The sequence below is a fragment of the Saccostrea echinata genome, unplaced genomic scaffold (assembly GCF_033153115.1).
Source record: "Saccostrea echinata isolate AGI-Se365-2 ecotype Australia unplaced genomic scaffold, CSIRO_AGI_Sech_v1 ptg000033l, whole genome shotgun sequence".
NCBI classification, from domain to species: Eukaryota; Metazoa; Mollusca; class Bivalvia; order Ostreida; family Ostreidae; genus Saccostrea; species Saccostrea echinata.
Genome location: NW_026889782.1, coordinates 38,169,002 through 38,241,090, shown reverse-complemented (window position 1 = coordinate 38,241,090; position 72,089 = coordinate 38,169,002). Strand labels below are relative to the sequence as shown.

Below are 72,089 nucleotides of genomic sequence, written 5' to 3'. Positions count from 1 at the left end.
CAATAAATGTCTGTCAAAATACATAGTTACTGGAACCAGCCTTTTATTTTTAAAATGAGTTTGATATAAAGGTATTAAGATCAATTTGATTTTGTATAATTAATTATGATAAATTTTTTTTTATCAATCAATTTGCAGTGTCATGTCTCACAAAGATGACAGATAGTTGCAAACTAGTTTTTCAATGTAATAAAAAACACTGTAATTATTAGAATTGATGTTTTATTAGGCTGCACCTTAGTTTCATTCATTAAAAAAATATGAGTAATTAAATTTTCACTCTAAATGTTTAAGCAAATTGTGAACACCTCTCACATCTAGAAAACATTAGTGATTTGGTACCTTCTCTGAAAAACCCAGCGGGGGGGGGGGGGTATTTGTCCCTTTTGGACAGTTCTAGTTTTCATATAGAAAAAATATGCGTATATCGTTTAACTTATACGATCTTTTTTAGCCGTACATATTTTTTCTTTTTCAAATTATAATCATGTCACGTGACAAACAGCTAATGCAAGTACAGTCGCTTTGGCCATAGACAGAAGCGACATTATATACCTATGCAAATAGGTGAATCTTAATTCATTAGTAATAATACTGTTTAAATTTATATAGAGCCTATATGCATTTTCTGAGACAATTTAAAAACATATTTCTTTGGGCGCCCTTAACCTAGCTGCGTAGGTATTAATGTATTTTACTTTGATGTATATTATAGTTTGTCCAATTGAATTACGGGCTGACAAACCCTCTTTTCAAAAATTCGAGGAGTGTAGTGGTCCTGGAGGTACCGGGCACGGATTGGCTTGCTACCTCCGATCACGTGATATACGCACACACCTGCTGTGACGTGCTCCCCACGCTGTCTCTTTTCTTACACTGGATTCTGTCTGGGCAAGACGTATATTTTGTAAGTCACTTATTGTAGTATGATATAGGCGACGCATCGTCAATAAAGGTGCGGCTTTTAACTCCACAGTATTTTCTCTATTTTCCGCCATCATAGCAGAATATGTAAAGTTTATAGAAATACTATAATAGAATGAAAACTACGCGTAATTAAATTTTTCCACAACTTTTAGAGGAAGAACAGTATCCGTTTCTTGTTTTTAATTTGAAAATCATCTCAACATTTTTTAAAGTACTGTTTCAACAGGCTATAATTTAACAGCTATCATTTTACGTCGATCATATTTATAAGTAGGCTTTATTTTAGATTTGATCTATGAGGACCATCATTTATGGAAGAAGACAATGGCTTAAAAAAAAACGTTGTTACCCATCAGCTTCAGAAAAAGAAAAGAAACCAAACTTGAAGTACGAGTATTGTTTTTATCTGCTTTTTAATCGTAAACTTTTCCATGAAGATTCTTTTGGGGGGTTGCAAAGAGAAATTTGGGATTTCCGCGGGGATGAGAGATGTTATGAGTAGATTATCGGCGCATTTTGGCATTGTGCCTCCACTGAAGTATCAGATCCGAATGGTTCGGATGGGGGAGTTCACCCTGTGGAGTCGATTTTTTGATGGGCCCTAGGCACATCGGAGAGGTGTATAAGCAGGTAGCCGTATCATAGCAGTATATGTAAAGTCTACAAAAATACTTTAATAGAATGAAAACTACAAGTAATTAATTTTTTCCACCACTTTTCGAGGGAAAACTACGGAAGCCGGTAGGTGCCAGGTAGAAAAATATTTTATCTGGCGGCCGCCAGAATAAAAGATCTGGCGGCCACCAGATAACTTATCTGGCGGCCGCCAGATAAAATATTTTTTCTACCTGGCACAAACCGGCTTCCGTAGAAAACAGTATCCGGTGTTTTTTATTTTTAATTTGAAAAGTTATCAACATAACACATCTCAACATTTTTTAAAGGTATTGTTTTAATAGGGTATAATTCAACACCTATCATTTTACGTCGATCATATTTAGTAATAGGCTTTCTTTCAAATTTTATCTATGAGGATCATCATTTCTTACCGCGAATCGCCTATGGGTTGCCAGGCGGATGGGAAAACTTGAATGGGGGATGAGAGATGTTACGAGTATATCTGCGACAGATTTGGGCATTATGCCTCCAACTGCTGTCCTTTGGATAAAAAATTTGTGCAAGATGAGGAATTTTTCCCTTAAAGTCAAGAACTCTGGGAAAAATTACAAAGTAAATAGAATTATAGAATTTCGACAAGAACTCTGGCTGAAGACGTACATTGACTTCAATTCCAACAAGAGAAAAAACGCTAAAACGCTAAAAACGATTTTGAGAAGAACTTTTTTCAAATTAATGAACAATGCCTTTTTGGAAAAAACGATGGAAAACTTGAGAATTTGTGTTGTTATTAAATTGCCCTCTCTACTAGTTAGAGAGTTCCTTTGTCTATGAGAAGGACTTTTTCAAATTAATGAACAATGCCTATATGTAGAGATTAAGACATCCATTTTTGACACGGAACTACAATCATCTTCAGATTGGCCTAAGAGCTGTTGTTATTTGAATCTTTAGATTGTAAGGACTATGGTGGTGCTATATAAACCAGAGCTAAGTTACCAACATTGTTGCATAAATTTTATTCAGAATCATGGCACAAAACGAAAATGAGTTGGAAGACTGGAGGTAGGAAGCGGATGAAAATCCGTGTCCTTCGGAATGTTTGGTATACCCATTACTTGGGAATTTCTATATGTATTTTTCACCCCGAGAAATGCCACCCTGGTCATCACATCTCCACATGCAAATTCTGAAAAAAAATATAAAAATATAAACAAAACGAAAACTCTTTTCTTCGGCAAAGAGAAAATCAAAATTAATGTTAGTCTCTCTCTCTCTTTTTCTGCATTAACTTGCCTTTTTTGGTATCTTTCGCCTTCTATCTCATATCTTTCAAGGACATTAGTTAAACTATGTATTTTAGACTTTCGGGGGGGGGGGGGGGTAGCTTAGGTTAGGCAAACTGAGTCAAATTCACTGTGTCGATCGTTAACGGCTACTATGTGGACCAAGTTATTAATGGTTTGGGAGGTTGAAGGTTACGCAAAATTCATTGCGTCAATCGAAAACGGTCACTGTGTGGACCAAATTAATACCTTAGGGAGTTCAAGGTTAAGCACAATTTCATTGCGTCGACCGATAACGGTCACAGTGTGAATTATTTACTAAAGTATTGGGTGAGAGGTTAAGTAAACACTTAATGTTTGCCCCCACCCCCTCTCTTTCTCTCTCTCACCTAATGTTTGCCCCCATCCCCTCTATTTCTCTCTCTCACCTAATGTTTGCCCCCACCCCCTCTCTTTCTCTCATACACCTCTCTCTTATTGAACTCTTTTCTTTCATGTTAAAAAAAATTAGCTGATTACCTTTTTTTTATCAACATCTTAACATTGTCACCCCTGCAATCTTTGGTGCGCTCTCTGGAAGATGACCACTCTATGGACCCTGATCAGCAGTCGTAGTGCAAAATGGCGGGAATATTAGCGTTCATTTTGTTGTTAACAGTTTTTGCAGTTTTTATCGCATTGGCTGAAAAACAGCAATAATTGTTTTAAATGTGATTCAGTAATTAAATGACAAACTCTTTGAGCAGTTTGACAAAAAGAAAACCCTTAGAGCAAAGATAAAGACATTCTTCGGGCTTAGATAAAGAGAACAAACATATATTGTTTCTGGGACATACACGATTTTTTTTCAGGGGGGGGGGGGGGGAATATGGAACAACATTAGCAAATACATGTACATCCCATTCATTATGTTGATCATGGAAATATGTCATCCAGTGGAAACCCCATTCATGATCTACTAGCTAAGGATAAATTCCACTTATCAATGAAGGGAGTATCTCTTCTGGCAAAGAATCTTAAATGGAAGATCCACTCCGTACTGGGAATTTCTGCACAACAAGGCCAACGGAGATCCAGAAGTCGGTCTCATTCCAGATTCCGTGGATTTCGGCGCCAATACAGAGATTAGGCCTCCTCATTGTTTATGTTTACCAGTAGTTCCAGTTTAAAGAAATTTTTATATAGTGTAGGGTTTTTCACTAATACTGTAGCCATGTAACACATATGAAGTAATTCTTTAATTGTGCTATATTTAGGGATTATTTGCACTTGACACAAGGTGGAACGGTTACATAAGTTACCTGCATTCCAAGAGCACTGTCCCTTGGTGTCACTTGTCAATGATCCTTGAAATATGCATTACAGTCTATTAGATTATACAATACATATATTTCTGTTTGAAAGTAAAAACTACTAAAACAGTAGTATAATGTTTGATGTATTTATTTTGTTTGTTTGTTTGTTTCTGCTTGTAGATATTTATAGATCATTTGCACTTGTCACGAGGTGGAACAGGTACCTAAGTTATCTGAATTCCATGAGCACCGTCCCTTGGTGTTTTTTTTTGCCAGTAATCTTTAAAATATGTACAGATTTAGATATCAATTGAGTAAAATAAGGTAGCACTGTGACAGTATCTTATGTATGTATGTATATGTAGTTCTATGTGTGTATATGTGTACATGGGTATGTATGTATATGTGTATACGTGTGTGTATATATGTATGTATATACGTATAAACATTTCTTTCTCTTTCACTCAGAATATACTTCTGACCTGGTTACAATATAATGATAAGTTACTGAAGTGATCTAATTACATATTTTTCTAACATCGTTTAGTGAACAGTTCTAAGAACTTTAAAACAATATAACAAGAAAACAATCTTGACGCAAGCGTCAAAGATATCAGGCCGCAAAACCTTTTAAGGACACTTTAAACACAGATGGGAAATGTTTTTTAGTCAACCAATCTACACGTATCTTTGTCTAATATCATATTTAAAATACTAATAAATTTATTTTAAAATATGTCTTATAGTGCAAATTACAATTTATCCCATTTTATGTCAAATGGTGGCTGTATGAAATTACACATTTGAAAGGATGAAGAGTACAGAGGGACCTATTTCAAACACAAAGCAATCTTGGATTATAAATCAGAAGAATGGATGCCTGCCTGTTCATCTCTGACATACCAACCCTCAGCTTCGCCCAAAATTATGGACACGATGGCCCATAAAAAAAAAATTCCACATTTGCGCAAACAATTAATATATTTAGCTTAGTCAGAACTTTGTTAGTTCATTATCTTTTTCCGATATTGCCATCGGTTTCCTTGTGGAAAGTCTTTTTAAAATAATCCATAATCCAAAATCTTGGTGTTGATTCATTTTTGTTCAATAACTACAATTCATTGAAGTTGCAAATGGGAATTAAACTATACCGTATAATCCCTATTAACCGCCCCTGTCCCTATAAGCGCCCCCTTAGGTCTTTTTCAATTGTCAGGAAATAAGGGCCCCCTGTACAGTGATTAAAATTATCTAGAATCGTATCAAAAGTCTGCCAAAATTTGAAGGAAGTGAAAATGAAACTTTTTTTATTATCCTAATTCTTGGTGGAAAATGATTCATTTAGCAGAATTGGGGTGGATTATCTTCATTTAAAGTAAACATTATCCTTTTCGGATTTCATAAGGAATCAAAAAGGACTAGTGAAATCATCATGTTTTAGTATTTTAAAAAACTGTGGAATATAAATTCATATTTTATAATAAACATTAAAAAAGTTATGAACATTTCTGAATATTTAAACTGTAAAAAAGGTTTAGTTCTCCTTGAAAGGAGTGCTCCATTAGAAAACAATGAACATGGGTACAAGTAAAAAACTTAATAACAGTTATATGTGGTTTGGATTTCCATGAGAAAAAAAAGTAATATATGTACATTAAAAAGGTTTAATAACAATGATATATGGTTTGGATTTCCATGACCACCACCCCCCAAAAAAAATTTTATGAATGGACCAATTTTCACTGATTTTTTTTTAAATAACATGCAATGTAATGCTAACAATCAAGAAATATTATGACTAGAACATGATGAACACAATTTCTAATGAACACAATTTCTGAACTACATTATATATATCATGCATGCAAGCATTCACAAAAAATTGTAATAGTTCTAGTAAAAAAAAAAACAAGAGGCCCAGGGGCCACATCGCTCACCTGAGCACCATGGCTAGAAAAAAGCAGAAATCAGTTCAGTCTTGAAAGGTTGAAAAGTTTAAATATAGAAGTGTTTCGGGGGGGGGGGTGTTATGAATTGAACAAATTTTAATCTACATTATCTGAGGATGCTTCCATTTAAATATGACCAATCATGGCTTTGCTGTTCTTGAGAAGAAGATTTTTAAAGATTTTTCCTATATATTCCTATGTAAAACTTTGATCGCCCATTGTGGCCCCACCCGACCCCCGGGGGTCATGAGTTGAACAAATTTGAATGTACACTATCTGAGGATGCTTCCATATAAATATGACCAATCATGGCTTTGCTGTTCCTGAGAAGAAGATTTTTCAAGATTTTTCCTATATATTCCTATGTAAAACTTTGATCGCCCATTGTGGCCCCACCCGACCCCCGGGGGTCATGATTTGAACAAATTTGAATGTACACTATCTGAGGATGCTTCCATGTAAATATGACCAATCATGGCTTTGCTGTTCTTGAGAAGAAGATTTTTAAAGATTTTTCCTATATATTCCTATGTAAAACTTTGATCGCCCATTGTGGCCCCACCCGACCCCCGGGGGTCATGATTTGAACAAATTTGAATGTACACTATCTGAGGATGCTTCCATGTAAATATGACCAATCATGGCTTTGCTGTTCTTGAGAAGAAGATTTTTAAAGATTGTTCCTATATATTCCTATGTAAAACTTTAATGGCCCATTGTGGCCCCACCCGACCCCTGGGGGTCATGATTTGAACAAATTTGAATCTACACTATCTGAGGATGCTACCATATAAATATGACCAATCATGGCTTTGCTGTTCTTGAGAAGAAGATTTTTAAAGATTATTCCTATATATCCCTATGTAAAACTTTGATCGCCCATTGTGGCCCCACCTGACCCCCAGGGGTCACGATTTGAAAAAACTTGAATCTACACTACCTGAGGATGCTTCCACATAAGTTTCATATTTTCAAGCACAGTGGTTCTTGAGAAGAAGATTTTTTTAATGATGCCATTAATTTTTCACGAATTCTTAATTATCTCCCCTTGGAAGAAGGGGTGGCTCTTCATTTGAACAAACTTGAATCCCCTTTACCCAAGGATACTTTGTGGCAAGTTTGGTTGAAATTGGCCTAGTGGTTCTGGAGAAGAAGTCGAAAATGTGAAAAGTTTACAGACAGACGGACTACAGACAAAATGTGATCAGAAAAGCTCACTTGAGCCTTCTGCTCAGGTGAGCTAAAAAGGGCTATTAATTAATAAACAATGACTAGAGAACATTGTACATACACTATATGGTTATTTTTGTCCAATGTATTTCGACTAGATTTAAATTCTTACAAGTTGACTGAATTTTGTCTCTATTTTTAAAAGCACTTTATGTGAACAAATGGGGAGAAAAAAACAAAAATAAACCTTTTCTACAGTATATTCTACGACTAATATCAAAAAGCCTATTACATGTATGTCTAAACTACTTGCATTATGCAACAATTCAGCAAACCTCAAAATTAAGCGTGCTTATTTTTTATTCAAAAATACATATCGTATTGTCAGTTAAAACTACAACCATCTAAATTACATGTTGCTGACTGTTTCTTAGCACAGTATAAGAAAACGAAAACATCACTTTAAGCCAAATGTATATAAAAACGCATGTTGAAAAATTAAAGACAATGACGGAATAAATACAATAAATAGATATAAAATAAATAACTTTTAAATAAATTAATAAACAGATCAATGATTTATTACTTAATCCGAAACAAACACCGTACAAGTTCCTATCTTCGGTTGACCTCATTTTAATGTTTACTTTCTGCGTAGTCTATTTATAGAATAGATAACCTTCGTTTATGCAGCATTAATATAACGATTATTTTAATACATAGAAGAACTTAAAACATGTTTAAACATTTTTTTTAATAATGAAAAACAATAAAATATGTACATAAAAGGAAAGAGAGTTGGACTTAGTTAGCTAAAGTTTAATAAATCCCTTAATCCCGCAGAAACGCATGTACAAAATCAAAACCCGTATCAGGACAGACCGCGCTCTTGCGCGGCCTGTAATAAAAGTTTTTGTTTTTTTTAACTCTGATACAAGAAAATGATACATGTGAGTCAATCGCTACAGATGTGTTTCTGGAATGTTGGTGGTTTAATATCAAAACATTTTGACAAAACAAGTGATCCAAGCTTTATTAATCAAATATCCAAATACGATTTTGTCTTCTTAGCAGAAACACATCCTGATTCCAATTACAATATTACCAATCTGGGCTCCTTTTACTGTTATTTTACTCATAGGAAAATTACAAAACAAAATAATAGGTACTTTGGAGGGTTGGGAATCATTGTTAAACAACATCATAGACCTTATGTAAAGATTTTACAAAATACATCCTGACTTTCAGTGGTTAAAACTTGAGAAAACTTAATATTTTGGTTTTGATCAGGATTTATTTATATGTGTTGTGGCCAATCCACCCAGTGGATCAACTTATACCCAAGGACTTGAAATTGACATTCTGAACAACATTAACAAAGACACTACATCTCCTGATCTTGTACCACACAACCCTTCTGTTTGTCAGCCCTTCTGTGTGGTGATCATAATTTTTGTCCTTTCGTGTCTGACGATATTCACAGTTCCATCCATTGAAAATGTCAAAGATAAAGGAGATATCTTATTGTGTGGAGATTTTAATGCTAGAACTGCAATAAAATCAGATTTCATTTGTGATGATGATCATCAATTCATTCCTCTATATCATAACTACAACACTGATAAAATCATATTACAACGGAAGAGTAAAGATCAAAACATTGATGGTCGAGGACGAGATCTATTAGATTTCTGTATTGGAAATCAGCTTCGAATATTGAATGGCAGAGTTCTAGGGGATATGTCTGGTCAGTTTACATGTCATACACCTAATAGTTCAAGTATTGTTGATTATGTTATTGCATCTGAAGACTTTTTTGAAAACATTTTGTATTTCAAAGTTAAGTAGCAGACTTTATTCCAACATTCTCTGATACACACTGTAAACTTGAATGGGCCTTTTCTGCTAAATTTAGATTGATATCTGAGAAAACAACAAATCAATTTTTAAATACAAAACCATTATCCAACAATTATATATGAAAGTATTGACAGAGTACAAGAAACTGTTGATGAGGCATCGGATGATCTCAATAATATTATAATTCAGGCAGCAAACAGCTCTCTAAATAAGAAAAAAAATCCCAAATCAAAAAAGTTAAAATCTAAAAAAAATGGTTTACCAGTAATTTACATAGGCAACATATGAAGTTAATCAGCTATAGTAAGATAATGTCAAGGTATCCTACAGATTCACAAGTAAGAAGTCACTACTATAAATTATATAGAGAGTATACAAAAGCTAGAAAAAGAGCACGTAAAGAGTACCAGATGTCAATATTGTCCCAGTTGGAAAATTTGCATGAAGAAAATCCAAAAATGTATTGGAATCTTATTAAAGACCTTAAAGAAGGAGATTCATGTAAGACGGACAGATCAGAAAACTCTATTGATTCAGATACTTGGCTAAATCATTTTCAGAATTTAAGTAAAACCAAGGAAATTTATTTTGAAAGATTAAATATTCTCCAGAAAAGTCTTGAGAAGCTAGAATCTACAAAAATATTCATTAGATTTTCCTATAAAACAATCTGAAATATCTCAGGCAATTGCTAAACTTAAACATAATAAGTCCCCTGGTTTAGATTATATTTCCAATAGTATGTTAAAATGTGGGCAGCAAGTTTTACTATTCAGTCTTGTTAAATTATTCAATATGGTTTTGTCCAGCGGGAGATATCCCAAAGCATGGTCATGTGGATATATATCCACAATTCATAAAGGTGGTGATAAGAACGATCCAAATAACTATAGAGGGATTACTGTAAAAGGTGTAATAGGAACAATTTTTAATAGTGTTTTGAATAGTAGACTAGACAAGTTTCTTGTGGAAAACAAAAGGAGATGGGTGAACATGACGAGCGACAAGCATATAGTGTGACAAACATGAAGATGAAAAATTAAATTTCAATTATATCAAAAAAGTTTCCTTGATATTTCGTCTAACATTAAAATACACTTTATGTAAAATCTCTACAATTTGCAAAAAAGATTGACATTATTTGCCTGTGAAATATAAGACACACGCTAAAGAGGGCAAAAAGAGTCACTTTCGCATACTATAACACTATTTTTCGATATGAGTGGGTCTTCGCTCCACCTTTTTGAAAGTTAATTCTCAAAGATTGCATAAAAATATACATTTTTAGGTTACCAAAAATATGGAGCAATGACCGACTATACCTTAAAAATATACTTTTATGACATAACATTTGCATCTTTTCGAGAAATACTTGGAAGTCCATTCAGTCAAGGGTCATATCACAAACATGATTTAAATGCCACTGTTCGTCAGGACTTGTGTAGTCTAGTGGTTAGCGTGCTAGTCTCGAAAGAAAATGATACTCAGGATTTTTATTGCTAGGGTTCGAACCCCACGAATACCACATTAATTTTTTTAATAAAAGAATGAATTTTTCCGAGAAAATTTTCCTCAGAAAAGTTTAATCACAATTTCATAAATTTCAATAATGAGAACTTTACTCTAAATATTAAATTCACAAACTGAACATGATTTTTATATTTCTGAAGCTATAGGCTTTCTGCACGCTATGTTCGCCCATCTCCTTATTGATGATTGTCAGATAGGATTTACCAAGAAAGCTAGAACATGTGATCATATGTTTATTCTCAAATGTATTTTTGATAAATATTGCAATGAAAAGAATGGGAAACTTTATGCATGTTTTGTAGACTTTCATAAGGCTTTTGATACTGTTATACATACTGGGATTAAAATTACACTTCTTCAAATAGATTGATTGATTGATTGTATATTGTTTTACGTCCCATTCGAGAATTTTTCACTCATATAGAGACGTCACCATATACCGGTGAAGGGCTTCAAATTTTGACCTTTACTCAGCACTCAGGGCCATTGAGCAGTGAGGGATCTTTATCGTGCCAACGCCTGCCGTGACACGGGGCCTCGGTTTTTAAGGTCTCATCCGAAAGACCCGCAACTTTCACTCCAAAGTGCCGAGCGCATGGCGAAGGAACAGTTGCTACCTATTTTTTATCGACTTAGGTCTGTCGCGGCGGAGATTCGAACTCGCGACCTCCCGATCACGGAGCGAGCTCTTCAAATAGAAGTTGGACAGAAGTTTTACAATATTGTCAAAGAAATGTATCAAAGAAGTATTTCATGTATTAAAATCCATAATCGAATCACTGATTTTTTACAAATCCAGCAAGGTGTTAAGGAAGGGGATAACTTAAGTCCAAATCTATTTAAAATATTTGTAAATGATTTGCCCAAATACATGGATAACTCTTTAGATTCTGTTACTCCTAATGATCACATAATTCACTGTTTAATGTATGCTGATGATTTAATCTTGCTATCAAGCACTTCGAATGGTTTGCAATCAAAACCTGATTTATTGGAAGAATATTGTAATGATTGGTGTCTTAGTGTTAACTTATCCAAGACAAAAATTATGATTTTTAACAGAGCTGGGAAAAAAAATCAGAAAATTTTTCTTTTTAAAATAAGCTGATTGAATGTGTTCAACAATACAAATATCTTGGTATTTACTTTCGTAACTCAGGTTCTTTTACCTTTGCTCAAAATGAACTTTATAAAAAGGCCTTGAAAGCATGTTCAGAATTACAGAGAGAAATTATGTCCAATTGTCATAATGTCAATATTAATCTTCATTTATTTGATCATACCATAGCTTCAATTCTTCTGTATGGTTGTGAAATTTGGGGGACTTTTAACCCCTTTGCTTCCAAATTTAAAAACAAAGATATTACAATGGACAAAACATTTAACAAATTAAAATGTGAAACAATGCACATTAAATACTGCAAGGCTATTCTTGGTGTACATAGAAAGTCAACTAACTTTGCAGTTCTATCTGAGCTAGGTAGATTTCCACTGCATTATAGAATTATTAAAGCTATGCGAAGTTATTGGTTTCAACTTGAAACATTACATCCATCTTTTGTCCTACTCAAGGAAGCGTATTCAGTCTCAAAAAGCCTCTTTCTACACAATAAACCATCATGGTTTGCATCCATCCAGACAATTTTGGGTCAGTTATCTGATTTAAAAAATATTGATTTATCAAAACAAAGCATTTATTCATTTAAAAAGAAGTCATCATGTATTATAAGACAGTATTTTATAAACCTATGGTATAAAAAAAAAGAGCAAAATAATGGCAAACTAAGAACTTATTCCACTTTCAAAAACAACTTTGGAAGAGAGCACTATCTCAACATTATCAGTAACCATGATCAGAGGAAAAATGTAACTAAACTACGCATTTCTGCACATCAGTTAAATATTGAAAGGGGAAGATATGCAGGACTAACCCCTGAATCTAGAAAGTGTTCTCAATGTAATATGCAGGAGGTTGAAGATGAACAGCATTTTTTGCTTATATGTCCAAAATATAAGAATGAAAGGTTGCAATTAATGGAAACAATTTCAAAAATCAACCCAAATTTCTCTTCTTTGACACCTGCTGAAAAACTTGTATGGATTTTGAATAATGAAAGTAAAGAAATTTTATGCTTACTTGGAAAATTTATTTCTGAAAATGGTAAAAGAACCAATGTATAAATACATCTGTCATCATGTACATGCATGCCTTTTCTCCAATTTTACTTTGTTGTATTTTCTTCCCTGAAATATATTACAATTTTAAAGGGAAAAAACCCATATAAATGTATGCATACATGTATGAACATGTTGTAGCATAACATATTTGTATTGTCTTGGGATCAATGACAATAATTTGGACACTGAATTATGTTTAAATTGTGCATATATAGGTGGAAATGCCTCTCGGGGCCCTTGATTGGTAAATAAAATATCTTGTACAACTTTAAAATCATTCATTCTTAAAATTCTTCATTGTCGGTGGAAAGGAAAAGGAAATGTGTTCAGCGCTGTATTAGACTATTATAACATTTGACAAACCAGTGCAGCGAGCATCGTAGTCCCAGAGCAATTTGTTGTAAATCTTAGGAAGACTGAGATATATTATGTACTGCTCAACATACTAATTTTTATTAAATACAGCTCAAACACGTTCTTACCATATCTGATCATGCCTGGACAAAGATTGTACTACATTTTCAAACATCTGCGATGAGTAGTTGCTGAGAAAATTAGTTACGGACTGACACACAGTCAGATGGTAAGCAGTATAGCAGTGTCCCCTCCTTCGTCGTGGGGGTATAAACTGTGCATTTCACAGTTTGTTTTGACCAAACCCTGAATGATTCACACTGCACGAGTTAACAATGCACAAGAAAATAAGATTTTGTCAACTCGATACTATTCGTTTCGACCTTGCGATAAGTCTAAAAACACAAAAAAAAACTTACGTGCGTTTATTTCTTATTACTCTCTGTATAATGTTGAAATCTTCGACGTTTTTTAAATATTTTTTCTACCTTGTACCTTTAAATTTTAAATTGATTTTTCATAAAGAAAAATCTCAGGTCGAATTGTCTTTCTATGAAAGAAACATTAATGACGTCGACAATTCAATTTCCCGAAATGCAATTATGGTCTTTTATTTAACGTTGAAGTAATATATTATATATTTGTTTATTTTCAATTTTTCAAAATGTACAATGCTTGTCCAATCGGAATTTTTTTTTTCAGCAATGAATATCATTAAAACAATACACATTCACTATGAAGTAACCTGTAGCGCCGACCGAGCGGTCGTATTTAATTAAGTCTTTATTTTGGTAGCGTAAAATCTTTCCTCATCTCTTGAAATGAGACTCAAGTTCATCTATTCTACAGTTTATTTACACATCTCACAACTATATACAATCACTAATATCAATCACAAGATAAATCCAAGTTATATAATCCAAATAGTAACATGAGCAAAGTTTATAATCCAAGTGTAAAAGTCAAAGTCATAGTACTGAATCGTGCCTAACGCAGTTTCAGCGCGGTATTTATACTAAAGATCCGCTCCTGACAATAAGGAGCTCATTTTTTGGATCCCTAAGATTAGGAGTCAATGTATCAATTACATAAATTAATATGGCAATCAGCAGGCGGTACATAACATAGACATGTGGGGTAATTGAGATACACATTAAGGATAAAGATATAAAAAGTGTGAAAATAGTATCAATTTACGAATTAATTAAGGTAACATATTTGAGACCGCTACAACTTCCCCCGCCTTAAGATTTAACTCCGCTCAAATAATAAAAAAAAATTGTATTACAAAAATATGCTTATCTACATTCAAATGTACCAAAATTATCAATAGAACAATACACGCATACACATAAAAAAAAATTATACAATTAATTTTACAAAAGCATAGTAAGTAGTCGTGTAAACAGTTTCACGCACAAAAGAAAAATTATATGGTTCATAAAAGTATGAGGTATAGTCATGTAAACAATTATCAAATAAAAGCAATTCACAAACATAAAAATAATATTATTCACAACAAGAAAAGAAAACAATTCACAAATGCATGAGGTAGTTATGTAACAATTAAATGTGAAAATTTAGATCTATATACATTGTTTAAAATATTTGCCAAAGTGATTGATTTTTACATATTTACGGTTCATCAATTTCAATCACGAAGTTAATAAGTTCCCGAAATTATTGATCGTTGTTTAAAACATGGATGGTTGGAGTGGCGAAATGTCTTGGAACTTCGTTCAGTATGTCCATGGCGACGTCAGCAAAATTAATTTCGTCTATATTCACATTTTCGGAATGACTGATCGAAGTGCTCCGTGATTCCTCTTTTCTTCCGTCCGGGAATGTTTTTATTGTAGTGGTTAAACACAAACAAATAGTTCTTGTTTCACATTGCACTGGGGTCTCATTGTTATTCAGGACGCTAGATGTGTCGCTCAGGACGCTAGATGTGTCGCTCAGAATGCTAGAGGTGTCGCATAAATCGTCCGATTTTTCTGTATATGTCCTGTTCTCTGGAATATCGTCCTCTAGACTAACTATTTCACTGTCTGCATCCATGATTTGGATTTGTACCAGTCCCGGATTATTGTCGATTATTTCGTCAACCATGTCCTCAACAGCCTGGAACACGGGATTAGTACCTTCAGGAAGTTCTTCAGTTAGCTCATCATCACTGATGTTTTCCACTTCAACAGAATATTTGTTGATATTCCGTGTACCATAGGAATCTTCTTCGTCTGACGAAATGTCTTCGTAATAGGCCTCCATGTTAACAAATACAGGTTTCGAGTCTTCCTTTTCTTTTCTGGGCATGATCTTTACTGTACAGTTCAGTAATTCACTTTTAGCACTTTCTGGAAAAAGTTTATGCATTCGAACAAGGTGCCCTCTTAGATTCTGCTTTCTTATAAACAGTCTTTGGCAAAATGAACAGGTAATAAATTGGGCAATTTCACAATGTATTTCCCGAATATGTCTTTTTAGATTACTTTTCCGTAAGATATGAACGCCGCAATATTCACATAAATAATCCATCGAGTTTCATCTTTAATTTGTCGTTTAGCTAATTATGAATGAAAGTATTTTTTTTTCTTGGTCTTCTTATAGGACGTCCCATCCGCGTTGTCTTGGTTACGGGTCTTGGAGTGCTGTCAATTCTAATTTTCCTACCATATTCTCTTTTCGATTGGTCATCGGAAGCTGATTGATCATCAGCTGGATCAGCTGTTTCGTCTGGCGGTAACTTCGAAGTCGTCTCGCCGTCGCAACAGAATTCTCCACCTCCCGTAGTGTTGTCATTATCGTGTAGTCGTCGTAAATTAACATCTGTAGTACCTGAAGTTTTGTTTGTTTTGAACGGCTTTAAATTGTCTGCATGTACCACCACTAGTTTTGACGATTTTGACTGTCTTATTTGATATAGGACATCACTAAGTCTCTTCACGATGGTCCAAGGACCTGTCCAAGTTCTGGAAAGTTTGGCTTTAGTTCCAGTAATTATTTTCAGTTGGTTACGGCGGACTAAGTCACCGATGTCATAAGTAATTTCTCGCACCTTTCTGTCATAGAATCGTTTCTGACGTTGAGAAAAGTATCCAGTAACTTCCCGCGCTATTTTACCAGTAATTGCTAATTCTTCTTCTAGTTTTCTAACATAGGCTTTGTAGGTGTTGAATTATGCTGTCTACACTCGATCTGTTGCCATGCCTGTTGCTTACGTATCTTGCAGCACGTCGTTGGACCGTTTCCAGGTTATAGATGTCTATTTGGGTGTAGGGGTCCCAGATAGATGCTGCATACTCCAACAGGGGTCTGACTAGCGATTTGTATGCACTCTCCTTTATTGAAGATGAACTGATGTTTAAGTTCCGGCGGAGAAATCCAAAGGTCTTATTAACTTTGCCACAGATGTTACTAATGTGGTCACTCCATTTCAGGTCTGATGTTATTAGACAGCCAAGGTATTTCGCCCTCTACGTGTTCGAGAATATGGTCCTGTAGCCTACATTGATAATGTATCGGGTTGGACTTCCTGCTGACTGATAGTACATTACACTTTTCTGGATGGAATTCCATTTCCACCTCCTTTCCCAAATGCCCAATTTATATAGGTCGGCCTAGAGTATCTGGGTATCCAATTCTCATGTATCAGTAAAATATACAATAGTGTCATCAGCAAATAGTCTTACTGTAGCATTGAGGCCTTCTGGCATGTCATTTATGTAGAATAGGAATAAGCATGACCCAAGGACTGAACCTTGGGGCACACCAGACTTGACACTAACATAGCTAGATATTTCTCATTTCTCCATCAACTGTTAACCGGTCATCACTGTTAACAGGTTAATTTACCATGTTTACATATATTTTTCGAATTTTTTCTTGCTAACAGGTCAAAGAAAGTTGATTATTTACTTCATACAGATAAAACCAGTGGTTTGCTCGCTTTTAACGCAGAAAATCCAGTTTGCATCGCGTACATCTTAGTAAGATTAACGTAAACAGCTGATCAGCCATTGTCGCAAATGACGTATCATGGTCACGTAATCGCTATCTAAATAACTTGGATTTTTAACTGAGGGTGTTTTATTTTAATCAATAATGTTTAATTACCGCGTTATCTCCACAGTAAAAACACGAAATTTATAAACTATGATCATAAGGGACATAATGCGCTTTTAATTTCAAGTAATTGAGAAACATGGGACAAGTCCTTTAAGAAGCGCAATAGACCTATACAAAAGAGAACCTTGGTTTCTGGACGAACTTTATGTATAAGTCCAACACAAATGTAATAAGACATGTTGATGAGTATTTGGATTGTGTAAGGATTCTTTATGATTATCAATAATCCCAATAACATCTAAATGATCCAGTTTTGGAATAGTAACCTTATATATTCTTAATATTGATCACAAGGTCTTTGGAATGAAATCTTGTTAAGATTTTCTTACTGTAGGTTAAATGATTTGACAAACACTTTTCAAGCTTTAACTGAAACCAATCTGCTTCAAACTTTCTTCTTCGGTTGAGGAATAATGAGATACAAATAACCCCTAAATTTTTGTTGTTAAAGGACGTTATAAAATTTAGACGCAATAAAAAGACTTTTGCAGATACTTAACGTAGTCCTAAATACATTATTGCATGCTTGTAAGTATTTGAATTTTTTTTGTTTGGCTCCTAATAAGCTTCATCTCAAAAAGATTATGGTGACCCAGTTTTGGAATAAACCCTTTTCAACAGTGTTGGACTGGGAGAAATGTTCAATACAGTAATTTATATAAATGACACCTGTATAAAACCGAAGGACTATGAATGTGAATTCAAGGGTATGTTTTTTCGAAGAGCAATAGACCTGTAAGAAAAGAAACCTTGGTTTTTGAACGGAGTTCATGTATAAGTCAAATACAAATGCAATAAGATATGTTGATAAGTATTCAGATTGTTTAAGGATTCTTTATGATCATAAATATTCCCAATAACATCTAAATGATCCAGTTTTGGAATAGTTACCTTCAATATTGTTAATATTGATCACACGGTCTTTGGAATGAATTCTTGTTAAGATTTTCTTACTTCAGAATATTTGATTTGACAAACATTTTTACAAGCTTTAGCGGAAACCAATCAGCTTCAAACTTTCTTCTTAGGTTGAGGAATAATGATATACGAAAAAAAATTGTTTTCAAAGGACGTTATGAAATTTAGAAATAAGACGCAATAAAAAGAATTTTGTAGATACCTAAGATGATCCTAAATGCATTATTGCATGTCTGTGATTATTTTTGTTGATGTTTGTTGTTGTTTGGCTCCTAAAAAAGTTCATCTCATCTGGTGACCCAGTTTTGGAATAAACCTTTTTCAACAGTGTTGATTTGGGAGAAATATTAAATACACTAATTTATATAAATGACACCTGTATAAAACCAAAAAAAAATACCAATGTGAATTCTAAGGTATGATGCTTCGAAGAGCAATAGACCTGTACAAAAAGAGAACCTTGGTTTTTGAACGGAGTTTATGTTTAAGTCAGACATGACGCAATAAAAAGAATTTTGCAGAGACTTAACATAGTCCTAAATGCATTATTGCATGTTTGTAAGTATTTGAACTTTTTTTTTTTTTGCCCCTAAAAAATTTAATCCTTTATAAAACCGAAAAAGTACCAATGTGAATTCAAGGTAAGGTGTTTTGAAAAGCAATCGATCTGTAGAAAAAAATACCTTACAAAGTATTTGGATTGTGTTAGGATTCTTTATGATAATCAGTAATCCCAATAACATCTAAATGAATATTGTTAATATTGATCACATGGTCATTGGAAAAAGAGTCTTGTAAAGATTTCCTTACTGCAGATTAAATGATTGGCCAAACACTTTTCAAACTGAAGATGCCACATTTTTAATGAAACATTTTGTAAGGTAGAGAAGTAAGGTGATGTAGAAATCAATCTTTGATTTTCATTAGAGGGTATGAAATCTGGAAATAAGATTCATGGGAATGAGTATACATATACATATATATGAGTGCCTGGGTGGCATATTATTGAAGAGAATCCAAAACTCACTACATTGATGGAAGAAATGTTAAATACACTATTTAATATAAATGGCAATTGAATAAATCCGAAATAGACCTATACAGAAAGAGGGGAACTTTGGTTCTGGAACGTAATTGATGTTCAGGTAAGTAACAAATGCAATAAGACATGTATATAAGTATTTGGACTGCTTGTAAGGTCAAGAAGTAAGATGATATAGAAATCGATCTTTGATTTTCAGTAGAAGGTATGAAATCTGAAAATAAGATTCATGGAAGTGGTTTTTGCATATACTAGTATATGTGAGTCAAGAAGGCATTCTTGCATGTTTGTGACAATTTGTCTGGATGAATCCATTGCACATTAAGATGATTCATTTTTGGAAAAGTGTCTTCAAACAGCGTCAAAAACAGAAAATACTAGTAGTAGTAGTTCAAAATAAAGATTATCTCCTAACATAAAGCAATAGTCCAGTAAAAAATGACCTTGGTCTTTTACAAGACGATGAATATTTTACTTACAACTACGATAGTACTTGATTACGAACATTCAAATGTTGTTTGAATTATACGTCATTATTGTTCATCACAACAACATGTATCTAATCCCGTTTTGGAATAGTAACCTTCAGAAGTTATCATATCGATCACAAGGCAATTAGAATTTGATGTAATTTGAGTGAAATATATGGCGATAACGAACAGTATTCAAGCTCAAAAGTCCATTAAACAATACAAAACAGGAGCAGAGCAAATACGGTCCTCCAAAACATCAAGGTGGGATCAGGTGCCATGGACGAGTGAGCATCCCCTGCCGACCGGTCACACCCGCCATGTGCTTCTTGTCATGATCGGAAAATAACTGAAAAATCCGTCGACAATTCAGAGTGTAAATAATGGCCTAACAATAAGTATGAAAAATGTCAGTCAGCATTTGACTCAATGATAAATTGTATTTGCTGACAAGGTCATTGTGTCGACCATAGAACTTACGAAATGATGACTTTAAACGAGACTGCTGATATTCTTGTTTCATCAACTTGTTCAAGAATAATTTACCTCGTTTTAGATATTGTACATACGTAGAGCATGCTCCTGCAAATCGAATCAACTGAGAGATATAAACCCCGTATGCAGGTGATGAAGATATATTACTGCATAAGTAAGGGGAGTTGACGATTGAAAAGTTGAAGTCATCACGTTTATCATAAAGCTTGGTTGTTAGAATACCATTAACGTGTTTTACAAGTAAAACATCCAAATATGAGACAGATGTGTCAGACTCTGTGGTATCTTTTATCTCAAGCTCACTGGGATATATAGTATCGACATAAGAAAGGAAATAACCATTGTTAATTGACAATACGTCGTCGATATATCTAAATGGCGAGATGAAGGCCACAGCAAGCGTTTCCTTCTTTTCACGTATAAGATTTTGGACAAATTCTACTTCATATGAACACAAATAAAGGTCTGCTTATAACGGGGCGCAATTGGTACCCATGGGAATTCCAATAGATTGTTGGAAGACATGGTCTCCAAAAACCACATAGATATTGTCAATCAGAAACTCAAGCATCTTTTTAATGTCAACTTCAGAGTAATTGTGTACTCTGAGGTGAGATGTCTTCACTTCAGATTGAATGATGTCAAAATCACCTTTTCAAACAGAAAATGAAACTTATCAGCATCAAACGTTCTTTTTAGGTAGAGAAATAATGAGACACGGAATTCGAAGAAAGTCATTTGAAAAAAGATTTGTGTAAATATTTCCTTACTCTAGGTTAAGTGATTTCACAAACATTTTTCAAGCAGAAGATGCTACATTTTTGTAATGAAACATTCTTTTAAGGTAGAGAAGTAAGGTGATATAGAAAATGATCTTTGATTTTTTGTAGAGGGTATGAAATCTTTATATAAGATTGATGGGAATGACTTTTGCATAAACAAATAAGTCAAAAATGCAGTAATGCATGTATTTGAGCATTTTTCTTCTTGGCAAATCACTAAAGAGAATCCCAAAGACATTAAGGTGACTCAGTTTTTGAACTGTCTCTTAAAACAATGTCCAAAAAATATTGTACTAGTGCAGAATAAAGGTTATCTTGTAAGCTAAAGAAATAGTTCGATGCGGAATAAGGATCTTGCGCAGCTATGTTAAGGCTTCCCGAAGCTTTAAAATGCGCTCTAAACATAATATGTCATTGCGAGGTCGGTTTTGGCTTTAATTTATAATTATTGAACTTTAGTACTTCCAATTTATATAAAGGGTTTCCTCGGCTATATATTAACATACTTGTTATGATATCACATGACTTTGTTGATCACGTGACGATCATTTATAAATTTTTGAAGTGTTTCATATTCGGCGCAACTGATTAACACAATAATTATTAACATTTTGTTATATAAATAAACTCATCGTATCCATGTGTATCCGAAATGTGCTTGGGAAAAGTCATAGTATTACTCGGGTACAAAATATTTCCTGAGAAATTCAACTTACCTACAAATTTGAGGGTATTTTCCACACAATATCGTAATCTGTATTAAAACAAAGCCAACACACATTTTTCCCAAGCAAGATTCAGTTAGAGAACAACCTCTTGTTAAAGATTTCCACAAAAATTCTCAGATTAATCCTCATTAATCACCTGCGCCAGACTCTTTTATACACACAAAATAAATTCTACCTCCAACCACGGGTATGAAACAGAGTACATTTCAAAAGTATATTTTTCATAAGCATTTCGAACATGCTGAATTTCAATCAAGGGTAAGTAAGTGGTGTATTTTTAAAATATTTGGACATACAAGACTTGAAAAAACATTTAACAACCCGTGAATTTTGCAGTAGTTATCTAGCATTTTACATGCAGTTTGAAATAAAAAGTGAAGTTCATGACACTCTCCCCGTCATAACACCTCAAGTTTGCAGTGACTTGACGTCATTTTCCATTATGTCGTCATATTTTGGTTGTTCAAAGATGTGAAGGCACAGAGTGCACTATGATATTCTACGGGAAGCCTTAACCTACCTGCGTGGTCTTAAACAGGAGTATGAATAAGTCAGCTAAAACTGCGATATCGCAAAATAACGATCGAAAATTTAAATGTTGCTTGAATTATTCATGATTATTGTTCATCACAATACCATGTATAAGATCCTGTTTTGGAATAGATAATTTCAGTAGTAATCATATTTATCACAAGGACTTAGAATTTGAAAATGTAGAGATGTCTTCTCTTCAGATTTAAAGATGTCAAAGACATTTTTTCAAGCAGAAAATGAAACCTTTTCGCATAAAATTTTTTTGTCGGTAGAGAAAAAATGAGATACTGAAAACAAACATGGTCATTGGAAAAATATTCTTGATTTCCCTACTCAAGGTTAGGTGATTTCACAAACAATTTTCAAGATGAAGATGCCACTTTTTTTAATCCTTGTAAGGTAAGGAAGTAAGGTTTTATTTAGAACGATCTTTGACTTTCAATGGAGGGTATAAAATCTGGAAATAAGATTCATAGGAATGGGTTGGTTTTTTTTAATATACATATATATGAGTCAAATAGGCATTATTGCATGTTTGTGATAATCTATCTGCGTCGCAGTACAGTTAAGGTGCCAAATGGAAATATCAGCGATTTTTTTAAGATAGAAAATACAATCTTTACAAGGATGGGGGATTCTTTTTAGGACTTTACTGTTATCGGACAAATGCAATGTGGATGAAAACTACATGTTAAGGACGATTAGATTTCTTATTTAGACTTGTCACATGATGTGGCAGTCACGTGATTTTAGCAAATATACCTGAAGTATTGAGGTCATCTATAAATTCCAATATTGCAAGGGCATAACCAAGTTAAAAATCAGTTTAATTTAAAATTATTTTCAACACTCTTTGTAGTTTGTGAAAAGTGCTGCGAACCTATATAGATTCTACTATCTAATTGTTAAAATTACATTTGTTAGACCGTATGTTGAATATTTCGCTGGTCAAGTACATTAAATATAGATATAATTAATTCATTTGAAAGAATTCAACAGGTTCGCAGCACTTTTCAAATATCTTCATACTTCTTGAGTTTATGTGTAAAAGCTTGTCATAATTCATTGAGGGTATGCCCTTGCAATATATCGATTTATTACGACCCTTCTTTTACCTTTCAATGAATCTGCATTCAAATATACGGCTGTATTGCTTGTCTAGTGAATGTACGGGAAGTATATTAATAAAATCATAAAATAGACATTGAATCCAAGTTAATGGCCTCTTATATATCTGCAAATAATATTTTATTTAATTACAAAAGACATTTTTCATTGTATAAAATATAACTAGATCCGCCTCTCACTGCATACAAACTGCGTCAAATTTTACGATATGACGTCACATAGACAAGTGCATTGCGATCAGTGAATTGTTTATATATTGCTGTGCGGGATTTAACCAACGACAAAAAATGCATGCAATAGTAAATATTGATGTAGTTTAAAGCTATCCAACAGTTTAAAATAGCAAATCATATCATTTTGTGGTATTTTGAAGAACTTATATTTTTCAGTGATGTCATAGTAAGCATTTCTCGTATAAATTAGGCCCCGCCTCTTTACTGCAGCCTTAGCTGTGCTGCGGTGGCACATCATTGAAATTTATCACAAAAGACACTAAGATGATTCAGTTTTGGAATAGTCTCTTTATACAGAGACTGTCTTAGTGTACAAGATAACGTTTATTCTTCACTGGTACTATATTCTGGGTTTTTTTTACGCTGTTCAAATAAACTATATCCAAAATTAAATCATCTAAATGTCTTTGGTTCTCACTCAATGACGTTCCACCCAGAAATGCCCAAAGACATTCAATAATGCTTTTTGACTCATATTACATGTATATGAAAAAGTCATTCCCATGATTCTTATTTCCTGATTGTATACCTTCTAATAAAAATAAAATATAGTTTTCAAAATCACTTTACTTCATGTGATCAATATCAGTACTATGGAAGAATACTATTCCAAAACTTGATAATTAAAATATCATTTTAATTACATGTGTATTAATAATCATAAAGCATTCAAACACAATCCAAATTCTTATAAACATGCATTGTTGTATTTGTTATACAGTAATAACTGACTGATTATAAACTTCTTTCAAAAAACCAAGGTCCTCATTTTTGCATAGATCTATTACTCTTCTTAAGAAAATAACTTTTATCCTGGAATGTTTTTTTGTTTTGGTTTTAATCAAATGCCATTTATATTAATGAGTGTATTAAACATTTCTCCCATATAAACACTGTTGAAAAGAGACTATTCCAAAACTGGATAATCCTAATCTCTTTGATATGAACTTTATTGATGTGCTAATAGGTATCATCTTCTTGAAAAGTGTTATTGATATCATTAAATCTGAAGTGAAGACATGTTACAAATTCTAATGACTTTGTGATCAATATGAATACTACTGAAGGTAACCATCCCAAAACTTGAACATGTACAATCTATTGTGGTAAACATTAGTCATATATAATTCAAATGATCGTAGTCATGTAATATCGCAGCTGTAGTTAACTTATTCATACTCTTGTTAAAGATCAAGGTTCTTATTCTGTGTCGGACGATTGACTTAAGCTTACAAGATATCCTTTATTCTGCACTGGTACTATATATATATTTTTAAATCTCAAATATTCATTAATACATTTAAAGTAAATTTATATAAATATTTAATGAATGAAATATATGGAGATAACGAATAGTATTCATACTCAAAGTCCATACAATATAAATTTTGGAGCAGAGGAAATACGGACCTCTAAAAGATCAGAAGTTGGATCAGGTGCCATGGAGGAGTGAGCATCCCATGATCAACCGGTCACACCCGCCGTGCTTCTTGTCATGATCGTGAAATAACGGAAAAATCCATCCACAATTCAGTGTGTAAATAATGGCCTAACAATAAGTTTGAAAAACACAACAGGCAGCATTTGACTTCATGATAAATTGTATTTGCTGACAAGGTCATTGTATCGACCATAGAACTTACCAATTGATGACTTTATACGAGACTGCTAATATTTTTGTTTCATCAGCTTGTTTGTCAATAACATACCTCGTTTAAGAAAATGTTCATACGTAAAGCATGCTCTTGAGTATCGAATTAACTGAGGGATGACAAAGGTATATTGCTGCGTAAGTAAGGGAAGTTGACGATTGAAAAGTTAAAGTCATCATGTTTTTCATAAAGCTTTGTTATTAGATTACCATTAACGTCTTTTTCTAGTAAAATACCCAAATATGAAACAGATGTGTCAGACTCTGTAGTATCTTTTATCTCAAGCTTACTTGGGTATATCGTATCGACATTAGAACGGAAATAATCATTGTTAATTGACAATACGTCGTCGATATATGCAAATATCGAGTTAAAAGCCACAACAAGTGTTTTCTTCTTTCATGTATAAAGTTTTCAACAAATTTTGCTTCATATTAATTCAAAAATTGGTCTGCTAATTACGGGGAGTAATATCTCGCCATTTTTGACACTGCTTAATGGACTTTTCGAAAACTGGATCACCATGATGTCTTGGATTTACTTAAATAAAGTGCAACACAAACATTATCCAAAGGCTCACAAACATGCAATAATGCATTTGTGATCTGCAAATATCATTTCTATGAATCTTGTTTCCAGATTTCATACACTCCCTTGAAACAAAATATGTTTTTAAATGTTCGTAATCATGCAATGTTGCAGCTGTAGCTAACTAATTTTTACTCTTGTTAAAAATCAAGATCATTATTCTGTATCGGACTATTGTTTTAGCTTATAAGGCAACCTTTATTCTTCGCTGGTAACATTTCACCATTTTGGACACTGCTCAATGAGACTATTCCAAAGCTGATCACCATATATTCTGGGATTTTCTTTAATAAATATATTTCAACACAAACATAATCCAAATGCTCACAAAAATGCAAAAATACACTGATATCTCTGCAAAAGTCAATCCCATGAATTTAATTTCCAAACTTTATACCCTATATTGAAAACTAAATATCCTTTTCTGTTTCATATTTCTTCTCTACTTTCCAATAATGTCTAATCCTAAAATTTGACATCTTCTGCTTGAAAAAGTGTCTGTGACGTCAATTGATCTGCAGTTAGAAGATGTTTACATGCTTTTATTTACAAAATATCCTTTGTCCTTCACTGGTACTATTTTTTTTTTTTAATTTTATTGTTTTTTCAACGATATTAAAATATTTTGTTATGATTTTTTTTAATATTTCTTTTTTCTGTATATAGGGACTATTCGTTTTGGATCAATTTAATACCTTTGTGATCTAAAAGCTCACAAGTATGCAAAAATGCATGGCAGACTATTTTAAGCATCTGCAAAGTCATTCCTATGAGTCTTATAACTAGATTTCATATCCTCCCTTGAAAACAAACTGGGATGGCTAAATGTGTTTGAATTAGTCACGTTACATAAGTGTATTTTATTGTACAAAACTTTTTATGGTATGAGCCCTGAATACCTCCAGGACCTTTTTGTTTTTCATAGCCATGACTCATATTCCCTGCGTTCAGAATTAAATTATAATCTTCGTTTACCAAAACATCGAACAATTCTATTTACAAATTCGATTCAATATTCAGGTGTACATTTATGGAATAACCTACCATTAAATGTAAAATTGTCACCATCTTTACATATTTTTAGAAGAAATGTGGAAAAAATTATTATTAGCCAACGTCTGTAAATATATGTTTGTATATTTCCTTTGTACATATTGTATGATTATTACTATTGTTTTTAAACTATGTCTCCTGAACTATAAATATTGACTTATCTATTTTGAGCCTATATTTCATTAAGTTGAATATTACATTTAATTATTCATGAATTAATGAACTTACCATTACATGTTTTATCTTTGATTGTATCATTTTATGTAATATATTGTTTGTTATTTAGAAGGCCCCGGGGAAGAATAGTACCTTGTACTAATCGGGTTACCTTCTCTAAATAAAGCATTATTATTATTATTATTATTATTATTATTATTATTATAAAACCAAGGTTCCACCCTTAATGTTTTTCATTTGTAACGAAATTATCTTGAAAAGATCACTACGTGATCCAGGATTATAAAGGTGTATATTTTGATTTTTCTATTGAGAAATCAATGGAGAGAGAGAGAAAGAGAGAGTGTGTGTTTGAAAGTTTTTGCCTTTTTAAAAAATATTAACAAAGACATATAATCTTAATATTGATAACTACATAGACAGTTTACTAAAAATTGAGGACCCCTTTCTGTAAACGTCATTCATATTGAGTTAGATCTTTCACGCTCCTGGAGAACTTTAAATAAGTCATCTACCTGTCTGTACCTTTTTTCGGAAGCGGGCAAATAAAGAAGTGTGTGATGGTCGGCCTTAAATGATATAAATATTCTTCTTTTCAAACGTTTATGTTTCATACCTTCATACTCTGAAAAATCGTGGAATGCAAAGCATATTGACTCTAACATTAAATCAATTTATCTACTCATGAAAATTTAAAAGAATGGATTATATTTTATGATTCAGCTCTTAATTTCTTCGTTCTTTAGTCAAACAGGGAGCAAATGGTTTTTTGCACGGAAATGCGAACGTACACTTAAAATGACAAAAAAAAATAATAAATTCAATGTTCTATCGTTCAATTGCCAATATTTAGTCGCTAAACAGATTATGCTAATGCAGTAATCTTGAGAAAATTAACCCCCCCCCCAAAAAAAAATACTCTGAAATAAATTTCCAGTTCAACATTAAAAACCCTTAAATACTATTCCGATAGGTATTTAAATGTTATGAAACAATAAATTTAAAATATTTAAAAATATTTTCTAAAAATGGAAAGCTAAACAGATAAATGAAATAAGAATATACAAACAAATAAGTGGAGTAAGTCAATTAGAAAAATATGTTTAAATGAATAAAATAAACAAAACAATAAATTAATCAAGTAATTTATCTAAAAAGAAACAGTTATTCAGTCAGCTTATAAATAAGAACTTTAAACGCACAGCTTGATCCGCGCCAGATCAAGATCTAGAATGCTGACCTACTTTCTACAGGGAAATGACGTGCGTTTGTTTTGAAGTATTTTTAGCTTATAATGCCACGGACTGTGTAAAGATATCGTTTTGTATTATTTAGTGTTTATGTGTTTATTTTATGAGTTAAGAAGATATAAGAATTCAAAATCATCAAGCAGGAAACAAAATATATACGGTTAAAAAAAATAAACTAATAATATCAATGAATATCGATCAATGATTATCAGTAATTATGGTGAGACACAGTGCCTGTGCCAAAATCACTTTTAATATGCTTCTTTACTGGATTAAAACGTTTCACTAGACACTAAGAAGAATCCAATATATATTCATTGTTTTTTAAGAGTTTCCCTCTTACACCATAGGATATGCCGATAAACATGAACACTGACAAATATATTACAAATCTATATATCATACAAAATAAATTTAGTTCTAAAAACTTTTTTTTTTAAAAAATCGTTTTAACTTCCAACAAAAGTGCATTTGAAAATAAATCATCGCCATCTATACCCCCCACCCTTAAAATATGTAAATTGTAAACAAGATCGACGAGGTTTTTTCCCTTACCGGTAGTTTGCCACTAAGTGACACATAGACTTGATGGCAAATTTTTAGTAAAAATATCATGTCACTTAATGGCAAAAAATGATATATATGTTAAATAACTTTTCCATACAATTTTTTTTCTTCTTAAAATCAAATCATATTTCCTTATATTCCCCTTCTCTTCCTATATTCACCATAATTATAATGTTAAACTTGCCCTTTCACGCGAGAACATGTGTTTGCCACTATGTGTCTGTACAGACGGTTTGCCATTATGTTACAACATTCGGTTATATATATATATATATATATATATATATATATATATATATATATATATATATATATATATATATATATATATATATGAGAGAGAGAGCAAAATTTATATATGAAAGAAGCTAATTTTCTCATAATTTGAATGACCTTGACCTTTGACCTTCATATAAATTTTAAGGTCAAGGGTTGAAAAATCATCTGCAATTGGTTTCAAGTCTCTACAATTTATTGTGTGGGTTAGGGTATAGGATAAAAACGAAAATGATAACGGATTTTAGTGATCAAGTAGGTCAATGGAGATAAAAGGATGAAGTAAAAGTGAAAGTGAAAGTCATGGATAGAAGTCAAAGTAAAGGAAATAGTGGAATTTTCCGAAGCTAATAACTTTCTAGAAGAGTTTGGTGTCTTGGAAAGGTAGGAAAACGGACAATGAGACTATGACAGAGTTTTTAAACTGCAGGTAGCCAGAGAGGGAGAAAACAGGGGTCGTAATTAAAACAAAAGATTGTATTTGGCTTTGTTGTGTATTATATATTGTCTGTGTTGTGTGTTGTATTATAATTTGGTTGTGTTGTGTTTTGTATAAGATATAGACTATGTTATGTTTTGTATAAGATAATGGCTGTGTTGAGTTTTGTATTGAATTTTGGCTGTGTTGAGTTCTGTATTAGATATTGGCTGTGGTGTTTTTTTAATTATTAGATATTGGTTGTGTTGTGTTTTTTTATTAGACATTGGCTGTGTTGTTTTTTGTTTTATGTAAAGGTTGTGTTTTTTGTTAAGGGATTTAATTGGGCTATCAAAGAATCCATGCTTTCAGTCTTTCTTTTGCGAAATGTCTTCTTGACTCAAATGAAAACAAGTTTTAAAAGTTTGCAAATTTATTCTGAAGAAACCGCAATTCTAAACAAATAACAATAAAATATCAAATTTAACAAAACATTCTGAAAGGCAAAAACATAATTTACAACATTTTACATTTTAAAATTTTCTCATATCATGGTTAAGTTGCGTTAACTTCATGATAAAATAAAATTAAAATGAGAGTTAACAGATATGATTAACATTAGATCAATGAATAAACGTACCTTGAAGGAAAGCAAGGTATAAAAGTTAATGAATTTATTCTAAAGAAACCGCAACTCTAAACAAATAACAATAAAATATCAAAGTTATCAAAACATTCTGAAAAGCAAAAACACAATTAACAACATTTTAAAATTTTCTCATATCATGGTTAAGTTGCGTTAACTTCATGATAAAATAAAATTAAAATGAGAGTTAACAAATATGATTAACATTAGATCACTGAATAAACGTACCTTGAAGGAAAACAAGTTATAAAAGTTAATGAATTTATTCTAAAGAAACCGCAACTCTAAACAAATAATAAAATAACAAATTTAACAAAACAATTTGAAAAGCAAAAACACAATAAAGAACATTTTACATTTTAAAATTTTCTCATATGGTTAAGTTGCGTTAACTTCATGACAAAATAAAAATAAAATGAGAGTTGACAAATATGATTAATATATAAATTATTGAACAAACGTACTTTGAAGGAAAACAAGTTATAAAAATTAACGAATTGATTTTGAAGAAATCGCATCTGAGCTTGTCAGAGTGAGCACTGCACGACCATTATTTCCCCCCAGAACTGGTTTCTATGACAATATTACAACTTGTTGACCGTCTTTGTACAATTGTGACATGACTGCATGTGGTAAGCATGTGATCAGTGTTTCATAACTTTAATTAAAATGAACTTTTGCCGAGTTTTGATTTCATAAATTCATTTTTTGTTGAAATCTCAAGGTGTGTTCAAAGTCAATGAGTTTAAACAAATTTGACATCGTTATATTTGAATAACACAGACCAGGTACATGAAATGACGATCATGCAGTCGATATTGAATTAATTGCTTTATTGTTCAAGTGCTTGATCCGAAGCAAAATCTGTAAACAAAAATTATATAGGTTTTGGACATTTTTTTACCGAGGAATACAAAGTAATAAAACTCTGAACTTGCACTGAACAAAAAAGTCACTAATGTAAAATTAATATATATTATGAAAGTACATCCACTACAAAATATAAAAAAAATAATACAAAGAAAAAAGTAAACCATATCTATTGTCGCACAAAATCGTTGTCGTTCATCGAGACTCATCGTTACATATTTATTAGAAAAGTATCGTTTGTGGTTATTATCTTGAAATTTTGGTTTCTAATGAGCTTTCTCAAGACCTGTTATTTTTTCCGTTAAAGCATTATATCATAAATCAATTAACTTTAATTTTTAACAAATATCACATTGGCAAAGACAATGCAGTTTACAGACCACATCACTTCTACAAATTTCATGCAAGATACAAGATTTTGTTATTCCAATTTGGGCCCCCAGAGGAGCAAGAAAGATTTACAAACAAACAAATCACAAAAAAGGAAGGGGATTCAAATGATATAACAAACAGGATCTTATTTAATAATGAGAGCAATGCTTAATTGTATTATCACTGATAGACGCATATGCAAGAGATATACTGAATAAACATTTTGTGCATGTTATAAAGATATATAGTCAAGTAACTGGAAGAATACATATTTGTAAAGCAAATAACAAAATAGATTATATAAGCAAACATATACATACATCATCAAATTTATTTAATTTATTTAAGGTATGTCACTCGTGAAATTTGTTATATCAAGGATTTTTTGAGAAGTATATTTTGGGTAAGTACTCATATAGTATGACTCAAAATCGCAGAGAAAATGGGGGGTCAGTGGCCATCTAACTGAGCCACGGTACAATTAAGTTGACCTTTTTGCACTTAAATTGTAACTCTTTGGTTAATCACTTTAACCGTTATCATATTTTATAAGATGTAACCATGGCAATAAACATAATCTTATTTTACGTAAAATAGTTTGAATAATATTTATCATTGAACAAATCATGCAAATTAATGCGCGTAAATTATTGTGTGACCTTTTTGCACTAAAAAAGTCTCATATTTGGGGTATTAAAAATCTAAATAGGCAATAGAATATTTTCTTGTATCAAACTTTTTACGACTTATTTGCTGATCGGTCAAAAGTATCGAGTAGTTTAAAAAATGAAAGAAAAAGTTGGGGTCAGTGATGTAAATTTTGAAATATTGGTCAAAATATGCGATTTTCAGGCAAAAAAATGTGTAAATTTTATCTCGACTTCCTTAATATATCTTCATTTCTTGGCAATGTTTGTTGAGCGAAGGTGTAAATTTTGTTATAAAAATATAAATTGAGACCTATATTTAATATTCCAGGCATATCATAACGGAAAATATTCTCTGAGTAAAAGTATGTAAGGCTAAAGTTCCAAGATATTAAATTTGATAAATGTGTAGATTTGCAGAATTTCATGCTTAATATCCTTCCGCCACAAGAAATAGTCCCTTATAAATCTTGCTTCTTTGTGAATTTTTGAGCAGTTTTTTAATTGAATGTTGAACATTTTACATTGTTTAATTTAAATATGTTATAAAGATTGAATTGTAATAAATAGTTTTTAAGTAAGAGGTTCTGACTGAAATTTTCTAAAAGGCTGACGAGTGACATACCTTAATAAAGGAAGTTTATCAAGGAATCCAAAAAGTTATTTTAGGATGTCAGGGTCTTCATTAGTCATGAGCCAATGAAATTGATTATCATAAGATAGAGACTGAAAATTTTAACATTTATTGGAAGCTCATGGATAAAAAAAAACCCAATTAATCTGATAATATAGGATAATGGGTTTAATAGTGTGGTTCAATACTATTAAAGCAGTTTTAACTGATGGATAAAATGTGAGAAAGTCATTTTGAAGTAGTTTTGACTTTGTTACACAATCGTTTCAAGTTCTAGTTAGTGTTCCAGATGCGTAGATTGTCAGACCAAAATACTTGTACCTTTTTACACATTTAATGTTGTTTTTATCCAGATGGAAGGAAATTTTGATGTGTTTACCAGATGGATTGAAGACTTTTGTTTTCTGTGTATTAACTTTGATGCAACAGTCCTTACAGTATGTATTTAGTATATTGAGTTTTTTCTTGTCGACCCAAACCGAAGTTTACAATGGTTTTTGATGGGTGAAATCTTTTCATTTATTCCTTTGTTAAACTTTGATCGCCTTATGTGGCCCAATCCTACCCCCAGTGACCATGATTTGGACAAACGTCATATCGATAGGACTAATCATGGATTTGCTGTTCTTGGGAAGATTTTACAAAGAAAATGTACCTGTGTGAGCCTATGTAAAACTTTGATCTCCTAGTTTAGCCCCACCCTCTCCTCGGGGTTATGATACTTGGGGGGAAAAAAAATCTACACTTTCTCATTAATATTACTAATCATGGCTTTACTGTTCTTCAGGAGATGATTTTTAAAGATTTTTTAATATGTTTTAACATGTAAACGTTGATCCCCAACTATGATTCTATCCTACCCTTGGGGTCATGATTAAACAAATAAATCTACACTATGTTGATTAAACAAATAAATCTTTCAAGATTTTTAAGACACCCAACCCCTTTATTTTCACAACCTTGATTTCCCTTTTCCCAAGGATACTTTGTGGAAAGTTCGGTTGAAATTAGTACAGTTGTTCTGGAGAAATCCAGAACGTGAAAAGTTAACAGACGGATAATCAATGAAGGGGCAGAAAGACAGACGACGGACGACAGGTGATAAGAAATGATAACACGATCTTTCAATTCAGGTGAGCTAAAAGATACCGACATATTTACATTTTATTAAAGATTGATAAAAAAAACTAAAATAAAAGTGCTAGCTGCACTTCTGCCTACAAATAAATACATCCTTATCATGATTAATAAACTAGGAAAACATATATAAAAGAATACAAGCACAAAAAAACTTCAACAAGTTCTTGGTTTAAAACATGGAATAAAGGAATTAATTTACACTAATAAGATTTTGATATATTTGAAGGTTAATGAAGATCATTTACTGTAAATCACTTTTTATTTGCATGAACTTTTGCGTTATTATGCGAGAGCGTCTGCTCGCAAAAATTTCATTCCTCCGTATTTTTTTTATTATAGTGAATATGCAACAATAGCCAGAATTCGTGAAACTTTTTTTTGCATATAAATACTTAATGACTTTCTCCCCAAAATAAAGAGTCGCGTGCCCAATATTTTTATCAATATTTAAAACAAAAATTTGTCTTATAAATTAAAGTCTGGATACATAAAAAACAACGATACCCGCTCCTATTAACGGTATCGGAGTAATATGATATAATGAAAATCAATACACTAAGTTGAACGAGAAGATCCCCACCTTTTTTTTTAAAAAAGAAAATCTTTATAAAATGGTACTGTAAATTTGTGGAAAGTTGCGTAGATCTTATGTAATTGGATTCTATAATTTTAACTGAATTGTTTGCCTAAGAAAACTTTTTTTACAATTAAAAATTAGGTCGTAACATCAAGGATGTTCATCATCGATAAATAAATTTTCAACTTAAAGTTAGATATACAAGGTTTATGAACAGTAAAAGCGCTTTTTAGTAGCTTATTTCAATGTGCCTCTATCCAGTCAGTTAGTTTAGATCTTTTCATCAAGAGAATTACCTGTTAAATGTCAATCATCCCTACTTTAATTTCTGTCAATTTGTTCTTCCAGAAGCTTAACTTTTTAGCAATAGTAGATAAATACATATATTAAAAGAATTTCATTATCAAAATCAGCAGAAATTACAAACTATCAGACTATATTCAGGTTAATTATTATTTCATAAATTCTCAATTGAATACATTAATAAGTTCTTATTTTCCTGATAGAAAATACAAAGGTTTTCTAATGTATTATGACTCTCCACTTCAGTGCACCACATTATCGTTATATAAGCTACATGTATATCTACGCTACTCCTCACCCTGAAACAAAAACAATTCTACAAAATTCTTCAAACAACTCTATAGGAATTGTGAACAACGAAAAATAATAAAATGTATCAGGGCCAGATCTGGATCAGAAGTGTGGGCAGCTTAAGGAAATGGGATCAGACTCGCACCCAACGCATTCAGCACAGGGATTATAGGGGTGACAACTACTTTATCTTTATACGCCCCGACAATCATTCCAACACAATCCAATCTGCCGATATAATCCTCCCGAACCTGGAAGACAAATGACCCAGAATCGCCGGGGGCAGAGAAGTTTTCACCCCTCATTACTAGTTGGTTTTCGTAGAATTCATTTCGAAGACGTCTCGTACCTTTTCTTGTTTGGCTATCTCTGAGTCTTCCTCTAAATGAAAATAATCGGAGACTTCCCATTGTAAGTCCAGAAGTCGTGCCACATTTCAGATATTTTTTTGACAGATGAGCTGTCCGATCTTTGACCTTCCTAAGGTCTAGAGGAGTTCCTCCGATATACCGAGGAAAGGTAGTTCTCGAAAACCCTTTAAAAGGAAATTTTAATATAAAACAACATCTAGATTCATCATTATATATAATAACGTGTCTGATTTAAGGTCATACGCAAAGTACATGTACATGTACTTTACAAATGTTTAATTTTCAAAGATATTCCTAATTTAAAATCATAGTACCGTCAGATGTTCCTAGACAAAAAGAAAATAAATTTAAAAAAATCATACGAGCATTCAATACTAGGATTTTTTGTCAGATATCAAATGAAAAAAGAATCCTTGTTTTTTTTTTTTTTTTTTTTAATAAATAAAGAACATTATAGTTTCAGGCCTAGTGGTTCTTAAAAAAATTAGCTCAAAAACCTGTATTTATTACTAAGTAGTATTATGTAATAAATTGGTTTGAGATCAGAATTACAATTGATATGATAGTATTGTCGATATAGACATGACACTATCTTGGGACTGTTATTTGTACTATTTAGAGCTAACAGCTAAAATCAAGCATGACTTTCTGACGTTAACTTTTTGAACCTAAAATCCATTATGAATGAATGGTGCATTATAAAAGTAGCTTTTGTTTCAATAAATATTGTATTTGAGAAATAAATAGGAATAATAATAATACTTGCATTATTATGAGACATATACATTTTTTCAGAACACCAAAAAAGACCATTAACTGTGGGATATTATAGAGTTAAATTCTATTAAAGACACCTGCTTACGAAAGAGGTCAAATTTGATAAAATGAAATATTTCTTATATATCACGTGTAGCTATTATAAACTGATTGATTTGAAACTAACTTAGGGCTTCGTTGCGTGTTTCACTAACTGTGGTATTCAAATTTATTGTATAAGGAGTACACTGTGTATAAATGTTTAATAGATGAAAACCTTATTTTAATTAATAAACCTATAGATAGCTTACCGTACTTGATCAATCTTGCCGTTAATAGGTCCGCGAAAAACAATTGTTGTGGAAGTCTTTCTGTCAATTTGACAAGAGTTGCGTCGACTGTGATCTTTTCTGCATTAACATTGGAAAATGAGGAAACAGATCGTATACTTTGACCACATTCCTGCGATCCTTCTCGTAATTGGGAAGGTTGCACCACGGTTATTGGAGTGCTTGGAAGGTTTTCTGTCTCCATTTCATATGAGTCGTATAAAACATGAGCACAGGTTATAAACCCAATTTCGTCATTGGATCTAACAAATCCACCAAGAGTTCCTTCTGTCTGTTTATCTGCAATATTAAGGATTTTATATGTTTCAAGGCTAACATTATCAAAACTGTTCAAAAATATCTTTTTTATAAGAAATAAAAGATATATTGTGTTTGACATAATTGCAATGTGAAATCTACTAGTATTAAGTCGGAAGCATTATAAACTTTACGTTTCATATATCTGACACAAAAATTTGTAAAATCAATAATTTTGTTTAAGTTATATTAATAAAGATTATATACATCAATAACTAAAATAAATTATTTTTTTTTCTCCAAACCAAATAACTTATCTCGCAAAAATAAGGTGTCACGAAGGTATCATTTAAATCACCATCCAAGGAGCTTAGTTTTCCAATTGCATTTCTCAAAAACACAAAATATTACATTGTATTATATTCCTTTTGCTTGTAGCAGAATCTAGAGTGTTCCAAGGATCGCTTGTGTCGCCCGCTTTATACCATCATTAAAGATTAAAATAAAATCTCAGGTTGGTCAACTTTTTATTTGCAACTAGAATTATATATCAGGCATTTGCGTAAAAACATAATCCACGAATATTAAGACCGATATAATTTATCATTCAAATCTGACAATCAAAAAGGATTATGTTACTGAAACCATCAAAGCTAAAATGAACAATGAAAATTAGACATCATCTTTTTTTTAAATTTTATTATTTGTGTTAAATCCAACTATCCTCAGTTTCAAAGTACAGTACACTGAGCTCATAAACGTTTGATATTAGTGCTAATTATCAAAATTCTACCTTTTAAGACTCAACAGACACAAGTTAAATTAACCATCCGGAGTATTTTTGCAAAGTAGGTCGAAAGTCAAGGTTGGGTGGACAGAAACGCAAGAATTTTTCATAATGTTTTTATAACAGACAGTTCACATACTTAATAGAATAGCTTATCCTTAAATGTTAGAAAATATGCTGTATATCGATACAATAAACTATTTTAAAATTTAGGTCTTCAGGGGTCAAAAGGCCGATTATCATTGTATTGTACAAAGGCAAAGTGTCAAGCAATATATGTGCAAAATATCTAATCAATATCTCTTACAGTTCCCAAGATATATGGTGTGACAGACAGATAGACAGACTCCGGGTAAAGTAACCATATAAATGTCGCTCTGCTAAGCAAACAACACAAAAAAGACCACGAATGTGGTCCCTACTTATTGTTCCATGAAGCATTCTTTTATTCAACCATATTATCCGATAGGTCAGGATTTCTATAATATAATGCAAATGCTGTTATGGGAATCGTTACAGTATTTTAAATCGATTTTAGACTATATATCGAGATTTATCAGCACAATTCATACAATATTTAAGGAACTTTTACTTATTCACAAATACAATGTAATTCAGCTGTATCGTGGAACATCGATATTCAAAAATATCTTTCATCTACATTGATAACAACAAATGCAATATTTCGACCTTGACATCCTCATATAACAATTCAAATAAAACATGTATGCAATCTCCAGAAAATTATACAGGTAAACATTATCTAACCTTTCGTTCCTATGCTTGCACCCATTCTCAATGGATTTAGTAAATCTTTAGAAACAGCACAGACATCTTCATTGAGATTCCAATGCAAATGAAAGAAACCCTCTCTAACATCTGTTTTGAATTCATCAATTTCGGTGGGGAATTTGGATTCATTGATAGGCACAATGCCTTTGCAAGAACAGTATAAAACGATGCAAGGTGTTATCTCTATTCTTCCTTTTTTTATTCGATACGTCGAAGCCACGATCATCTCTAAGTTTGAATGCTTTTCGAACAAATCATTTGCATTTTCTTCCAGGAATTTTTCGATTTTTTCTAGTTTTTCAATCTGCTGATCTTGGAGCTTTTGCTCCTCTTCCATTCCTAAAGACGCTTCTTCTGAATCTTCTTTCCAGAACTTCCAAATGACTTGAACGTTTTTGCCACGATGCAAAAACGATGTTTTCTTTTCGATATCTTCCATATTATCAATAACAGCAACAATAACTCCATCGCCTTTTTGGATTTTTTTTGTAGCTATATCTGCCCTCCCATAATAAAAATGAACAAGGTTTGTTTTCTTGCATTTATCATCGAACCATTTTTCGAAACTGTCTAGAAGGTCCTTGTCTTTCATATCTCCTGAAAAAGAGACAGAAGCATGTGAATATAAACCATATTTTGCTCTTTTAAAACTCTTTTTTATAATACAGAACAGCTTTTATTAAATTCCTTGAGAGGATGACTAATTTAAAGGGTCTGTCTTTAGTAAAATAAATCATATAATGATAAAAGGGATTTATGAAAGACTGTTCTTTCAGAGGACCATTTTGTACCAAAGAGTTCTTGACCAAGTGTTAACTCTTTTCCCCTTGCGCTGTCTGTGACGTAATAGTAGCATTACATTTATCTCTCTTTGATGACGTTATCCTTTTCTTCGCAGCGTACTTGCGATTGCGTGCAGAAAAGACGTGATTTTGAAGGTATGATTTACGATGTCAATGTAAAGAATTTCATTGTAAAAAAGGATGAATTTATCGTCGTAATTTGAGCAACTACTGTAATTTGAATTCAGGTATTTTTAATGTGATTTAATCCTGTTTATTAGTCCCCTACCGGTGAAACCGGAGGGGACTATAGGTTTCCTCTGAGTCTGTCCGTCCGTCTGTCTGTCTGTCTGTCCGTCTGTCTGTCTGTCTGTCCCTCTGTCTGTCTGTCAGTCTGTCCCACTTGGTTTTCCGCACTTTTTTCCTAAACGCTTGCAGATATTGAGCTGATTTTTGGTATGTGGGTGTATCTTGATGAGTTACAGATCAAGTTTGCATTTCGTTCCGCTTCATTGATTTTGGACGGAATTACGGCCTTTTCAATTTTTACGGGTTTTCCGCAATTTTCTTCTAAACGCTTGTAGATATTGAGCTGATTTTTGGTATGTGGCTTCACCTTGATTAGTTATAGATCAAGTTTGCATTTCGTCCCGCTTCATTAATTTTTGACGGAATTATGGCATTTTCAATTCTTAACGGGAACGGAACCAGATTACACTTGCCGGTAGGGGACTAGTATTGCTAATGCAATACTCTCAGAATGCTTGTTTTGTTTAAATCATTTTTTTCCTCGTATGGACTGGGTTACACATGGTTAATTTAATATCATAGCTTTGCACTTTATTTAAAAAATTATTAAATTTAAAACACTGTTAAAATTTTTGTAGGCTTTTCGAGACATGTTTCCATTTCTGTGCTCATATTAAAGTGAGAGACAACCACATTCGTACCCCCCCCCCTTATTTCTTCGGTCACATGCTCAAACATTTCATCGAAACTTGCATAATTTTCTACTAAATAAAATGAAGAATAATTACTCGTAAAGATTTTCATAACAGTTACATGTAACTTACAGAATTTTGAGAGAGAGAGAGAGAGAGAGAGAGAGAGAGAGTTGGCATACTACATTGTACATCTAGTATTTGTAGCTTACAAAATATTTGTTTTCATTTATGTGAAATAAATTTATACGAGCAAGAATTTTTAAATGTCTCTTAATTTTCTATTGGACAAAAGTAATTCGTCAAAAGGAGTCAATTTATTTTCACTACTAGCAGCCCGATATATGGCTGAAATACTGCTGTCTCGGCGTCAATCAATAATCAGTCAATCAATTAATCTATTCAATATCTTTGCACCTGTTTGTACATGTATGTCGACTAAGATTTAAAAAATCAGCACATAAAGCACAATTCTTCTCTTTGGATTAAAGAGAGTCTAACAACGTTCGGGTATATATTTTATTGCAAGCGTAGTTGACTTTTTGGATCGATCATTCATAAATTAGACATAAAATGCACACAATCATCGTTTTTATATACATGTATATGTTGAAATGTATTTATTTGGAAAATGTGTTTTAAAATAAATGATTAATAAGTATTTTATCCTGGTAGAAAATCTATACTTATAAATAATCTCCGAAATGGCTGCACCACAGTTTTTACTTACTCCTATAAGTATAAACTAGATATAAGATGATGTCCGTAAACTAAATTTAGATTTCACTCACATAGTAAGTATCGTACATTAAATTAAAAGTCTCCTTTCATTTTCTATTAACAGCCATGAAATAGCAAAAACGTGAGTACGGTGGCGGTTCCGGTTGGCGGATATAACTTACTTGCAGTTTTTAATGAACCTGACAACATTATTTCATAAAAAGTCATCACTGAATTATTCAATCAAAACATGATTTAAATGATATAAAAGAAATAAGTTGTGATAACCGATTAAAAAGGGAAATGTGCAAATTATTTTCGTCATTCACCGATCTTAATATTGACTAGCTGCAATAATGTAGCCCTCTCCGATTTTTTTTAATCTGATATTTTCTGGAGAGGGCTACAATTCCACAGCATCTCTGTAATGGTGCAAATATATTTTTTAAATACGGGCGACTGCAGGCAAAATAAATTGTTTTTACATTCAACTTACTTCTAAAAAGGTGAAATTTTTATTCACTGTCAACAACATAGCCCGTTAAACGCGAAAACCAGATAAAATAAATCTGCTTGTTTACCAGTCGCTCTCATCAAAAGCCATGACAGTTCTCGCGTGATGCACTGAGACTTGCGTTTGAAAATTATAAATTACTTTGTAAAGTAGATTTTCGGGGTTACTAAATGATTGTGCTGTATGGTATCACTAAATATTGATAAATAAAACTATTCCATGTGACATTTTTTCGTAAACAGCGATATTTATGCCTAAAATAAGGTAATTCCTACAGAGATCCGCTCCCTAGAGATCCCTAGTCTCATTGGCTGTCCCAAAATAAAATCGATCAAGGTCAGTAAACATGGCGGATAAATTCAAGTTGTGATGTTGACATACACGAAAAATAACCGATATAAGGATTGTTCTGTGTATGTTTGGATTGATTTATTTTTTTGCATAACTACATTTTTGGAGTTCAGGTAAGAAATGTTAATTAAATAGCCATTTGCTGATAATTTAAGCCGAAATCCGTGCGGGAGTGAATCACTCCCGCACTTGCACCATTACGGAGATCCTAAGGAGTTGTAGCCCTCTCCCAAAAAAAAAAAAAAAAAAAAAAAAAGGGGAGAGGGCTACATTATTGCAGCTAAATATTGACGGACGCTTCTAGAACATCATAAAGCATCGAGCCCGATGTTAAAAAGAAAAACGCTGCGTGAACATTAAAAAGCTTTTGTGTGAATATGTTCATTGAAATAATGGTAAATCATTGATAACACTATAAGTTGTGAATATATTTATACATCGAAAGACTATTACATATATGTCATAGGTTTTTCTAATAAATTTATCGATAAAATTTGTGTATGTTCTCACTGAGAGCATCGTGGCAACGAACCCGAAGTACAATTTGTACTTCGTAATAAACTTACTTACATGAAAAGAGAAAATTAATGAATAAGGTATTGTTCAAATACCGATCCCATGTCTTATATTTCAAAATGTTCTGCGAAAAACTGTAAAACCTGTGACATTTTGATAACTAACACTTCTATCACCAGTAATCTTACTGGACAGAGCTTCTGTACCAAAACCTGGGAAAATCTGAACTGCATATCTTCTAATGTTGTCTACGGAATAGAATGTAATCTTTGTGGACTTGTTTATGTTGGTGAAACCAAGGGATCACTTAACAAAAGAATATCAGGTCATAGATTTCAGATAAATAATGGAGGTCAGTAGCTTTAATACAAGCATTTTAATTTACCTGATCATTCTATTTTGTCAATGAAAGAATTCTAGAATAGATTTATCACCACACAAACAGTCCATCACTGAGTACACCTTTCCCTAGACAACGAGAAGAATTTTGGATTAGAAAACTAGGGACAGCCTTTCCCTATGGATGTAATGACAATGTCGATAGTGTTGGAAATCTTTCCAGTCAATAGTGTAACAATGTAAATGTGATGGGACTTTTTAACCATACACAGGGACGTAAGCGTAGTCATCGGCATCGGTCTTACAATAAACCTTTTATACACGATGTCTCTTTTGATTCATTACTACCTTACGTAAATCAAAAGTTAGGTCTACATCATATTCGCACCAAACTTTACTCTGTCCCTTTGAGACTTTTAAATAGTCTTCTTGAAAAGGTCAAGGAAAGTCCATTTTTTGATTCCTCGACACCAGAATATAGGCTCGGATCTGTGATTATGGATATTGCAAATCATAGGCTATTTAAACCCCCACGTTTTACTGAGGAAAATGCAGCTAAAACAATTCGTTTTGTCCTTAAACATCAATATACCAACAAAGGAATTGACGCGGTTAATATAAGTAATATTCTTAATCACAAAAGGGTCCAGTCTTGTATTCCACCATATTTCAAGTTAAAGACTACACCTTGTACATGTATTTCCTACAAATATACATCGACTATTGCTTCCAAACTTTTTAACTACAAGTAAACTTTACAGGACCTGATATCGAATATCTGAAACATGATCCTCCATCGTGTTCATGTTCTTCTTCACCCTATAAATATAGTCCTGCTGGACACGTTATTACTGATGACGTGAATAAAGTTAATAATGAGGACCTTAGATCACTAATTTTAAAAGATCCTAAATATAGGGAACCCCGATCCTTCAACTGGCGTCGGAATTTCGTAAATATTATGGATTCTGTAGAGGATTATGCCAGACGATGGGCTAAACATGAAAAAGAAGACCTTGACACTTTGTCAGAATGGATTATATGTATCAGATGTATGTCAAAATCGCGCATTAATAGATTGAGGGGCAATATGAGAACCATCTATCCTTCTGTATTCAATAATCCAGAAGTGGAAAAAGAATTAGATAGATTACATGATCAGTACGTACTGGTCCCTGCTGACAAAGCAGGTAACAACATTGTTTTGTTTGTAAGGCTCATTATATTAAATGTATTTTAAAGGAACTTGGATTTAATTCTTCAAGTGGTAATCCAACTAAAAATCATAGTTCCCTTTCTAAGGAAGAAATTCTTCAAAATCATATGTCAGTTTTGAATAATTTCAATATTCCAAACAACGAAAATGAATTTGAATTATCATATCCATGTTGGATTCCGAAACTTCATAAAAATCCTTACAAACAAAGATACATAGCGGGTTCCAGTTAATGTTCAAACAAGCCTCTTTCTTTACTCCTCATTAAGATATTAACAGTAGTGAAGGAGAAACTTCAAGAGTACTGTGCAAAAATATATTCGAGAAGTGGTGTAAATCAGATGTTGATACTTAAAAATTCCAAGGAACTTTTGGAAAATTTGAAATCGCAAGGTTTTACCAAAATCAACAGCGTAAAAACTTACGACTTTTCAACTTTATACACAACCATTCCCCACGACAAATTAAAGTCCAGGCTTTTTGATATAATTGACAGCTGCTTTTTCAATAAAAATGGAACTCGTAAATTTAATCATCTCATTATTGGTCATATGCAAAATTATCTTGTTAAAAACATTCTGATTGTACACAAAAGTACTCTGAAGTTGACATTAAAAAGATGCTTGAGTTTCTGATTGACAATATCTATGTGGTTTTTTGAGACCAGCTCTTCCAACAATCTATTGGAATTCCCATGGTACCAATTGCACCCCGTTATTAGCAAACCTTTTTTGTATTCATATGAAGCAGAATTTGTCTAAAATCTTATACGTGAAAAGAAGAGAACACTTGCTGTGGCCTTCAACTCGACAATTAGATATATCGACGACGTATTCTCAATTACAATGGTTATTTCCATTCTTATATAGATACGATATATCCCGGTGAGCTTGAGATAAAGGATACGACAGAGTCTGACACATCTGTTTCATATTTGGATATTTTACTTGAAAAAGACGTTAATGGTAATCTAACAACCAAGCTTTATGATAAACATGATGACCTTAACTTTTCAATCGTCAACTTCCCTTACTTATGCAGCAATATACCTTCATCACCTGCATATTGGGTTTATATCTCTCAGTTGATTTGATACGCAAGAGCATGCTCTACGTATGTACAATTTCTAAAACGAGGTAAATTATTGACAAACAAGTCGATGAAACAAGAATATTAGCAGCCTCTTTTAAAGTCATCATTTCGTAAGTTCTATGGTCGATACAATGACCTTGTCACCAAATACAATTTATCATTGAGTCAAATGCTGACTGACGTTTTTGATACTAATTGTTAGGCCATATTTACACACTGAATTGTCGACGGATTTTTCCGTTATTTCCCGATCATGACAAGGAGCACACGGCGGGTGTGACCGGTCGGCAGGGGATGCTCACTCCTCCATGGCACCTGATCTCACCTCTGATGTTTTGGAGGTCAGTGTTTGCTTTGCTCATATTTTATATTGTTTAATGGACTTTTAAGCTTGAATACTGTTCGTTATTTCCATATATTTCATACCATTAAAGCTGTACAATCTTTGATAAATACATTTCAGTTTTTTTATACAGTCTTTTGCATAAAATACTCGGCCTATTCATAGGGCGTTAAAAGCTATTTTTTACATAGGTACTTGGGTCTTGGTTTATAAAAATGTATGTACCTTATTTATATGTAAAAAAGTAAAGTACATTATTCACATATCAATAAACTAAGACCCATGTATCGGTTAATTTTTAAACACCCCCCCCCCCCAATCAATTTATCAGTAAAATGTACATATTCGCTGTTTTATCCTTGACGGAAATGATATAATAGCATCAGAAGTACAATATCAATAACATAATAAAACAGGTTTCACAATAAACGTCAATTCATGAAATCGTTATTTTTTGAGTTTTTACAAAAAAAGGGGGGTGGGGAAAGCTTCATGCGGGATTTTTTTCCTGATATAAGCCTGTAGCCTGTCAGTAGAAACTACAATGCATGGCTGTCAAATGTGTCAATTTGTCGTCTTTCCTGTGCATAATATATACAAGTAGCTGTTAGAATCCAGTCAGACCATATCGTCGTCCCCTCCTGAAAGGTTTACTTTGCTTAGAGTTTTTCAGGAACTTTATCTTATTTCTGTTGTATGCAATATATATACTAAAAAGAAAAAGAAACGCAGGGTAGACTTTTGAAGTGAATTATTGCTATTTTTTCGAAGATATTGTCCTGTTTTGATATTTAACATCTAAACTCATATTTAATCAACGGTTTCCAGAATTTCATTTGATTTTGACGGATAATTTATGAGTTATTCAAATTCAAATGATGGTTCATGAAAAATGAAAATAAAAATTCTCAATATCTCCCTCGCACGTCTATCGCAACCTTGACTCTCATGTGCATGAAGTTCATCAGAGCATTTATCTTTCTCATAGGAATATTTATTCAACCCTTCCGATAGGGCATCCCTTAGTTGGTCTAGAGTATCTGGGCTTACCGACGCCTTCAAACCTAGCGTCCAGTTAGTCCCAAATATTTTCAATTGGAAAAAAAGATAGAATTTACTGATGCCAGTTGATTTTGTAAATGTGAATATTTACGAGAAAGTCTTGACAAAGGCTGACAACATTTTCCTGGGGGGGGGGGGAGGGGGGACATGCTGAATAATTAGGCTAACGACGCACATGTGCCCGAGTGAGAGTATCACGGACGTAAGATTGACGAGCTCACGGATTAAAAAAGAGCAATAAATTTCTTTCAGTTTTAAGGTAAATGTAATGCTTATGATTGTTTACTGTATTGGAAGCGGTTTCAGTGGTAATACAGTGGCGATTATACAGGTGGTAGGATGAAAAACCTTATTTTCAAATGACGTTGTTACGCGCCAACGTCACCGTCACGGTTGGTTGGAAAACATTCCTGTTCCTCTGATGACGGATAAAATGTTCTACGACTGAAAATTAATAACGAACTGCACAGTAACATGTTGTTATCTTTTCCTTCACATAGGCAATTCAATTACAAGACCCCATGAGACTTCCATCGCCGTACCATGAATACAAGAAATCCATAGCGACTGTAAATACTGAAAAACTATGTGTATACCTCCAGTGCATCAAATAGTACTATAAAATCTGTTAACAAATCTGACATCATTAATATGCACGTGTTTTTGGCTTTTTACCACTTTTCCTACCTGACGTCATACATTTCACGGTTGAGTAATTTTGAACACCGATTTTAGTGCACAGTTACCAAGATACACCTCTGACCAATTCTCATAATTTTCGGCCACAAAGTCAAAAATATTTTTCGCATATAATAATACCTTGTATTTCTTTTTCCTTTCAGTATACAAACATGAACCTATGTATATTCTAAAACTATATGCACTAGCGGCTGATAAGTGAATAGGTATGTGATATACTTACAATATGTATATATAAGCGGATCGAAGAATATTCCTTAGGGAATACCCACTCAAAAACAAATAGCCAGCTCAGAAATTTGTTGACACATAAACTTCATAAATGACAAGGTGGTCCCTGCATATATTTATGTTTAGTTAAAAAAAGGGGGTCTAACTTAATTGCTTACTTCACTATTCAGATCCAATTACTCTAAAAATAAAATGGTGGGTGTAACCTCTGAACCCCCTCCTATACATTTGCACGTGTGTGTGTGTGTGTGTGTGTGTGTGGGTGGGTGGGTGGGTGTGTGGGTGGGTGTGTGTGTGTTTGTGTGTGTGTGTGTTTTTCACTTTCAACTCTTTGTACATTTAAGTTTTCATTGGATTCATTACCATCAATTTTTCGGTGCAAAAGCATTTGTCTATGCAAAAAGAGGAAACTAAATGGACAAAAATTAAAAAAAACACAAACAAACAAATAATGAGACCTTTTGTCGCCCTTGTATAGACAATCATCATTTTGTAGACTTTGCGTATGTTGTCTGCAAGGCCATTCCAATTTTTTTTTCTTTGTTTAGCATAAACCCTAAGTACGAAAACCCCTCTTTCTATCCGAAAAAAAAAACACAAACCAAAAGTGACAAAAAATACAACATTTTACAATACAAATTATAAACTATACAATGCAAATGGAAAATATAGAATACAAATATAGAATACAAATAAAAAATATATATTACAAAAGACTTTTTTACAATACAAATAGAAAATATAGAATACAAATAAATGTTATACAATCCAGATGGAAAATTATAGAATCCAAATGGAAAATTATAGAATCCAAATAAATACGATACATTGCAAATGAAAAATTATATAATACAAATGAAAAACTATACAATATAAATGGAAAATTATAAAATATGAATAAAAATTATACAATACAAATGTAAAAGATCGAATATATATTTCAACGTTTGACATGGGGCTGGAGACTGGTGCATTTGATGATCGCGTTTACGGTCTGCGGTTGCCGAGACGACTTGTGTGGGATAAAAGGCTGGACTACCCGTTTTCAACGGGTCAGAATGACATATGTGACCTGGGTAGGAGAGTTGCGAGGGTTATACGAAACTTGTTAGACACCAATAGGATGCAGCCTTACTAAACAGTCAAACTTAATTTTTAATATATAAATTCGGCTGCAGGATATTTTGTTTCACTTCACTATAATTTACCTGTTGAAAAATTTTGTAAATATAACATGAGCAAACTCATCGCCATGGGGTCCTCTAAACTATTATCTGAAGATATTTGAAAAGAAAACTATGTTTTAAAAAAACAAAAAAAGATCCATACAGATCTTGATTTCTTGAGTTTGTGACTAAACAACTGCATCACACTAACATAAAAAAAATTCGAAGAAAAAAATTGTTGCTTTGTAGAATTTTCAAAAAGAATGCGTTCCCATTCTATTTTAAAAAAGCGTCAACAAATCCTGGAAAACTCTGATCATCTTAAAAACGCATTCAAACACAAACACATTGTTGCCTTTAGAAGAGACAAAAATGTAAATGACATTTTAGTTCATAAAAAATATAATAATTAATTTTTCAAGAAAGGAAAGAACTAAGTATTATTCGAAGGCCCAAAATTTTTCATATTTTGATATACACGTTTGCAAAAATATAACTACTATGTACATGTAGAAGAAGATTGGTACTTTTGATATATGCATAACAAAATTTCGCAAGTTCGTTGATTAGAGGTATTCACGGGGTTAAAACATCAGTTCTTTCCGGAAATTGCTATTTTCCCCACCATTTTTACAACAAATTCCCAAAATTGAATTAATGCACACCCCTCAAGCAAATGGTAAGAATTTTCTCGAGGAATGTGCAGTATGCTAATTTTGTCATTTCCGGTGGCGGATACCAAGTTAGTCGAGAGGCGAATTCTTATGAGTAATAATAATGGCGTATTCCATGTAATGATGTTAAAAAAATTATCATTGATTGACCAGATTTATATTGCTCATACAAATATATTTATCATGAAAATACCATAAAAAATACCATAAAAACTGTTTTATAGAAATGACAAATTGCCATATCATTTTATATAAATAAGCCTTACACTTGATAAATGTTGCCATCAAGAAGGGAAGAGATCAATTCAATATACTAAAGCAATAAAATAAAAATATTCAGCTGACAAATGAAATCACTAAAAGTATTATTGCAGAAAAGAAAATGCTTAAATTCTAGCCTTTATTTTGCTACTGAAACGGCCCAGTTGACGTCTGCATATATGTAAATAAATTACGCAATAAACTCAAAGAAGACGTCACAATAGGTCCCCTTGCAACACATTTTTTGGAAGGGGGGATAAATTCCCAATCTTTTGGATGTCGTTGGTCAGGATTGATCAGATTAATTAATTTTCTGAAGTCTTGTATTTTCAGTCATTTATATACTGAAACGCAAAAGAAACGCAACATCCTTATTAGGTTTAACCTTCTTTGTAGGTTTAACGTTTAAAACAATATCTGATGTTTGTAAATTTACTTTTTACCTTACTGTATTCATTTTTAATGTTATCTTTAAACCTAAAAAAGGAACTCATAACTCTTAAAACATCCCCCCTTCCGACCATTGAATTACAGCGTGGTAGTCCGCCATGTACAACAATTGCAGCTCGATTCTACGATGCATTAGGTTTATCAATCTCTTGATCTGAGCAAAATAAATATTCTTAAGCATTTTTAAGTGCCTGTTTTTCAGACACTGAGGTCGAATTTTCTCAAACCTGGCGTAGTGTAGTAACCCTTGGACTTCCGGTCAAAGAGCTGTCATTCATGCTTATGAAAGGCATGAGCTGATGAGTCGTTATGTAGTGCATATTTGCATCTGCAACTGTCCTTTACCTTTATTTTGAGAATATCCAATAAGAGCAATAAAAATGAGTGCTTTCAGTCATTTTGAGGGAATATTGGCATAACATCGGGAAAGGAAAGAAGGATTTTTTTCTCGGAATATGAGTGCAACACTTATGATTAACAGCTACAAACCCTTGAAAACCCAAATAATTACCAAATGTTTTATTAAACATGCATTTTTTTGTTTTCTGTTAAAAGGGCTCAAAATCAACTTCCGGAAATGGAATGAAAATCAATCAATTAATTTACTGATTTGGCAAAGTTGTAGATATCATAACTTTTATAAGTACAAAGTTATAACCTGTATATAATTTTCCCCTTAAAATTAGAACGTTGCGTTTCTTTTGCGTTTCAGTATACAAGTGCACGGTTGATGTTTCAATATATTTTCAGATGTTATAATTCCACGCACAATATAGGCGTATTGCATCTGCATAAGTTTATATTGCAGATATTGCCTTTAATATTATGCATATAAAAACAAAGGCTCATATTTCACCTAGTAAAAATTATTTTTTTCACCCGTTTATTCTACTTAAGATCATTCCACATATACCAGAGTTGTAATTTCTTATCTGTCGAGGATCCAGTGAAGTTAAAAGAAGACTGGAATGAAAAAGTGACAGAAAGGTCCAGAAAGAATTTCGGGGAAAAAAATAAACAGCTGTATCAGATGATTGGGTCACTTTTCAGCAAGGTTACCTGTCACTAAATTCTTTCATCCAATTACAGCGGTGTATGTGTATCACACAATTTAAAATAAGTACTGTGGAACAAAATTATCTGTCAGTGTGGACAAGTCTGAAAACAAATTATTTATCAGCCACGATGAATCAGGGACGTAGGACCCCTTCCCACTTTTTTTCCAAACTTTGAAAATGTTTACTGAGAGACTGCCCCCCCCCCCTTCCACCTCTGTTTGCTGTAGCATAGGTAAAGTTTAGGAATTAAGTGTATTGGGGGGAAATTAGTTGTGAAAAAAAAATTGAGAAAAAAAGTTTGAACCTACCGTGACACGGAGCCTCGGTTTTTAAGGTCTTATCCGAAAGACCCGCAACTTTCACTCCAAAGTGCCGAGCGCTTGACTACGGAACAGTTACTACCTAGTTTTTATCGACTTGGGTCGGTGGCGGACGTAATTCGAACAAACGACCTTCCGATCACGGAGCGAGCGCTCTACCTAAAATGGATAAATAAGCAGGCATAAATGCTTATGATATTTCTCTCCATGGGTTTGGTATTGAAGTCTTACAATACTTACTTACAGATTGGCTCTCATACTGAGCGTTACTTTAAGCAACAGTATTTATCTATAATTATATGTACGTATTTAAAAAAAAGATCGTAAAAGTGTTCTTCAAAGAAAGTAATTGTTTATACATGTTTATTCACAGGATGAAATTACACCATTCAGTCGATGGAATGTAACTGAATGCTCACTGAATGGCCACTGAAAGGTCACTGAAAAGTTCCTTTCCCGTGACTTTTCCGTGGTCTTTCAGTTACCATTCAGTCGACTGAATGGCAGATACATTTCAGTGGTCTTTCAGTTATCTTTCAGTTGTATCTTTTTATTGAATATTCGGCTTATTTTTTAACTTAGAAATTTTATTTCACGTTTTCTTATTATAATGGTATTAAATTAATCTATTTTCAAGTTAAAAAAATGAGAAAAAAAAGTGATTAAAAGAAAAAAATGATGCCAAAAGGCGGGATAGAACCGGGACCCCCCACTTGATAGACCGTGACACTATCCACGGTGACTTATTAAATATATCATGATTTAAAATCAATAAATTTGTGGAAATCGAATTGGGACACCCAGCTCACATGTTGTAGCGAGGAGCTGGACAATGTGTATATGTATGGTATACATTTTTGTATATTCTATGTTAATTGCGCGGATTTTTGGGGTTGACTAATTAATTACACATCTCCTATCAGGATGATGACAATTATCGGCGACGGGCACCTGTTTTTTTTTTCTCTAAAGAAATGATTCAAGATGAAATATATGGAGATAACGAACAGTATTGAATCTTCATCTCGGAAAACGTTGTAAATTCTTAAAACAATATCTTTAACATGCTAAATTATCGTGCTATTTTATAAATCAAGAAACAAAATTAACAATATAAAGGTTCTTCCACAAGAGGCATATATAATTAATTCTGTTTATTTAAAATAATTTTAAAACGATATCCTTTAGAAGCTAAAATATTATGCGATTGTAACAATTAAGAAACAAAATTTGCAGTATTTATTTACGTTTCTTCCAGAGAAGGCCTGATTCTATCTCGTCTTTCATAACCAGATATTTCCATGAAAACTTACCGCATTATATGCTGTGATAGATGGATATGAAATAATTTAAAAAAAATATTTTAGAGCTGAAAAAAAAGAAAAAAAAATTCTTGCTTATTTTAAGAGCATTTTAAACGATATCCTCGATTTTTTTTTCAGATTGACTGTCTGTTTATTCATTTAACAACTTATCAAATTGAATAAGCTTGTGAAAATATTCATAGATTTAGAGATTTTACAGAAAGAAAAAAAATAGACAATTCTTAAATTCTGATACGAATATTATTTTTCATCATTTGAATAATTTTCTTTTTCTAGATCAATTTTCTTGAAACAAACTAGAAATTCGAAAATCATTTTGAATTTTATGAGTCCACAGTTGAATTGTAATCTTTAATGTTTATAAAATTATATTTACACATATATGCCACAGTTAATAATCACAATTTAACATTTTAGTAAACAATTTAAAGACGATTGAACATATAAACATTACCAGTTCTACTTATCTGAATTTTATATTCAGTAAGAAAACACATTTTAAAATGTGAATAAAATTATGTTTAGATATAAATGTTACAGTTAATAATCACAATTTAACATTTTAGTAAACAATTTAAAGACGATTGAAAATATAGCCATTACCAGTTCTACTTATCTGAATTTTATATTCAGTAAGAAAACACGTTTAAAAATGTGAATTATTTTATTTAAAAAAAAAATTAATAATAACTACTGATAAACCAATGAAAAGCCGATGAAAAGGTAGTTGAATTACGACTGAAAGGTCACTGAAAGACGATGGAAAGGTCACTGAAAGTCGACGGAAAGGTCACTGAAAGGCGACGGAAAGATGACTGAAATGTGTCCGCTGAATGGTGACTGAAAGGTACCTGAATTGTGACTGAAAGGTAACTGAAAGATCACTGAAATGTACCTGCCATTCAGTGACTGAATGGCCACTGAAAAGTCACTGAAAGCCGCCTTTCCGTTTTAACTGAAAGGTCTTGTTTCTTCCTGTGATTTTTATAAAGGTCTTCCGTTCCAAAGGAAAAACTTTCTACTGATTCAGATGATTAAGATTATTCTTATTATTCTTTTTTTCCTAGACGCCAACTTTGAAGCTTCATATCTTCCTCATTCCTGAACGAATTTTGTTCAAAATTTCTGAGCTTTTAAACTTTACAAAACACTTTCAGAATACTGAAATACAATTCGGAAATAACCTTCTGTTCATGAGTTATTCTCCTTTGATTGAAATTTTAATGCCTTTGATTTGGAGACTTTGAAACTGTAATAATTGGAGCACAAAACCCTTTGAAATTGAAAAGAAGAAACATTTAAGTTGTGCACATCGGTTTTGTTCTTTGATTTTTGCATTAAAAATGGCGCTAGAGAGGGGTCAAAAATTAGAACGCGGGAAAAAAAATTGACATATTCTCCTTTATATCTTTAAAAATAAAAATATTTTGCTAAAACATGTAGAATAAAAGTTGTGCATAATTGCAAGAGCTCTCGTTTGATATCATTTGAAAGGGACTGGCCCCTAATATTAGGGATCTAGAGCCCTGGAAAGTTTTCGCTTTATAACTCAAAAACGGTAAATATTTCGATATGGTTTGCGGAATTAAACTTGTTCTTTAACACCTTATTGATCTCATAAAAAATGTTGTTTTGTTCGGGTATTGCGTAATATGTAGGATAAAAGCAGGTCCCGTAAACAGGTAAGCTTTTTCATTCGGCAAGTAGATCAGAACTTTCCATGTGTATAACTTAAACAAACTTGCTATAAATAATATACCCTACTGTATTTAATGCTAATTTTCTCCTTAAAAAGGTTTTAAACATGTTCTGTGGTTCACTAATAACTTATTTTTTACAACTTTCTTTTCTTTTTTAATTTAGTTTTAAAGGGAACACGTCTTCAAATAAAGGAAGGAATTAAATGTATCTTTCTTCGTTTATTGTTATAACAAACTATATAAGTAATACTAAACTTTAAGGATCGAAGAATTCTTGATCATAAACTGTACGCATTTTACGTTCTCCATGTTCACCTCGATGTTTACAGCTATGTAACACAACCCGCGATTCCACGTTGCCGAGGTCACCAGTGTACCACCCATTTGCGGTCATAAACCATGTAAAGAAAACAAATATCTGTGATCGCGTTTTAAATCCATTGTGTAGGAACAACGATTAATGAAACATTATGTTTTTTATTTATATCGAATCTTTAAAATAACTTAATCTCATCTTTGATTTAATCTTAATTCCAAACACTATTACATAAAATCATTTCGAATTTTAATTGCTTTCACCAGCCTGTTCAATGTCGACACAAGAAAATGATTTTAAAAAAAAATTATTTCTCTATCCCGTGTTTTGTATTCTACTTCAATTGTAATTGAAAAGGTGCGACAGCAAATAATTGCAATTAGTGATGGAAGTATTAATACTTGTGTAAAGTAATATACGTATGATTTTTACCATCACTGTTATGGCTTCCTTTTGATATTTTGCTATTTGGCTATTTTTATTGAATAGTTTGAGGTACGAACTTTTCATTTATTGTACGAGTTATCTGTGTCTGAGATTGCCGCCATACATCAACGTTGAATTTGTTGTCCATTTAGAACCCCTGCTATCTACAGTGTAAGTTGTTAATAGATTTTATTTTATGTTAAATCACTTGCTCATTATCTCATTTACCTGCGTGTTAATTGCTGAAGATGCTAACCTTTGCATATTTGTAAACTTTGTAAATCTTTAATTCCATGTGCTCGGAGTATGGTGCGCCACTATGTACATCGTTTTTTTGAATCATGTATTGTCGTATATAAATTTGATCTATACATATAATAATATGTTTTCGATGTAATACGGTTAACTATCACACATTTTAAGTATTTTATTACTGTGTAAAATTTTATCTGCTCGCTTTAATCTGAACAACACCTGTTTGTATATTTTTTTTATGGAAAGCCATATCTGTCATTGATTTTTCATATTTTGTTTGTTACAGCTTTTTACCATATCCTTGTAAGGTTAACTTTCTGCTGAATAAAAGCAATTATTGTGGCAGAACAATCACTCTCTTGTTCCTTCATTTAATTTTTCATTGAATATTAAATAAGCAATATACATAAAATAATACCTATAAGCATACAATAATTCACGCCTTCTTACAGCACACAGTTTACACTCCACTCTATCGCTTTGTGTTTAAATTTTGTAAACCACTCACGTGGCGGCAGAGATCAGTGAGCCGTGGTCATATCGGTGTTAAAATGCAATATGCACCCATAGCGATTAATGGAAAATTGGGTTTTAAATCATTTCGAGTCTTACATATTATTTTATTTCACTCTATATCACGCTTATTTTTATCAATCCTAACCGCCTGTGCATTTATTCATTTCAAGTTTTACGCATTTTAATAGCCGAGTTAACCACTAGGTTTGCACCAATTTGTTCTTCTGTCTCATGTTTTAAACTGCATGTACACATGCGTGATAATTGTAAGTGGAGGTGACTTTTCCAATTCTCGGGAAAACCGAAAATTAAATTAATCACTTCTGAGTTTGCATTTTTTGCTACCAAACTTTTAATTGTATTGTACAGAATAATAAACTTATACATTTCTTTTATTTCGTCGAATAAACAGAATATCCCAATTACACGATTTTACTTGAACATGTTTGAAAGTTCATGCAGTTTTACATGGAAGAGCGCCCAAAATATTTATATACATCCCGAGTTTTCAGAATACCCCCCCCCCCAAAAAATAGAAAATTCCCTATATGCCAGTGGCGGATCCAGGAATTTCATAGGAGGGGGCAGTAGAAGGCAGTGGGGTCTGTGGGGCTGCATTGAAGCCCCAAGTGGGTCTAGGGCAAAGCCCTGGTGGGGGTTCGGGGGCGAAGCCCCGGAAGCTGACGAATTCTTACATATAAGAGATGTTTTCCTCGATTTTATAATAATATATGAGTTATACATACAAAAAATTCAAAAGGGGGGGGGGAGTGTGCCTGGCGCGCCAGCCCTGGATCCGCCTTTGTATACTGTATGTTTCTCATTATCACTACAATAAATTATCAATTAACTTTAATCTTTTCTTAATTATTGAATTTCTGTTTATTTGAGATACTTAAATTATCGGTCTGCTCAGCTGATAATGAGTTGTTTTAATAGATATTAGTAGATATTAGTAGATTTATTTTCACCTAAATTGTTTTCATTGAGTGTTTTTATAATTAGAAATAAATTGCTCGGGGATATCCTGTTTTCTCTGATCACATTGATAGCACGTATGAACAGCGGTATGAACACATGCTTGTGTACAATGCAAACGTGTAATTCACAGATAAGGAAAAACAGAAAAAAAAACATGTCTCCATAAATTAACTACACAATCGCAATGATTTGTTTTGAATGATCAGCATACGGTTTTTTATCCGTTGTCCATGCATTTCGACTATACGGAAAAAAGATCCGTTTCGGTAAATTATAGCAAACGGGGTTGAAAATTGTCGGACTTTTCATCCAAATTAACTTCAATAAACGAACGTTTTCAGACCTAAGTGTTCTTAAAAAAAACGGCGTTGTCTGGGTTTGTCAATTTGTTTTAGACCAGGACCTTTGGTAATATTTTAAAAAAAATCTGTTAGTCCTTTGAATGACAATATATCCGAATAGTAATTAAACAGCCTATCAAATATATCACGGCGTCCATAAAAGGATGAGACTTTGTTTTGTAAATAAAGTGGTTCTTACCATTTGTTCTGTAAATAAAGTGGTTCTTACAATTATATAACAAATCTTAAACAGCTAAATAATTATTTAATTTTTCTAACAAATACTAATTTGGTTCTAAGAAAGACACGCAGTTGTATGCAAATATTCCAAAGTAATCTTTCATGTTGAATGGACTGACAGGTGGTCAAATTTCCTCTCATCACGATAAGTACACCCTCCCCCCCCCCCCCTTAAATATATACAATGTTTTTCTTCAGAGCAGAGAATGTCAATCGGTTGGTTTGTTCAGGTATGTATACATGTAGGTGAGGGCTGGTGTTGAATTCCGAGAGAAATCCACAACCTATTTTAATGTAAACCAATAATCATACGCGACATTTGTTATTCACGAATCGTCAAATGAATGAAAAAAAAGGTCTGCAACGATTAATATCCGTGACTAAGCTTTCCTATTTTATAAACTTTTAAAGTCTTTTATTTAATTTCTAAAACTTAAAAAAAAATGTTACATTTTTATGTGTTCATTGGAGTGGTAAATTGAGCGTTGAAGTGTGTACTTTTAGTTTCTTGGGGGAGGGGGATACCATTTTCGGTGCATTTGATTTCCGGAATTTTGCATTGCACTTCCGACGATAAATAAATTTCATTTTTAACATTTATTATTTTCATTCCGGATTTTTTTTAATATATTTCCAGCAATTTAATGTTAACAAAATAGATGGAATTAAAATTTTAAGAGGATATAAATGGTGAATGGTGAATTTATACATGTACAGTGTACATGGTACTAATGTCCTTTGAGCAGTAAGGGATGAAATACGCAGAAAATGATCAGTATTCAAGCTTAAAAAACCATTCAAAGAATACAAATCGGAGCAGTGCAAACACGAACCTTTTAAAATCAGAGGTGGAATCAAATGCCATGGATCTGTCATGTTGTGAATTTTGAACTTACCGGTTGGCAGTAAATACAAAATTTGCATGTCATGTAAATTTTGCATTTACTGTCACCCGGTAAATTCAAAATTTATAACATGACGAATTCTTTTCATGCTAGCACCTACCCCGACACAAGACCATAGTTTATACGGTCTCATCCAAAGGACCGATCTCCACGTTTTACTACTTATCCAAACTGGACATAAAACATTCTCAATGAATTTTTAAATCATTGTGTTCAACCTAACAAATTATTCTGACTTGATGTATGGTCTGAAAAACATGGCTGAACTTACCCAGTCAGAAACCCACAGATTGGGATTGCTCTTAACCAGTGTGTTATGGCCTCGATGCAGGATCATTTGGACGAGTCAAGGTCACTGACAGAGAAACTGTAAATTCGCTACCGTATTTCTACTAGTAAAACATTGCTGGTATCATGCAGAGTGTGACATGGCCTTGAATCAAGTTCAGGGTCACTAAGGATAAAATGTTTCGACTGGATGTATGGACTAAAAGAACATGTGTCACTGTGAACTTTTCAAGTCGGTAACACACAGATTGGATTTTATAACCAGAGTGTCTCATGGCTTGACGCAAGGTCATTTGGAATGTTCAAGGTCACGTTCATTCCTTTACATTTACATTGTAAGTTGCTTCCCCTTACAAGATTGCTTACATGTATATATAACTTTAGAATGTGGCATGATATTGACGCAAGATCACTTCTTCCTCCCGCAACTCCAACGGAAGACCTATTCGTTCCTTTGCAACGAGCTCGCTCTAGTTTTATTTATTATTGTTAATTTATTTATTTATTTTGTTTGGAAAAGCTATACTAAGTTAGTGAAAAAAGCCTCAATAAGTTGCTAAAGAAAATGCGATAGAAAGTTGCCTATGCCAACTACCCAAGGGAAGTGGTGCATCTCTACCAGCTTGTAAAGGATGGGGGGGGGGGGGTTGATACTTGATTCCTGCATTTGAGAAGGACCATCAGGTCACATATAAAATTATTAATCGAATGACAGTACTTTTTCAGAATTTGTTTGGAAACTTTTTCAGAAGACAAGACAGAAACGTTTTACACACATTTTGTTTAGATAAATTCGTGAAAGATGCCGCGACTCGTTGGAAAGGATGGGCTAGGGAATTTGTCCTTTCAATGTTATCTATTTATTAAAATTTCAGATACTTTTCGAAAGTATCTACAAAGCTTTCTCATAAAATTTTATATGGAATCTTACATTCTATAAAATAGTGTTAAAAAATTTAATGCAATCTTAAAACCAAGTAATTCGCATATAAAATAGTCTAGCTTTCAAAAATCAAATTCTTGCTTGAATTAGAATAATTGTATACTTATAATAAATGGCTTATACTATTAAATATGTTATCTCTCTCTCTCTCTCTCTCTCGTTTTAAAATCATCTAGATTAACCTTTCATTTGTACGTATATTGTCGGTAGCTATGCATTTAAAAAACACGACTGATGAAGGCCGAAACTATTTCAAAAAGTGTTTTAAAGTGGTTTCATTCTATTACAAAGAAAAGACTTTGGATATATATATATATATATATATATATATATATATATATATATATATATATATATATATATATATATATTCTTTCAGCTTTTTAATCAAAATGGTAAACCATTTTGTAAAATAAACATAATTGTGTTAATTCAATTTCAGCTGAGCAGCCAGTGCCAGAAAGGACATCAGGGCTTTCAAGATCTTCAGCTCTTGTTGCAGGGGGGAATTCCTGTCACCCATCCTCGAGTTTAATAACAGGATAATCAGGAACATAGACACATTCTGAACACTGAAAAGCATAAAATAATCACAGAATGGAATACATTTGTCTTTAGGGCACATGGTACAAACAAACCTTTTTCAAAAACCTTTAAAATAACAACTTTTGTAATCTTTATATAAGTAAAATGTTTCCTGTGACTTTTCTGTGATCTTTCAGTTACCCTTCAGGCTTCTGTTGGCAGAGATATTTTGGCGGCCTTTCAGTTATCTTATAGTTGTATCTTTTTATTAAATAATCGGCTTATCTTTTAACGTAGAAATTTTATTTCAATTTTTCTTATTATAATGGTATGAAATTAATCTATTTTCGAATAAAAAAAAACGAAGAAAGTGAACGTAAGAAAAAATATTCTTACAGAAAGCCTGAGTGAGGGTCGAAATGAAAGGTACCTGAATTGTGGCTGAAAGGTAACTGAAATGTACCCACTATTCAGTGACTGAATGGCCACTGAAAAGTCACTGAAAGCCGCCTTTCAATTTTAACTGAAAGGTCTTGATTTCTTGATTCTTCCTGTGTTTGCTTGTTGATATAATCATCTTTCATGTTGACATATACAGTATTTTTCTTGCAAGTTAACTTAATTCATTTTGCGTGTAGGGGGAGGAATATGCCACCAAAGAATTTCATAGTTAACAAAAAGTAATTCTGGGCAACAATACCACGTACTGTTGTCTTTGTAAGACATATGGGCGTTTAATGTATCTCTGTTACAGTTATATTACGGGCATTGAAGTGGAGAAGATTCTGCGAAAGTCTCATTAAATTTTATGAAGTGCCATAGGAGGAGTTGCGGATAAGAGATGGGTACCCATCCACGTTATAGAAAGAGTGGCAATGTCTTTATCATTCAGATTCTATAAAAGTGTCATTGAAATTTATCCAGTTGTATAGGAGGAGTTGCAGATAGGAGATGGGTACCCTCAAGTGTTCAAGTCATATACGCCCTTCAATATATACCTCCCGCTTTTCAAGCACGGGGTATATGAATGACATTCAGCTAGATTATCAAACTTGGAGTCTGTACAGTGTAATAAGTACATGTACTTGACAACAGAGAAGCTATATACACAAGCATTTGTTGAAGAATCATTCTCCAATTTTAAAACAGGCCCAAGGATGAGCAAGTTTTATAATCAAAGAAAACAAAAACAAAGTGTACATTTCTTAGGGACAATGATATTGGCAAGTGTTCTAATAATTAGATATCGTTTTGGAGCATTATAACATTGGTCATGTTTGTTTGTTAAACGTCCTTCTTGAAGATTTTTTACTCACATGGAGACGCCACCACTTGCCGATGGAGGGTTGCAAATTTATACCTATACTCGGCTCTAAGGGCCATTGATTATTGATTGATTATATATTGTTTTACGTACCATTCGAGAATTTTTCACTCATATAGAGACGTCATCATATATCGGTGAAGGGCTCCAAATTTTAGACCTACACTCGGCAATCAGGGCCATTGAGCAGTGAGGGTTCTTTATGGTGCCAATGCCTACCGTGACACGAGACCTCGGTTTTTAAGGTCTCATCTAAAATCACTTCTTATGCCGGATGCTTGGCGAAGGATCAGTCACTAACTATGTTTACTTCTTAGATTTGACGCGGCGAGGCGAACGAGAATCGAATCCGGGCCTCCCGATCATGAAGAGAACGCCCTACCACGAGGCTACCGTGACCAATTCAGGGCCATTGAGCAGTGAGGGATCTTTTTCGTGATAACATCTACTGCGACACGGGACATCGGTTTATAGGTCTCATCCGAAGGACAGGTCTCCATGTCCCACAGTGGGATTCGAACCCGCGACGTAAAGATCAGCTCCTTACTCCTCAACTGTAAGAGCAGAGGCTCTAACAACCGCGCCACGCGGGCAACCATTCGTCATGAGTTAGAAAGACTGTCACTTAACTGTTCTAGAGCAAAAATATCTAATATTTTTTACAACTTCGTTATAAATTTTGAATTTTTCAACATTTCCATAAAAACATTTTGCACTAAAGGCAACAGATTTAGATAGTATAATTACCAAAAATTTTATGACATTCATCAAACAGTTTATTTGATGTTTTTAAGTATATTTTCATTCTCGTATACCTTATTGTTCATTTGCAGACGAATGAAATAGAAACGTGTGTTGTATCATTTTTAGCTCATCTGAGCCGAAGGCTTAAGTGAGTTTTTCTGACCAAAATTTGTCCGTTGTCTGTCCTTGTTGTCGTCGTTGTCCTAAACTTTTCACATTTTCATCTTCTTCAGAACCACTGGACCAATTTCAACCAAACATGGCACAGAGTATCCTTCAATTCAGATAATAATGAATTATTAAAAAAAATAATGACATCTTTTAAAATTCTTCTCCTCAAGAACTACTTGGTTAGAAAATATAAAACTTATTTGGAATCATCCTCAGGTAGTGTAGAATCAAATTTGTTCAAATCATGACCCCGGGGTAGGGTGGGGCCATGATAGACAATCAAAGTTTTACATAGGAATACATAGGAAAAATCTTCAAAAATCTTATTCTCAAGAAAAGCTGAGCATTTATTGATCATATTTATATGGAAGCATCCTCAGGTAGTGTAGGATCAAGTTTGTTCAAATCATGACCGCCGGGGATAGGGTGGAGCCACAATGGACGATCAAAGTTTTACATAGGAAAAGTCTTCTTCTCAAGAACAGCAAAGTTATGATTTGTCATATTAATATAGAAGCATTCTAAGGTAGTGCAGATTCAAATTTGTTCAAATTATGACCCTTTAGAAGTAGAGATGGACCACAACAGGGGATCAAAGTTATATAAATGAATATAAAAGATATATCAAAAAAAAAAATCTTCTCAATAACAGGAAGGCCATGATTTGTCATATTAATTCAGAAGCATCTTCAGGTAGTGTAGATTCAAGTGTGTTGAAATCATATCCCCAGAGGTAGGACAAGGCGAAAATGGAAGATCAAACGTATAGGAAAAATTCTTGAAAAATCTACTTAAGCCATAATTAGTCAAATAAAACGTGGAAGCATCCTCAGGTAGGGTAGATTCAAGTTTTTTCATATTATTCCCCTCCCCGACCACTTTTATATTTAAACTTTTCAATACTGAACTCATTTCTGCTTTTTTCGTAGCGAAAGTGCTCAGGTGAGTGATGTGGCCCATGGGCTTCTTGTTTTTAAATCAGGTGATTAATAGATAGTGAATAACATTTGCCCTGAATCCAATACCCGGTTTAGCAAAATGTTTTTAATTTTTTTCCTTTATCTTTTAATTTCTTAATTACAGTTTGTCACTCTGGTTTCGACCCAAAACCTGTCGTTTAAGTAGCCGTATTTCCTAAGTACATAAATGGCTGAAAGATTCTGATAATGGTTAATTTACAGACATACGGAGAGCATTTGACATTTTAGCCACAAGGGCATTTCATAATGATACTTTTGATTCGATTTATTCATATTTAGCTAATTGTAAAAAAATATAGTACATTGGAAAGGTCGTCAATTAAATTGAAAGAACATGTAACGTTCGAAAATTAAGCAAACTATGCTATTGTTTACTCTTAAAGATGTTAAAAAGCAAAGAAGTTTTACAGAAACGTATTTCTTTAAGATTTTGGTAAAATGTTTTGAAATAAATTTTTCCTCAAAATATTGCTGTTTGGATAGTGTTGATGGTGATGTACGGAGCACGACAAAATATTGAAAAACAAACTTCCAGAATCCATACTTTTAATCATTTATTTTCTAAAAATTTGCGACCTTTTTCTCTGAAGATTCTTTTTATTGTTACATTGTTACGAATTAAGATTTATGAGGTAATATTCGAAGTTCTTATAGTAATATTGTAATTATTCTCCGATATGTTCCTTATGAAAAGAACTGCAAATGCGATGTCCTCGGGAAAACGCCAACATGTACCCGAAATATCCTTGATGAAACATGTAATGAATCAGTAGTATGCCTACATCCGTCCACAAATAGCACAAAAAAATTCCAGAACCTCCGGGAGAGGACGGAAGAATATCATTGACAAAAACTTGATCTAGACGGTTAAGGAGGTGATTGGTAGCGACAGACGTCACACAGTATTTTAAAAATATCTGCAGTTTTTGGGGTTTGAAAACAAAACAGATTAAAATACTATACTAGTTTTTAGACCCCTGCTGGACTAGAAATGATATATAGATATCTACTTGAAATGATAAGGTAACACAAACTGTGTATCAAACAAGGGGGGAGGGGGGACTTTCCGAAAATATGAGTGTTCATATTTAATGATTTTGTTGACGTCGAATAATTCAAAATTGCCATTTATTTGCAATATTTTGAAATGAAATATTATTGATCACTAAGGATTCTTTTATAATATGTGTGACTTTTTGTGCGTTTTTGTCGTCAAATCTTTTTCTGCGCACTAAGTTCATATATACATTTTTTGAACGTTCCTTGCATATATCTATTGGAGTTCGGGGCCCTATCTTCGATGTTTCTAATTCAGTATATTAAGAAGAGATCTCAGTATGAAGCGTGCAAAATGCAAAATAAATGGCGTACTTATAAAAAAAATTTTTTAACGTCAACGGTTTTTCGCGGATAGACCTTCAGATTCATGTAGACCAATTATACCTAGTGTTTTATAAAATTAATTTAGATTAAGGTTCTATAGTATGAAGAGCAAATTAGATTTCCTATACAATTATGTTATATTATGTTATTATATAGAAAATCCAATTTGCTATCTATATAATAGAATCTGTTTGTTTTTTTTAAATCGTGATTACGTCATTTTAGTGTACTCATTTGATGGAAGTTGCAATTTGTAAACCTTGTCATTATTATAATGATCATATGTTCAGATTAATATGAACTGTTTTCCTTTATCTTTTTTGCAATTTATAAGTGATTTTTTTATATTAATAAACTTATCTCTATTTTTAACCATGTCATTCATTTAACAAAAAAAAAATTTCATTTATAAAATCAGATTGATAGCTGCAATGTATATGTTTAAACTGTCTGCAAAGCATGTACATGTCACGAACTTCCAAAAAAAAAAAATACACACGTAGACACTTTTTCAGATTTGCTTTCTTTTTTGCCTACCCAAACATTTATTTATTTACATACAGTCGTTGACAGCAGCAATACATACCTACTAAAGTTGTTAAATGTGCTTTTTATTTGTTTATTTTTTTGCAGGCTAATATTCAGACAACTGTCACACTCCGCTGTATTTTTTGTCTATTATAATATTTTAAACATTTACCCTTTGCTAACCTTTTTCAATAGTTTGTTCATTCCATTCGAATACCCTTCTCACTTCCTGATCAGGAGGCCGGGATACGATTCTCGTTTGCCGCGCCACCACAAACCTATGACATTAACATAGGAAGTGACTGTTCCTTCCCCAGCTCCAGGCATCCGAAAGTGTTTGTTTATTTATTTGTTGTTTCTCTCGAGATTTTTTTACTCATATTGAGACGCCACCTCTTGCCGGTGGACGGCTGCAAATTTAGACCTATACTTGGCATTCAGGGCAATTCAGCAGTTAATGGCTAAATGGCCAAAGTGAAAATTTCTCAAATAGGACAGCGTAAAATCATTTAATAAATCAATCATTCAATCGAATACCCTCAGTGGGTACATCGCTATTCACCTAAGTTAAGGCTTCCGCCCTTGGAACCGGATTCCCTCTTAAATTAAGCAAAACTTAAGCTTTTACTCATAAGCCGATTCTCTAATAAAGTTTGAAGAAAATCAAAGATTTCCTTGATAAGATTACAGACACTGACAGCTGAGGTGAGCAACTTATTTTATTTACATTTTCTTCTCTGTTTTTTAAACCTTACGGTCCCGGGGTAAATTTGTTATTCCAACGTACATACATTTTAATTGAAATTAGTTACGTTTGAATGTTCGTCTCGTTTGTTTAGGGTTTGTATTTACTAGAAATATCATGGCAAGTAGTATGTATTAGCTCAGAGTATCTGGTTCTAGTATTTCAGTATTTAGTTTCATTATGATTTTAAAAGTAAAGTGTGTAAGTATAGGTACAATACGAAAGTTAAGTTACAAGTGAAATAATTTTTCCGTTATTTATAAAAGTATACACTTTTATATGCACTACTACATGTACATTTACAATAGTATTGTGTACGGTGAGTTCTGTGGGTTATAACTTGTATGAAGCTTTATGTATGTGCACCTTTATGTGCATACTTTCTGTTGTGTATGTAGGTCCCGTTGTTTGAAGTATGGTGTACAATGTGCAGCGTGTGGTTAATATTGAACTTCTACTGTAAAGTGAAGATATAGAGTGACAAATACGTAGAGCCAGTGGCGGAAATAATTTTAATATCGTGAATAAAAAAGGAAAACGCCTTTGTGTTATATCTAAAATTTGACATACTGTTTGACATACTATATTGATTTAGGTATTTGAAAAGAACCTATTAAAATATTCTAATTAATTTTGATACTAAGAGCCAGCCCTATGAAATGTTGCAATATAAGTATTTTACATACATTTAATCAAATCAACCACTATTATAACAGTAAGTTCTAGCTTCTCATATGATAAATTTATTTTCTATATATGCGAAGGTACATGTATATGTTTTAAAAATAAATTTACATCTTATAGTTAGTGTTTTGTATTGAAGTTACCTTTCAAAAATTAAAACATTTTATTTCGAGACAGTTATATCTTGCTTTAATATATATATATATATATATATATATATATATATATATATATATATATATATATATATATATATATATATATATATATATATATATATATATATATACGAGGGGTTATCAAAAAGTTCGTGGACTGACGCGATAAAATTAATAATATGTAGTCTTTGCTTACAAAATTTATGCGGAACATAAAACAACAGAAGTTTAAGAAATGTTGAAAATTTTAGCTTGATACGTTGATAATTTGCCAAATTATTCTAAAATTAAAAAGACTTTATGTGATCACCCGGCGCTGTCGCCGTTTAGTGTCATGACGTCCGCTTAACGTCATTGTTTCTTAATGTCCGCTCTCTCTACCTCATACACTTATCTTGATGAGATTACATGGAGTTAAGTAAGGACTTAAACCCGTCTTATTTATATGAATTTACAATGTCACGAGCAGCTGTTTTCAATGCATATAATATTGTAAATGGATCTTTATATGGGGAAAGTTCCTCACTTGATTATGCCAGAATACTTAGCTTGTTGTAGTTCAATTTCTACCACACATGATCAACGTCACTTTTCGACGTGACTGACTTTAGACACCCTGACTACAAATCGACACTAACTGCATATTTCATCTCTCTGAATCTTTTTGGGCATTAAAAAACAAGTACTCTGGATGCATTTTATTTTTCTGTAGCCAGTTTAAACATTCCTTAGGTCAATACCAGTTTTTCCAGGAGCGAAACTCTATAGAGTGTTTGAAAAAGAAACCCCTCACCCTTTTTGACGTTATTTTCAAGCCCATAATTGTTTGGACACTCCATATAAAATTTACGATAAAATTTCATAGAAATTATAGAATGGGGTAAAAATTGCAAATTTTACTGAACAAATGTGTCGTACCACATGCCTGAATTAACGAGATTTTTATGATGACAAATACTCATATCTAAAGAGTTTTTCTCAGTTACACTCAGATAGAAATAAACGTCATATTAGAGGTTGCGCCGCCTGGACATACCTTTGCTTACAAAAACACTAACAATTTATTAAAAAATAAAAATTATGATTTATGGTTTATTCTATAGATAGAAAAGATGATGCTAACTAAATGTGTAAAAATTCATTGATGTACCTAAAGCGGTTTTAATTTTATGACGCTAGTCCACGAACTTTTTGATAACCCCTCGTATATGAGGCATTCGAACGTAAATACGAATGTAGATTACACTTTAAGATATGTAGAAAAAGATTTGTTAGAAGAAAAAAAGGTGTGAAGAGCTACAGCGCATTATATGTTGGATTGAGCAAAATAAATAAAGAATTAATCTATCGAAAACTTAATGTATGCTTGTTTGATCTGTACAAAGATTACCAACGTGTCAGAAATTGAATTTAGTTGTAAACACCATGTCATAGAATGTGTTCAGGAGTCAATTTACTTGGTGTTATTATTAATGATATTTTGTTCATATATAGTGCATATGGAAACACTTTTTAACAACATATTTCAAAGAGCTACTAATGCAAAATAACCGCAGTAAACTCATAATAATGTTCGCAATAATTTAATTGTTGATCTCGTCAATTGAATTAATGATATCAACAACTGAATAGATGTGGACAGTTATTCCTTTGAGAAGAAACATGAATCAATTGATACGTGCAATAGTTAAACTTTCCTTAATACCCCCAATAAAACGCCCAATATTTAAATTAAATTTATTACGTACCTGAATAATTAGGGGCAGAACCAGCTTCCTCCATGTAGAATCGCTAAGGTAATTGTGCAATATCCCGACAAGGTATGAATGGTCTCTTATCAAAGCCGAATGTGGAAGAAAAAAATCCTCTTCATACACATTCCTCAGTGGGTTCGATCGATCACTAAAGAAATGTGGCTTGGGTGCCTTCTTCCGTGGCACATTAAGCCCGTTCAATTTGCTCCAACAAAAAGGGGGCAACATAGACATTACCTATTTCGTAAGTAAATAACAGACGATTGCGTTTTTTTTTTTTTTTTAAATCTTAGTAATATATCAAGTCGCACAGATGCACCCTTTATCTCTTAAGCATGTATGTATGTATGTATTTTTTATTTACGGCATTCAGTGCAACTACCAGTGTATGTATAGTTCGAAACATTTCCATCTATCTATATTTTCTTTCTACAACTTAAAAATTGTTTTTGAAATTTATATCTACATCTTCCAATTTCATTCAAAATTTACTAACCAAATGAATCTGTGCTGCCAGATCTATAAATTTCTAAACATCAACATTTTCTTCATCATATTAAACACCTATCCATAGAAGATGGGAAACGGCAATAATAGAATATCCAAAATCATCGAAGGAATACGAGCTATTGACTCTAAGTTTTTGTTTTAAGGCCGATAAAATGACCTTCTTTGCAAATACGATCTATCGATTGGTTGAAATTTGACTGATGACTTCAATGCATATTGTTTGACCATTATTTTCACTCTAAATTTCCTACGGATTTTTTTGTGTATCCGATCACGACAAAGGGGCACACGTGGTGTGATCGGTCTACAGGGGATGCTTACTCCTCTGTGGCACCTGATTCGTTTTCAGGGGTCCGTATTGATCCTGCTCACAATTTGTTAAAATGTACTTTTGAGCATGATTACTGCTCGTTATCTTCACATTTCAAACAACAAGGTGTTAATATTATGATTTAAATTCATAAGGAATAGAATGCTAAGAATTAAAATACTATTAGAAAAGAGTCAATCAAACATTGGTTTCATAATATCATTGCCTTACGTTTTCGATGTGTCCTAATTACATTATTATATAAAAGTACATGTATATGAAATGATAAATAATAATCAAAGAAAGTTAAAAAAGATCTTTTGTTTTGAGTTTGACTTTTGAGTACTGCGTTACTATTTAACGAAAATAAATATACTCTGCCACACCTGCTTCCTCCTTAGATTTCTTTGTCAATTGCTGTTCCGGAAGACTTTCTTCCCTATCAACTAATCCCGAACGATGTCTACTCATCTCTAGAGGTTTCAAATACGTGTTTTGTTATCGATTGTAGTAATTTCTTTTCCTGTAAAAAATTACGAAATATATTTGAAAAGGTATGACAGTTGTTTAATAACATATCAACGATCATTAAAAAAACAGGAAAATGTGCACATAGTAAGACGGTACTTTATAGTTTTTCAGAGGTAATAACTCAGAAAATGACGTCAGAATTTAGTTTATCCAGTAAACATGAAAGTTGAATATCCATCAATATGCGAATAATTGGAATAGAGCTATAAAGGGCCTCTCAAAAACAATTAAAAAAAAGTTACGCATGTAACATATTGAGTTCTGGTGAAGCTATTACAACTAGTACACTGGTGCTATTTGTTTTTTATGAGAAAATATAGAACAACCATAGCAAAACCTCTATTGAACGTTTATCGTTTCCTCAGATAGGATAAAACACCTGAAGAAATAGTGCTAGTAAAGATTGCACTGTTATGTCATTGTAAACCTTGTCACTTTCTCGTTGCAATGAACTTTTTACAAAATGTTCGACACACTTTAAGACCACCTAAAGAACTGTAGGAGCCCCTGATAATAACCGCATATGACAGACTTTAGTCTATGTTAACTTTCCCCACACTGGCAATTTTGTGTCCTTTAGCATGCACTCAAATAATGAGCAAATGTTGAATTCCAAATTTTATTTCGCTGAAAGTTCGGTTCTTGTTACGTCATTTTAAGTTCCGTATACTTAATACACAGGATTTTTACATCATTTCTGGAGTTACTTTGTCCCCCCCCCCCAAAAAAAAAATTTAAAAAGTCACAATATGTGCATATATTCCTGCTATTTTCAATGATATAAAAAACATTAACCTCTGTTAAACAGTTTCTATATTATCAAAACATTCTCAGCATTTTGTACATCACAAATGTCCATCGCATTACAATAGTCTGTATTGCAAATTAGGAAATATTGTTTTTTTAAAGTACAGATATTTACTTTTCATGAATATCAAATCAGAAAAAATAGCAAACCAAAATAATATTAGGTAATTCAATATATCAAAATTTAAACTTTAGAAAATCAATTCAAATCAAAATGAAAGAAAAGAAAACCTGGAAAGAATCCAAACAATCTGTTTGGTAAAGGATTTAATCAGTAGTCAAATAAAATGTCGTTTACATGTAAACATACTATTTATTTTATAATATGAACTTAATTTTAAGTGATTATGGGTTCCATTCATTAACTAAAGTAGGAATAAGCGATGACCATCTATTAGTCTGTAATTTACATTTTGGAATATCATAATTTTCAGATTTTTGATTGATGTATTACAACGATTTTCTGGAAGTATTTCCAGTAGATTATCTGGCATTTATTCATTGTGCATCTTTAAGATATCTTTAATTTTGCTGCCTGTTTTCTACAACTAAGTGGTTCCCATCCCATTTAAAAGATCTTAAACAGATTTAATCTAATCTTAAGCAATGTCAAATTTTAAATCTAAAATAGAATTAAAATATCTGTCCCATAAATGTAAGGCTCTTAATATTAAATGTATTTTAGAGGAACTTGGATTTAATTCTACAAGTGGTAATCCAACTTAAAATCATAGTTCCCTTTCTAAGGAAGAAATTCTTCAAAATTATATGTCAGTTTTGAATATTTTTAATATTCCAAACAACCAAAATGAATTTGAATGACCATATCTATATTGGATTCCGAAACTTCATAAAAATCCTTACAAAGATACATAGAGGGTTCCAGTAAATGTTCAACCAAGCCTCTTTCTTTACTCCTCACTAAGATATTAACAGTAGTGAAGGAGAAACTTCAAGAGTATTGTGCAACAATATATTCGAGAAGTGGTGTAAATCAGGTGCGGATACTTAAAAATTCTAAGGAACTTTTAGGGAAATTTGAAATCACAAGATTTTACCAAAATCAACACCTTTAAATCTTACGACTTTTCAACTTTATACACAACCATTCCCCACGATAAATTAAAATCCAGGTTTTTTGATATCATTGACTGCTGCTTTTTCAATAAAAATGGAACTCGTAAATATACTTACCTTGTCATTGGTCATTTGCAAAATTATTTTGTTAAAAAAACATTCTGATTGTACACACAAGTACTCTGAAGATGACATTAAAAAGATGCTTGAGTTTCTGATTGACAATATCTATGTGGTTTTTGGAGACCAGGTCTTCCAACAATTCCCGTGGGTACCAATTGTGCCCCGTTATTAGCAGACCTTTTGTATTCATATGAAACAGAATTTGTCCAAAATCTTATACGTGAAAAGAAGAAAACACTTGCTGTGGCCTTCAACCCGACATTTAGATATATCGACGACGTATTGTCAATTATCAATGGAGATTTCCATTCTTATGTCGATACGATATATCCTGGTGAGCTTGAGATAAAAGATACCAGAGAGTCGGACACATCTGTTTCATATT

At 32.7% G+C, this 72,089-nt stretch overlaps 1 protein-coding gene across 1 annotated transcript; it reads right to left on the bottom strand.

Moving 5' to 3' along the window:
* Positions 1–35,205: 35,205 nt before the first annotated feature.
* LOC133198542 (uncharacterized) lies at positions 35,206–68,374 on the bottom strand. Its single transcript, XM_061334623.1, has 4 exons — positions 68,341–68,374; positions 38,356–38,976; positions 36,525–36,842; positions 35,206–35,621 (listed from the first exon to the last, which is right to left on the bottom strand). Exons 1-4 carry the CDS (start codon positions 68,372–68,374, stop codon positions 35,206–35,208), a joined length of 1,389 nt encoding a protein of 462 aa, XP_061190607.1.
* Between the last annotated feature and the right edge of the window lie 3,715 nt (positions 68,375–72,089).

Excerpts from the sequence above, each read along its gene's own strand:
- LOC133198542 (XM_061334623.1), bottom strand. The coding sequence starts at position 68,374 with ATGGAGGAAGCTGGTTCTGCCCCTAATTATTCAG. Across the intron at positions 38,977-68,340 it reads TTCTGCCCCTAATTATTCAG|GAGATATGAAAGACAAGGAC; the intron begins GTACGTAATAAA and ends TCTCTTTTTCAG. Across the intron at positions 36,843-38,355 it reads TGCAAGCATAGGAACGAAAG|ATAAACAGACAGAAGGAACT; the intron begins GTTAGATAATGT and ends TTAATATTGCAG.